At 36.0% G+C, this 72,089-nt stretch overlaps 4 protein-coding genes and 1 long non-coding RNA gene across 5 annotated transcripts; 3 read left to right on the top strand and 2 right to left on the bottom strand.

Moving 5' to 3' along the window:
* Nucleotides 1-12,945: 12,945 nt before the first annotated feature.
* LOC132637590 (uncharacterized) lies at nt 12,946-20,000 on the top strand. Its single transcript, XR_009581566.1, has 2 exons — nt 12,946-13,590; nt 19,738-20,000. It is a non-coding gene; the product is annotated as an uncharacterized LOC132637590 (long non-coding RNA).
* A 3,081-nt stretch (nt 20,001-23,081) lies between these two features.
* On the top strand, nt 23,082-24,579 carry LOC132599393 (uncharacterized). The gene is made up of 2 exons (XM_060312781.1): nt 23,082-23,678; nt 24,006-24,579. Exons 1-2 carry the CDS (start codon nt 23,367-23,369, stop codon nt 24,444-24,446), a joined length of 753 nt encoding a protein of 250 aa, XP_060168764.1. The 5' UTR covers nt 23,082-23,366; the 3' UTR covers nt 24,447-24,579.
* Nucleotides 24,580-35,079: 10,500 nt separating this feature from the next.
* Nucleotides 35,080-46,651, top strand: LOC132637583 (subtilisin-like protease SBT2.4). Its single transcript, XM_060354654.1, has 10 exons — nt 35,080-35,297; nt 35,639-35,783; nt 36,349-36,770; nt 40,835-40,930; nt 41,052-41,121; nt 42,847-43,129; nt 43,338-43,684; nt 44,276-44,543; nt 45,155-45,427; nt 46,013-46,651. Exons 1-10 carry the CDS (start codon nt 35,083-35,085, stop codon nt 46,423-46,425), a joined length of 2,532 nt encoding a protein of 843 aa, XP_060210637.1. The 5' UTR covers nt 35,080-35,082; the 3' UTR covers nt 46,426-46,651.
* Nucleotides 46,652-47,895: 1,244 nt separating this feature from the next.
* LOC132637575 (uncharacterized) lies at nt 47,896-50,419 on the bottom strand. The gene is made up of 2 exons (XM_060354646.1): nt 49,771-50,419; nt 47,896-48,308 (listed from the first exon to the last, which is right to left on the bottom strand). The coding sequence occupies exons 1-2, from the start codon at nt 50,278-50,280 to the stop codon at nt 48,246-48,248; spliced, it is 573 nt and encodes a 190-aa protein (XP_060210629.1). The 5' UTR covers nt 50,281-50,419; the 3' UTR covers nt 47,896-48,245.
* Nucleotides 50,420-68,147: 17,728 nt separating this feature from the next.
* Nucleotides 68,148-70,254, bottom strand: LOC132637570 (coniferyl alcohol acyltransferase). The gene has a single exon (XM_060354641.1). The coding sequence runs from the start codon at nt 70,168-70,170 to the stop codon at nt 68,800-68,802; it is 1,371 nt and encodes a 456-aa protein (XP_060210624.1). The 5' UTR covers nt 70,171-70,254; the 3' UTR covers nt 68,148-68,799.
* Between the last annotated feature and the right edge of the window lie 1,835 nt (nt 70,255-72,089).

Here is a 72,089-nt window from a genome sequence, read left to right as displayed (position 1 = left end):
GTCATGAACTCGAACTAAGTGATAAATATAGTCTTTTGCTATCATCTTCCTTGCCTTAAGGTAGGAAATAAACCTACCTCTTGGGAATGCTGTATTACCTTTCCATTCAAGCACGGGCTCTCCCGGAAATTGAAATCGAACTAGTTTCATTCGACAATCAACATTAGCATAACATGAGGCCAACCAATCCATACCCATAATCACATCGAAATCTAGCATTTCTAGTTCAACTAAATCAACTTTAGTCTGGCGATCACATATCACAATTACACAATTTTTATATACTTGTCTAGCTATTACGGGATCACCAACCGAAGTAGATACCTCGAAAAGTTTAATTGGCTCGGGTTTCACCCTAATACGACCAGCAACATACGGAGTAATATAGGATAGTGTAGAACCCGGATCTATCAATGCATATACGTCATGAGAAAATACGGACAATATAACTGTAACCACATCCGGGGAGGACTCAAGATCCTGTCGTCCGGCTAAAGCATAGATATGGGGCTGAGTGGCACCTGAAGTAGATGCTCCCCCTCTGCCTCTACCTCGACCTGCTAGAATCTAGGGAGTCTGCCCTGTCGGGCGCACAGAAGAAGAACCAGCCGCTGATCCTGTGGGCTGAACCCCAACTCTACCACTCATCGACGGGCAATCTCGCATCATGTGCCCAACCTGGCCACAAGCATGGCAAGCATCTGAACCTCGACGACACTGTCCGGAATGTAATCTACCGCACTAGCTACATTGCGGTGCTGGTGGTCTTCTCTGGCTATAATCAGCCCCAAACTGAGAACCTGAAGCTCTTGAACTCTGACCCTGTCCTGAAGGAATGGAGCGATCAAATCTCCTACCTGCAAATCGTGGAGGTGCACTAGTCGCTGACTGGCCTGAGTGTCTAGGATATGTTTGCCTCGATCCCCCTCTAAAATCACTACCTGCACCCATGGATCTGGCCCTCTTGCTTTGCCCTCTATCAATATCACGCTCACCCCTTTGTGGATGTTGTTGCCCTTCTAAGTTATGGGCATGGGCCTGAATGCGGGAAATATCCATCCCATCTTGCAATGAAGCCGTTAAATAATCTTTGAACAAATGTGGCCCTAGGCCACTCACAAATCTGTGCACTCTATCCTCCATGTCGGCCACCATAGTCGGAGCATATCTAGCCAGTGAATTAAACTGAAGGCTATACTCTCGGGCACTCATATTTCCTTGCTTTAGATTTAAGAACCTGTCCGCTCTAGCTCGGCGGACCTCGGGTGGCAAATAGTGGCGGATGAAGGCATCTACAAATTCTTGCCAAACTGGAGGAGGTGAATTCTCTTTTCTTGATGATATCCAATTATTATACCATAAGACCGCCACATCTCGGAGTCTATAAGATGCTAACTCCACAGATTAAGTTTCAAAGGCATGGATAATCTTCAATGTTCTCAACATTTCGTCGATAAAACCTTGCGGGTCTTCATCCGGCTTTGACCCGAAAAACTCTGGAGGATTCAAACTCATGAAATCACGGGCTCTAGTACTAAATGCCCTGTCACTTGGACCCGAACTCTGCCGCTGGGCCTGGGCGGCAACTAACTGCGTTAATAGATGAATAGCCTCGGTCATTTGTTGACCCGAAGTAGCCGGGGGAGGAACTGGAGGCATATGAGCTGGAACTGAAGCCCGTTCTTGTTCTTCGGAGAAGTATTAGAGGGAGCCTCATTATGCGATTCACCTTCTTCTACATTCATTGGCGGCTCCCTCTCTACCCGTCTTTCTACCGTAGTCTTGCCCTTCTGGGTGGCTGTAGCTTTTCTCTTTGGCGGCATCTCTGAAATCATAACATACTATTAGGGAGGAGAAAGTCTTATAACACGGCTTTATCGCACGATCTCATAAGAAGAAGAATGGTAATTTTTCCTAAATGCCCTGTAGCCTCCTGTTTATTAGTGTGGCGCGCAACACACCATAAACAAGATTCTACTAGACACGGCTCGTAGACACTTCCTAGGACTGAACTGCTCTGATACCGCTTTTGTCACGACCCGCCTAGGGGCCCTGACGGGTACCCAGGGCTAACTACCGAGCACCGCTCATACTATTACCCATCATACTCATCCTGCGTTCATTCATTATTCTTATGCTCAAAATCATAGGAAAACCATTTCCATTTTGAAACATATTTACCTTTATATACGTAATCCCTTCGGCTATCAAAATAATATATATACAATGAGGAAATCGTGAGACCATACTACCCACACCTACTTATTTAAGAGCCTTTACTAGAGTACTAGACATATGGACGGGACAGGACCCCGTCGTGCCCAAAATATATACACACAAAATCATAAGCAATGGCACCTCCGGAACAATGGAGTGCTCTCAAGTCTACTGATAGCTCCTATGAATCTGGATCACCTCCCTGTCTACCTATGGGCATGAACACAACGTCCAAAGAAAAAGGACGCCAGTACGAGCATTGTACTGAGTATGTAAGGCATAAGCAATAATAATTCATCAATGAAATAGGGAGATATCAAATGAAGAAAACCTGTAACTGACTGTCAATTTTGATAAAAATAAAGCATGCTAACTCACTTCATAAACATCATCATATCATATATGCATAACTATATAAGCTGCCCAACCATATAGGTACGGTGTGATCATCATTAGCCTGCGTCCAGGCCTCCCGCGTCCGGGGTAACCATCTCATGCCGGCCACTAGTGGTGTTTTCCCATGCCCTCTAGACATGGTGTATACGATGCCCGCTTTAGCGGTGTCTGCCCGGCCATATAAGCGCGGTGTAATATCATCATCATGTACATTTCACAGGCTTATCATAATCTCGTTATACTCTTATCATAATGCATGCATAGGAACTCATAGGAACTCAAAGACCACTATACTTTATCGGGGTGACATAAGGTCGTGAACCTTCGATTCCATTATGGAGCATTCATAAGCATTCTGCCTCACCTTGAAGGAATTAGCACATAAGGTGAGTGTATACAACAAACAACATCAATAGATTATAGTTAGAATCATTAGCTTTAGGATCTTAAGACTTAGCTCATCATCATCACTATCATAGGCATGACATATCTCGTTTCTGTATTTCATGCTAAGCTCCTTATAATCATAGGCTCATAATTATCGGAATGTAAGAAAGTCATGGGAAAATAGGAGAATTCATGCCATGGGAGTCATGCCTTAGAAGGAAGGGACTAGTCTTACGTATCTTTTCGTTTAGCTATTCTATCGCTTGATCGTTCTCCTTCAACGCTCACGTTTCTACCTTCAAGAGAGTTCGCATTAACGTTAGCTAATCGATCACATGAACATGCCCACTAAAGTTAGAGAAAATTGGGCAGCATTTCCTTTGTTTATACAACTTTCCCCATCTCATATATTAACTCTCAAACGTCTATAATACATTCGCAATATAATAACCAACAATCTTCATTCAACTACATTATCCACATTTCATAATTTCACTTCAATTCATCCATAATCATGATCATAGTACACTAGTACGTCCTCTCACATATAATGTTTATCGCTTGTTCTTAATATCGTTTATAGCATAATCATAATCACAACATATCAAGAATCATGATTCATTCTAAGCTACCACTCAAAGATGTTACTATTCTCACATTTATGGCCCATTTTCTATCTCCTTCTACAATCCAAGTCTTTCAACCTCTTAATGCCTTAAACAACATGGAATGATCATAAACTCACCTTAGATAGTGTGAGAATGAGCATTGAGTGGAAATACTTCACTTGAGCCAAAACCCCAGTTCACTTCCAATGAGATTTCTTGCCTTAGATGAACCTTGATGAAGTTGATCTTTGATTAGTCTTGATGAAATATGTAGAACACTCTAGAAGCCTTGAGATAGAGAGAGAGAAGAAGAGTGGGAAATGAAAATAATGAAGTGGGAACATCACTTTATACTTGGACTTAATTCAGCCCGTCGGGACTTCCACGGACACTTATACGGTCCGTAGAACATTATCCGGTCCATATAAGTGACCGTACTTCACCACCAGAGAAATAACATTTCTGCTGGGTGTTATACGGACCCTTATACGGACCGTATAATGTTATACAGACCGGACAGTATAAGTCGGTCGTATAAGCCCATTTTCATTGAAATGATTTCCATCATTCGTTTGATCTCCACTCCTTATGGAACCTTCTTGACACTTGTTTAACACTTCATTACCAATCTAAGGATCATTATAACTCTTCCTTAAGACATCATTAAGTCACTATTAACTTGTTACTCGTAAATCTCTTCCGATACATAACGTATACCTTGCCTTTCTTGGCCAACTTTCTTCTCTTACCTCGAATGTCTTTGGAATCTCAATTAGGATCATCAAATGCTATTTCTTACTTATTGAAACATCATATACTTCGTGCCCTCCGTTAGTCTATTTACTGTGTGTCAGCGAAAAGTTTTCCGAGGTGTAACATTTACCTAATCATATTTTAACACTGAAAATAGGGTAGACTTGCAAAGCAATGTCACTCTAATAAGCTAAGTGTTCATTGTTAGCCTAACTCCCCTTTTCCCTCTAACAGTCTTGATTTTGTACCTTTTCAAACTTATTCCTATTATGATTATATCTTTGATTGCTATTCAAACATCAAACTTAATAATGACTAGTTATTAGGGCTAAGTCCACTCAGTATTTATTAATTTAGAACTTAAATTGTCAACACACAAGCTGGTTATTTTCATTAGCCAAACTTAATCCAAAGGTCATGATCAAATAAGAACTTCAAGCGCATTAGTTTCCCAACAAAGCATATCTAAACTGTAAATCTTGTTTTAACTTGACTTGTTTTAAAATGAAACAATAAGCCAGACTGATCTAAGAAATAACACAAGGCTTCCTTATTTAACAAAAAAATGAAATACTGCATTCTTGATCTGCCTGTGTCCCTAATCCCCCTTTTTTCACCAGATTTACCAAACTCAAAACAGTTACTGCACATTATAGAGTTTAACAAGCTAATAGGGAATAGGAACAAATCACAGAGAGGGTCAGGCTAGGCTATTTATACAGCAATGCATCATCAACCATGGAAGACATGACACATTTGCACCCAAATTCTTTAAGCAGAGCTTTAAGATGGTTCTCACTTAAGCATAGTAGGATAGGAATAGGGCAGTCTCACTTTTAGAAGAAGAACATCAAAAATCAGCTAATGATAATTCTAGACAAGTTCAAAATGCAAAACAAAGGTCCTTAGACACAATTATAAATGTACTTAAGTCATGAATCCCTCTTTTAGATAAGTATTATCAATTGAGATGTAAGTGATCAAATGGTGACCCTATAAACATGTCATATGAACTTCCTAACACAAAGCAGTCTTACCAAAGAATCACACAATCTAAATTAGTATTCAAATAGCCTTACAACACCCTATGTGTTCCCTAATTAAACTAAGCACCTCTTATTTCATTAAACTAAGCACCTCTTATTTCCATATATATATATATGCTAATAGTGTATTGTTGACCTTTATCAAACCTCAAAACCATTTCAATATAAATCATTTCAAATTTTCAACAATCTCAAACATTCTTGCAAAGGATTAGCACTAATCTAGAACATCCAACTCAAACAAATAATGAGATACTAGATTAAGTACATAAGATAAACAAGACATCATGCTTAGGAGGGACTCATTCTGAAGCTTATTAAACAGTGCTTAAGTCAAAAATCCTATTTCAAGACCATCAATCAGGAACACTTAACAACACAGACCAATCATCAACTTATAAATAAAATAACAAAATATATAAAAGGGTTGGGGTATTACCTTTTTACAATGCAGCCTTTGGTCAAGAATGGATTCAAAAGCTCCTTGTGCTTCCACCCTCGAACTCAACCACAAGAGAAGGAAAAATAAATAAAATTTTATAACTAGGGGACTCAAACCCAACAAGAAGAGTTTTCTGAGTCTTAAATTTCAAGTTTTTGACTTAAAATTCTAGCTTTTTCGATTTTTCCACTTCTAAAAACTTATTTGTGAAGAAGGTTGGGGTTCTATTTATAGAACCCCAAAATTGTGAAGGAACTTCAAAATACTGATGTGGGACTAACATTTTTTTCCATTCAATGGCCTCTTGTAACAAGATCTATGGTTGAAATTAGCTAGAATTAAGAATGCATGGCTAGATCTGAGTATTGTTCTACTCGATTTGGCCCATTTGTACTTGACCAATGAAAATCGAATAAATACAACAATACAATCGTAAGATAAAGAACAAAATGCCGGAAATCATATATTAGATTAAAAAATTTAAAGGAAAGCTTAAAATGAAAGTGACTTATACCGTGTTTGGAGGAAGGAAGATGAAAACGAGGCTAGAGCATTAATGGTATCACGCAAAAGGTTGTACGAAGGCTACAAAAGCCTTGTACCCTCTGCAACATTGGTATTTCTGGCATGAGAGAGAAGGCAAAAAGCCAGGTGGCGCTAGGGTTAGGGTATGGGGAAAGGGGAGGGGAAGAGAGAAGGGGTTAGGGGTCGTTTGGTGTGGGAAATGAAAGAGTAAAGGGGTGTTACCCCCTTCTCTGCCAAGTCTTGGGCCGGGTCAGCCCTATTGGGCATGGACTCGGTCCACCTGATTTTTTTTTTTTTTTAAAATGGAAGCTTTTTCATGTGTATACACCAAGTGTGTACACATATATCTCATATATATGTGTGTATACATGGTGTATATGCCGAATATATTAGGTCCTAACCATTTATAATTTAAAATACTATTAAAGAAAAATTTAAACCATGGGGAAAATTAGGTTGCTATGTATTTTTATAATAATAACAAAAAAGAAAAATAATTTTAGGTCGTAAGTCGTTGATGGGCATGAAAAGATGTCTTCAATTAATTTGCCCGACGTATTTATTTTAATTACAACCTTTTAATCAAATTTTAAAATTAGGATAAACACATTATTTTAAATTAAATATCAACAGGATAATTTCTTTAAAAAGGCTAATTTCTTTAAATGAAGGAATAATTAAATTAATTGTGACCAAGGCAAAAATCAAAAAAGGAAAATATATATCTAACAAGGGCTCAGTTTTTTGCAATAATTATCATTTAATTAGTTAACTAGCCTAATCAAATCTATCAAGGGAAATTATGCTTATTTTGTAAAATTCAGGAGTAAAAAGGGGTAAACAATTAATTACTTAACCTATTTAATTTATCCAAATTTCAGAGGTGAAATAAAAGGAAAAAAAATGTTTAAAAATAATTTTAAATGATTAAACAAGAATTCCTCTTCTTTCTCTCTTTCTTCTTTAACCAAATATCTTGAAAATTATTTATTATTCTCTAAATAAAACATGATGCATGAAAAATCTTTTTTTGCTAATTTAAAAGGAAGAAATATTGATCTGGGCACTTTGTAAAAATCATTTAAGGCTATGGAAATGCTCAGCTTATTCACTTATTACCCGGGAACCCCGAGTGATTAAAATAACTTACGGGAGATCAGAAATTAGGTGTCAACACCGAGTGTTGAAACTCTTTATAGCACTTTTATCATTTTGTTCATTGATGATATCCCAGTTTACTCACATAGCCAAGCGAAACATGAGTATCATTTCAGCATAGTGTTAGAGAAACTTCAAAAATACAAGCTTTAAGTTAAATTCTCAAAGTGTGTGTTTTGGCTTGAATGTAAGTAGCTATGGCTAGGTAAAACAACTTTGGATTCTGATGAATGAAGCATTATTAAGTATATTGTTTGAGTAAAGGATGAATTATGATCTTGTAAGTCGTAACCGGGAAGGACAACCTTGGAACCAAAGGACATGACCATTATCAAGTATGATTAATGATAAATATCATGTATGGAGAGTTTCGGAAGATTCCGGGATCAAGCAAATCGAAGAAAATAAGTTTGACGAAAATTTAGAAAAAGTTGGCAGGATTTTAGGCAGAGTTTTAGGTAAATTTTGGAGGGGTATATCTCCTAGTATATTAGGAGTTTTAAGGTATTTCAAAATCCTAAAATGAAGTTCGTTAAGTCTAGTTTCCAACGCAACAAACCTCTCATCGATACGACATCGGAGTAGAGAATTATGGACGTTACAAGTTAGGCCGACAGAGTAGAAATGCTTGCTATAGTAATTGCTACAGTGACCCGAACCGAATTTAGAACCTTATAAAAGGGGGAAAACCCCATTTTTTCACCAAAAATCAGATGAAGAAGCTCACCAAAGTTCTAGAAAAAACTATGAACTTCCAAGAGCTCCAAACAAAGTTTCCATAACCAAATTAATTAAGGATCTTAGTTGAAGATTTAGAAAGGTATATCAAGGGAACTAACTCATGGTTCTTGAAGATGTATTGATCTTGTGGGCTTAGACTATGCTTGGATTTTGTGTATTCTCCATCCTAAGGTAAGACCCTATACTTCATTTATTGTTTTGGAATTGTTTTGGAAGGCTTTAGTGTAGAAAGATGGAAGATATTGTGGTTTGAAGTTAGAATATAATTGTGATATGGAATGGAGTTTATGGAGTTATAAAAAGAATTATGGTGCTATTTTCATATGTATCTGACGTTGATGTTGGTATTGTTGTTGCGAATGGGGATTAACTTCCGAGAGTAAAAACGTTGGAATATCATATAATTAATGAATCGATTATTAGACTAAAGAAACATCATGTGGGATGTTTCATGGAGCATATTGGTGTTGATAATGTTGTTGTGATGTTGGTATTGTTGTTGTTGCTGTTGGTTATGGGATTGTGATTTTGGGCTAGGCATATAAATAGGGGAGATGCTGCCCTAATTCCGGCAACTCTAGAAAGATTTATTTGAAGGATTAAGACAAGCGTATAAAGGTGAGTCTAACAATAGTATAAATTTTCTTGAATATAGATTTACGAGCCTGGGAGGACAAGCGTTAAGTAGTTAAAGTTAAGGTGACTAAAAAGGTATGTTAAGGCTAGTCCCTTTCTTTCAAAAGACATGATTCCTATGTTATGTTTCCATATATGTTTCCATAACCTTCTTATTTCCAAAAGTTAGAAGTTCATGATTCTTAAAAGCTTCTTATGATATCAAAGATGAGATGTTTTCTATGATGATGATGATTCCATTTTTGGAGACTCCGAAGCTTATGGATTTGATGCTATTGTGAGATTATTGAGTTTATTTCATAATTTTCTTGATTTTATTCATTGTTGTTGATCTCACCTGATGATAATTGTTCCTTCAAGGTGAGATATAGCGATGATGATTGTTCCATAATATAATCGGAGGCTACCGACCTTATGTCACCTCGATAGAGTTGTGGCTTTTAATTAGGCTCTCATGCATGCTTTATATATATGTAAGTATTTTCTTTCACACCGCGCCTTAATGGCCGGACAAGATACTATATATATTTCACCGCGCCTTAATGGCCGAACAAGATACTATATATATATATATAACACCGCGCCTTAATGGCCAGACAAGATGCTATATATATATATATATAACACCGCGCCTTAATGGCCAGACAAGATGCTATATATATTACCGTGCCTTAACGGCCGGACAAGATATTATATATGTATATATGGAAAATTCTTTTTTTAAAAAGCTAAGCATGCACGACATCCACCTTAAAAAGGCATTCAGAGGCACAGGTTGATCTCTTTTATATTACTTTATCTTCATACTTTCATTATGTTATTTTTCATGTTCGGTATCTCTTACTATGTTACTATTCATGCCTTACATACTCAGTACACTGTTCGTATTGACGCTCCTTCTTGTGGACGCTGCGTTCATGCCCGCAGGTTCAGGTAGTCATTCGGACGAGCCAGACCAGTAAGATCTCCCCAGTCGCAGTCAATGCGCTCCCAGCCGCAGTCAATGCGCTCCACTTGATCCGAAGCTGCAGCTTTTGGTATGCTATTTATGATGTGTATAGATATGGGTATGACAGGGCCTTGTCCTGTCTTTCTACAACTTGACTCCGTAGAGGTCTGTAGACAATTGTATATAGTGGGAATATCATGTAACTTTGTGGTCTCCTATTTTCCGTACAACACATGTAGTGGCCATGTCGGACTGTGTTGTCATCCGTTGCACGTATGCCTATCTATACATATCCACGTGTATAAATAATGAGTTTTTCGAGACAGATTTCATTGCATAAGTTTTGCAGCAGATGCTATCGCCTAGATATGAGTTAGAAATGGGCCACCAGGTTATTCAGCATATGGCAAGTACGAGTTTGGGGGTGCTTGGTCAGCAGTGATCGGGCACTCGTCACGGTCCATGGGTTTTGATCGTGACAATTTCTAAATATGGCATCAAGATTGATCCTGAGAAGATAGAAATAGTTTAACAGTTTCCTAGCCTTCTGCACCTACAGAGATATGTAGTTTTCTAGGTTTAGTGGGTTAATTCAGGTATTTTGTAGCAAACTTTTATGACCTTAGCAACTCTGTTGACTAAGTTGACCTATTGTTGACACCCAATTTTGACCCTCCTTTCTTCCACTTTATTTCCACGAGCTTCTAAATTATTAATAAATCAAATACTTTATCGTCACTATTATTTTTACTATTATGGCTATAAGTTCTATAAATTATTTCTAGTATTATTATGATATTAAGGTTAGTATTATTTATTACGTTGATTATTATTATTATTATTAATTATTATATTTGTTATTTGCGTCATAGCTATTTTAATATTATTATGAGTTTGAAAAAAGAAAAAATTTAGAAGCTCAAAGAAATTAAATTAGAGAAGAAGGAAGTCAATTCAACCCAATTTATTTTAAGAAGAGCCTAGCAATTCAAAATTAAGCCCAAAACCTGCTCCAAAACATAATAGCCCAAACGCTGTCCAAGTCCATGCCCCAATCTGAAACCAGCCCATGATTCATTCTAAATTTAATCCTAAACCTAATATTTTCAGATTTTCTATGCAACCACCTTATCTCCTCTTTCCCCTTTGGTGAGACTTTACCACGTCCAACTCTCGAGAAAAGGACATAAATGTTTCCTTAACTATGAGAATAGGTTCAAAATAGTCCCTTAACTATGCACTTAACGGTTTTGGTCCTTTAAGTTTGCCATAAGTTAACAAAAATGGTTCTTCAACTATGAGGGTTGGTTAAAAATAGTCCTAAGTATGCACTTAACAGTTTTGGTCCTTTAAGTTCGCCAAATGTTAACACGTTTAGTCTTCGACAAAATATTCATCGAACTCTGTTTGTTAGATTTGACGAGAACTATGAAAAAATTAGCGAGAACTCACATTTGGGTGTACGCATTACTAAAGAAAAGGCCAAATACCTCAGGATAAAACCGACAGACATCAGTCGGTTATAGGAAAAAACAGAGGAAAAACCTACAGACTTGATAATGTCAGAAAATAGTGTCTCGGAACACAAAGACCGACGGACTCCATCGACTAAGTAAAATACACTAGACTCATTTTTACTGAAAACCCGAAAAAAAAATCTTCCATCATAGTGATTCTTTTAAAAAAAAATAGTTTCTGCGCATTTTCCTTGAAAATAATCGACGGACGTTCGATGGTTTTCGTAAAAAATAATAAAAGCTAAAAAAAATTAAAAAATAGTGTCCCTCGATTTTATCCATCGGTTTCCGTCCATCATTTTTTTCGCTTGTTTTTAGTAGGGCTGTTCACAGTTTTGGTTAAAACCAAAACCAAACCGAAAATTTAACCAAACCGAATAAAATAACCGACATTTGGTTTAGTTTGGTTTGGTTTGGTTTTAAATTTGAAAAACCGATAATATTTGGTTTGGTTATGGTTATAGTAAAAAATAACCGAATAAATAACCGAACCAAACCGATAATTATATACATAAAATTTATAACTATTTATATGTATAATATTAGCTTTTCATAAATAATTCAAGATATTTTATACATTTTAATTATTTATTTAATTTTGATCTACTTATTTTTAAGGCCCATGTCTTAAAAGAATATGTCCAACAATCCAAGCCCAACTCTAATAAGTCGTAAGCATAAGGGTTGTTTGTATTTTGAAACCTCTGTTTGACTTGTTCTTTTGAATCTAAACTGCGTTGCAAGTTTGGTCCACCTGATTTGCCAACAGCGTGTCTTTCCCTCAATATGCAGCAAAGTTCACCCTTGTGGGTCATGAGGAAAAAAAAGCTTCATAAGAAATTTGAAGAATGTAGAGAGAGAATATTTGAATTGTCACGGCTAGTCATAAACCGAAAAACCGAACCAAACCGAACCAAACCGACAATAACCAAACCGGTGGTTATTATTTTACTTGGTTTGGTTATGGTTTTAGACATTTAAAAACCGACTAAATTGGTTTGGTTATGGTTTTAACCAATAACCGACCCAAATCGAACCATGAACACCCCTAGTTTTTAGTAGTGATAATTTTTGTAGTTTCTGCTATTTCTAATTTATTTCTAAGGTCTGGTGTATTTTACTTAGCTGATAGACTACCTCGGTTTTAATCGACAGAGTCCGTCGGTCTTTGTGTTCCGAGACACTATTTTCTGACATTATCAAGTTTGTAGGTTTTTCCTCTGTTTTTTCCTATAACCGACTGATGTCCGTCGGTTTTATCCTGAGGCATTTGGCCTTTTCTTTAGTAATGTGTACACCTAAATGTGAGTTCTCGCTAATTTTTTCATAATTCTCGTCAAATCTAACAAATAGAGTTCCATGAATATTTTGTCGGAGACTAAAAGTGTTAACATTTGGCGAACTTAAAAGACCAAAACTGTTAAGTGCATACTTAAGGGACTATTTTTAACCAACCCTCATAGTTAAGAGACCATTTTTGTTAACTTATGACAAACTTAAAGGACCAGTTAAATGCATAGTTAAGGGACTATTTTGAACCTACTCTCTCATAATTAAGGGACCATTTATGTCCTTTTCTCTCCAACTCTCACCAACAGTCTTTGCTGTGCCAATTCTAATAAAACCTTCTCTCTCCCTTGGCATGTCTCCAACGTTTTTCTTTGCCCCAGGATTGAGTCAAACAAGGTGACTATCACAAGAGTCCAAGAATACTTTATAAAAATCTGACTTTGCACAGGGAAAATCTTCAGACCTGGAGAATCGATTCCTTCTTCATCTATCATCTGCGACTTTGACCCTTTTTTGAGCAGATTTTTTGAATCTCAAATCCTAATTTCAAATTCCCGCTCAATGGAACCCTACCTATTTTTCTCCCTATAAATATGAGCTTTTCTACTCATTTTCGGGAGAAGTTTTTTGGAGCCGCCCAACCACCCTTTTACCTGAAGTTCTGATCGGCTCTCTTGCCTTCAAGCTCTTGTTTTCCTCTCTTTCCTTACTTCTTAAAAATAAATAAATCCAGTTGCTTGTTGCCAATGTTTTATATCTAAAAAGAAATACTCAAGTTCGAGGCCGGAGTTCATCCGATCTAAGACCCCGCACCCCAGTTTGCTGCACCCAAAAACGGCCAGTATATTTCTTTTTAGTCTCCTTTGTTTAATTCATAGCAAGGATGTAAAATCTGAATGTAGTTTGGTTTTTGCACTATTAACAGGTATTTTAGTGCCTCAAATCCATTGCTTAAATCTCTGTAAAAAATGAAATAATAATGTTATTCTCATATGTGATTTGAAACGCTAATTTAGGGATGCATCTTTGTATAGAATAATTTCGAAGTGTGTAACAGGTATTCACCAGCCTAGTTATAAAATATGGAATGTTTATAAGCATTTTTTGTATTCAAGATATTGTAGGAATCTCCTCAAATGCTTACTGTTTCACTTAGTCTAATGCTTCATGAACGTGGATTTTGTATTAACATGCTTGAGGTGTTAATTTCTTTTGTGGTGTTGCTGAAACATCTTGAAAATATGTTGAGCTTTGAGTTTAAGGAAAAACAAAGATTTTTGTCCATGCCCCTTGTGTACTTAAGAGATGTTTGGATATCATGAACTTTAGTAGTTATGCTCCCCCTCTGTTGAAATCTCTGAGACTAAGCACTTTCTTCATGAATCTGTTTTAAACTACAACACCATCAAAGGACTGTTTACAGCATGCCATTATCTGTTGGCATTAGTAACAGAGAAGCATCAATAATATAAGGAGTTATATTGTTTCAATACCATTGTCTTGTGACCTCTCTGTGAGTAATATCCTAATAGCTATAGGAAAAAGTATAGTATTAAATTTAGCTATCGAAATGTTCATTAATTAGGGGACTTTGTTAAGTGTCCTGTACGTACATGACTTGGTGTGAAGATAATTTAGTGTCATTTAAGATTGTGTCTTAATGTGTTTCAAATGACATGTATATTCCTTGTGTTAGCAATTAAGACTGCTCGCTATTTTTTTTTTTTTTTTAAATTTTTCTTTACATGTACACATCGGAGCAAATGGAGTCTTAATTCGGGACTTTCTCAAAACAAAGTCTCAAGATGAGACTCGGCACACCCGTCCATAGAGTCATCTCGTTCCGCAATTCTTAAATCACATCGGGCAGGCGAAACTCGCTAGAGACCGCCTATAATATTTTACTCTTTTTCCTTCCTTATCATTCATTTTCTTTCATCCATTTTTACGATTGCTAAGTTGTCTGTGTTTTGGATTGTGTGTGGTTTAAAATTAGGTGCAGAACCTATGATTCACGTAGGATTATGAGGGTAGATTTTTATCATTTGGGATTACCGCTCTGAACATTAAGTACTTATTTTCACCATATTGATATAAATTTTACATAAAGTCCATATTTGCTAAAAGCTATTATTTATAAGCAAGTTATTATATTTTACGAGCCTTGTTTTCAATAGCATTATTATATTTTTCAAAACCTTAGCAACATTTATAAGTTTTATTTAAAACCTTCTTTCATATAAATCATTATATTTTCTATAAGTCTTTATTTTAGATAGCGTTATTATATTTAAAATCCTTAACAATATTTGTAAGTATTATTTTAAAATATCATCTAAAGTATTCTTTTATGCAAAATATTATATTTTCTATAAGTCTTATTTTAAGATAACATTACTATTTTCATTTCAAGTTTTAACAGCATTTATAAAAGCATTTCCTTTATGCAAATTACTATATTTTCTCTACAAGTTGGTTTAAATGGCATTATTATATTTCCTTTAAAACCTTAGTAATATGTACAAGCTATTTTCTTAAAATTTAAGCACCATATTTAATCTTAATTAATTAACCTAAGTTTGGCCGGATAACCGTAGTTAACGGATCCTAAAGGATGCCTAACCCCTTCCCTTTAGGATAATCTAGAACCCTTACCTAGAATCACGCTAATTAAGCAGACCATAAACAGAGGTTTAGTTAGCTTTACCTTAGTTAATAATTAGGTGCCCTAATTCACCTTTAAAATCAATTAGGTGGCGATTCCTTAAAATAAAGCAAAATAGGAATCTCCAATATGTTGTACTCTACTTTAACCCGTTTAAAATGGGGTATAACACTTATAGTTCGATGGAATAAATGAACCATTTCCTATAGTTCGATGGCATAAATGAGCCAAACTATTGACGAGTGGCATAAATGAGCCATTTCCGATAGTTGGATGACATATTTGAGCCTTTTCCGTTTTAGATATTATACGTTTTTCTATTATAGATTTTCAGCTTTTAGCTAACCAAGGTATTAGACTTGATGCTTCATGGAGCAGTAAAGTCTTGCTTATGTTGTGGCATAGTCTACTTTGGTTAACCAGATAAAAACTCATCAATATGAGGACCCTTACTTACTTGCACTTAAAGTGAATCAGAGAGGTGCTAAGAAGGTTGTTATTAATGTTGATGGGCTAATGAGACTTCATCAATGACTTTGTGTGCCGAATGTAGGAGACCAAAGACAATTAATTTCCTGAGGAAGCAGACAGTTCGAGGTATTCTATTCATCCTAAGGCAACAAAGATGTATCAAGACTTGAAAGAAACACTTTTGGTGGAGAAAGATAAAGAAAAGTATTTTCGACCATGTAGCTCGTTATTTGAACTGTCAACAAGTCAAGTATTAACAAAAAACATGGTGGTTTAGCTTAGAATCTGATCATTCCGAGTAAAAGTTAGAAAGGATCAAAATGGAGGTTGAGGTAGTTTACCATATACTTGAAAAAGCATGATTTTGCTTTGGTGATAGTTGATAGGCTTATGAATTCCACGCACTTCATACCGTTATAGACTACCAACACGGCAAAGAAACTAACACACATTTAAATCTGTAAGATAGTTTGGTTGCACAAGGTTCGTATTTCTAACATTTCTGACAGAGGTGTGCACCAGTCAGTTTTGGTAGTCTTTTCAGAAAGAATCGAGTACCCAGATTGAGCTTTGAACAATATTTCACTCGCAGAATGATGATTAATCTGAGTGGCTCATTCAGATCTTGGAGGATATGATGAGAGCATGTCCCATTTATTTTTGGGGTCGTTGGGATGATGAACTACATTTCGGCGGGGTTAGCTTACTACAATAGTTACCAATCAAGCTTTCAGATGACCCCTTTTGATGCTTTATACGGTAGGCGGTTGCGTTCTCCAATTAGTCGGTTCGAACTAGGTAAAGGAAAATTTTGGGTTTGAAATTGATATGACAGGACTAGACAAGGTCAAATTGATCCAAAAACGGCTTAAAACAACATAAAGGAGGCAAAAGCCTATTCAAACATGAGGTTCGAAAATTACAGTTTATCTAGGGTAAGTTAGTCTTATTAAAGGTTTCTCCTATGAAAAACAGTCATGCTATTCAGTAAGAAAGAAAACTTGAGCCTGAGTAGAGTGGTCCATTTGAAATCCTGCAAAGGATTAGAACCGTGGCCTACAGATTAGCTGTATCACCTGTTTAATCGGTGGTTCTTCTAGTTTTTCATTATTCCATGCTTCAGACGAAGTCTCATAATCTGAGTCATGTTATCCAGCATAATACCATAGAGTTAGACCAGAATTTGGTATATGAGAAGATATTGATAGCTATTTTGAATAAATAGGTCTGCTAGTTGAGGTTGAAGAGTATTCTGTCAATCAAAGTGTTGCGGAGGAACCATTCAACTGACAAAGCAACTTGGTAAATGAAACAGGAAATTCAGGGTAGATACCTACAACTAATTGAGACCCCAACTAAATTTATCCACTCGTTCGAGCATGAACGTTAATTTAAATGGTGGAGAATGTAACACCCCAAAGCAGGTATCATTGAAGATCTCTAAGAGCAAGAAATATTCTGAAGCTGCTGGTAATGACTATGAGCAATACCTGACCTTGCAAACATTTTACATCCAGAAGTTCTAAAGGGAATTTTAAGATTCCTTTCCACAAACCCCTTGGAGGATAATAGTTTGCAACAAGCCAACAACTATACAACACCTAAGTGGCTTTTCATATTTAGAATTGCAACCCTAGGGAGATTTTGCACAAAATACTGCTTGCTAGTTGGGAAATTACCAATTCATTAGTTTGTCCATAGTGAATTAGAGAGCATTAACCATATCTACTTTGAATGCCCATATGTTGATTTTGTATGGAAGAATTTGCTGGCTTGGCAAGATGTTAACAGGTAACCAATGAATTGACAAACAGAATTGGTTTGGATGTCCATCTGCAAAGAAAAAATTCTTGTGTTGCTATCTTTAAAATGGTGGTTTTTGGTTGTGTGCATCACATTTGGAAGGAAAGCAACATAAGTGTTCCAGGGAAAAGTTGGAGATACAACTATACTGATCAAGACTGTTATCCAGGAAGTATGTCACAGAGGCAACTTGAACTTTGTATTAGAAAGAAGAATTAGATCTCTAAACTACAATCCTATCTACTTTCTGTTAGGCAAGATCTTGTTGAAACTAGTTAAGGGTAGTGAATTGCGTTGTTGGATGAGGTTGTGTGTAACCTTCAGTCTTTTTTCTTATGCCGAATTCTTTCTCTTGATAATAAAATTGCTTATGTACCAAAACAAGAATGTAACAACTCAACCTTCCTTTTGAACGTTTGTGGTTCAATACATGTTTTTGGGACTCCTTATAAGTCAAAATACTATTTCAAATTTGTTGGCATTATTTGGATTGGGATCAGAGTGGCTCAGAGAAATTTCGACACTATTGGACCTTAAATTGAAGTTGCAGATTTTCTGTAATCTAGTGCACTGTGCATTCGTGGCCAAGGCGTGCGATCACGAAAAAGAGTGAGCCAGCCTTTAGTGTTATCACGTGGTCTGAAGCGATCGCGATGCGTGCCACCCAGTTGCTTTAATTATGGTGAAGAGGAAGTACAATTACACTGAGTTAGGATCACATCTGAACTGCGATGGTGGTGTGATAGAGTGACCGTGCTAAAGGGTTGTCAGGTATAAATATTAGATTTCACAATTTTGATAGCCATTTTCTGGGGGTTTTTATTTAGGTTCTAACTGATTAGGGATCAAATGGGTATAGATTCAACCTATAGGTCAAGGTAATGATTCCTTATGCTAATCTTGATATTATACTCTAACTTGGAGTAATTTGAAGTAATCTTGAGTTTTCATTCTCTAAATTGGGGAATTTGAGACCTAGGTTTAAAAAGGAAAAATTGAGTGATTGGACTAGTAATCTAAGTCAAAACTGGATTTTAATTATTGACTTAGGTTCTCTACCTAATGGGTAATCTGATTTCGAGATTTGAACCGTTGATCTTAGGGTGGACTTTTAAGTTGACTTTCGATTGACTTTGACATTGGAGAGTCTTAAAAATATGGGACTTAGTCAAATACATACAGTTAAATCCAGATGTGTATTTTTGCATAGATTGGGAGTTGTTGAGCAAGATAACTCACGAGGATTGAGGATACGTCTTTAGATCAAATTTGATCGGGAGGTGAATGAGATTTAACTTCTTGTTTGGCTTACTAATCCTAAAAAGAATTTTATTTGAGTTTCTTGATGCATTGATATTTTCTAGTTCATGTGCGGGGAAAGTATGAGATAAATAATTATTTTAAGTATATAGTGTTGATCACAAGGGCCTTAATATTGTATATTTATATTGTTTCGTGATACCTTTTAGCAGTTATTGATATTCAACATGTCAGTAGTATTTAGCAGCTAATGATAGTTGATCATGTTTGTTAACTATTGTTGATATTGAGCATGACTATTCAGAGGTTCTTGATATTTACGATATCTAATTTAGCAGTTGTCCGGACCCCACTTGTGGGATTACAGCGGGTATATTGTTGTTGTTGTTTTAGCAGTTGTACTATTTGTCTCTTATTTGCATTTTATTAGTTGTGGTAAGACGATAGGATAGCGACCCCATACTTCTTCTGTAGCGGGGGCACATATGTCATTAGCATATAACGACTCGATAATACTAAGTGCTTACGGGTAAGACAGGTGGTCGGTGCACCGCGCCAGGTAGATAAGACAGACGACCAACGCTCTGAAGACGGGTAAAACATGTGGCTTAACAAACTTCATTTTTCGTAATACTTTTCTTAACAACATGACTTTTATTGGTTTAGCAGCTTACTCAGCAGTTGAGCTTATTTTTTTGTGTATCCTATTTTCATATCGTGATTTAGTTGCTTAGTTGTATAAATGTTTTATACTTGATGAAGCTTTATATGTCATTATACACTACAATTTTTAAAGCTTGTCCCAGGGTAAGACATGAGTGGATCGAGGATTTTACTAGGTCATTTTGACTTACTATTTACTTCTTTGTGCAGATACTGTTGAGGACAACATAGTTGTTGACCGCTGAGTTGCTCCTCCAGTTTGTCATCAATTGAGGTGATCCATCCACCAGTTTGTGGAGGTGTTGTTAGGTCTTATCTTTATCTTGCAATCATGTTATTTCTATTTCGAGTTATGTCTTGTATCTTTGTATTACTGGTCTTTAGCAAGATTGCTCCATGACTTAGTAGAGTTGGGAATTTGGAATTTACAATTATATTTAATAATTTATTAATTCGCTTTTACAATATGAGAACATTTTAACTATCATGCAACATTATTTTAGTAGCTTTATTACAGCCAATATACCTGGTCCAGGTACTATTTATTGCGTGTTGATTATGGTTTAGTGTCAGATTTAGATCGTGACGTATAATGTTTATTGTGAATATTCATAAAATGTGTGTATGTGGATAAATATGACGTTTGAGTGAATCCAAGTATGTGTGCTGGATTAAGGAAAAAGCTCGTATCCCGTGGAACACTGAAAATACAATAGAGCATCACAAGGAAAATTATGCTAATGGAAGCATGCATTATGATAATGGAAGCATGCTCTATATCCCACTGTTATAGAGAAGACAATAAGGTAGCTGATATTTTGTGAACCATGGCCTGGAATTAAGAGAACTCACATGGTTCAACAACCATCAGGATATCCCAAAGAAGCTAGAGGATAAATTCGAATGGATATCCTTCAATTTCCTTCTTTTAGAATGAAGCATCTTAAAAATAATTTCTTCTCGGAAAGAAAGATGGATCATAGGTACCTTTTGATGTTCCTTGACTGATTATAAGTATAGGAGAGGGATATACAATTTTTTTGTTAGTACTTTTCATCATCTTTCCATCAGTAAAAGAATTGCATTTTTGGTAATTCAACAAATGTGTGGGAGGTAAGGTGAAGTCCCCCTCCTAGGTAAATCATTGATGATATATGGAACTGTGCAGTTCAATTTAAAATTTTAAAAAAGAGTGTGCTGCTGAGTGGAATGTAAGTGCATGTGAGTCTTGTGATGAATGGTCATGAGTGAAATGTGAGGTCCATCTGAGTTGGTGATGAATGTATATGAGGGAGTTTCGTTAGTTATGCAATGTGACGTGACCAAATTTCGTTTGTTCTTGTTTTTTTTTTCTTTCTTAAAGGACGAGATTTTATAAGTAAAACTTACCTAAATAGCTACCTTTTAGTAGCTTGAATAGCTATAAAATTGTTATTTACTAAGCGTAGCTGGTTTTTTAGTTAAAACGCGTGTATTTCATTTTTTTGAAATATAGTGAAATACATGGAACGTCCGACACTGGTGAGTAAAATTAGGCCGTATTTATGGAAAAGTTTTTTTTTTTTAAATTCAGGGATTCAGTTTAAATCTTCCCATTAATCACGCGTAATGAATGTTCTTCCATAACAGATTACGTATCTCTCCACACTTTTATCACAATAAAAACTTTTTGAATTCAAAAAAATACTAAAGATCTAAAAAATCCCAACTACAGAAGAATCTCTTTGAGCTCTGTTTTCTACATTCGAATTCTTCAAAATCAAGTTGAAATACACTCAATAAGATACGAACGAGTGTATATATGGAATTTTAGTGAAGATCAGATTTGTATTTCAGATTCTACAAAAGGTATGTTTCAAATTTTCAATGATTTGTGTGATTGTTTTTTGATTCAATTTTCTGTGATTGGAACGATGATTTTTTTTTTCCAATGCAGTCACTGTTCTAGTTTTGATGAATTATCAAAACGAAACATGTCAAGCATAACAACAGTGATCAGACACTCCGGTTTTTGGAATGAACAGAATTGCTTTGTTAATTACAAACTAGACGCAATTGTCTTCAAAGATTATTGTTCATACGGTGATTTGGTTGAAACTATAGCAATTCAGTTAGGTGTTGATATGAGCAGGAAAACGATATCAATAAAATATGCTGTTGAAGGAGACAATATGCCAATGGAAATAGGCAACAATATGGGAGTAAGGGTGTATGTTGAGCTTAAGAGAGAAAACAGGGGATTTAAAGCATATCTGTTGTGCGTTAGCATAATTGATAATGATCTTGAGAATTTTGTGTCCGGCGAATCTGCAGTTGGAGACGATATGTTTCAACTTGAATTTAATGATTATATGTATGCTATGGACGTAGTTGATTCAAATGATTTGGATGCGTCGGATTGTGCTAAGGCTGTTGTTTTATTTTAAAATAACGATGACTTGATAATTTCGAACAAGGAACATAAGGATGTTTTTGTTGATCAAATCTACAAAGATAAGGACACTCTGAAGAATGTTATGGCGAATTATGCAATTCGCAAAAGATTCAATTTCAGGACAGAGAGGTCGAATGCCATAAGGTATGTTAGTCACAAAAAAATATGAAATACATTGAAATATACTATGAAATATATTGAAATATACTAAGAAATGCATTGAAATACAGTGACGTAAACTGTTGTATTGCCATTATATTTCAGTTGGATTTAATTAAATACATTGAAATACGCACTGTTTGAATTATTTAATTCCATTATGTAACCATTTCAGTATATATAGACAATGTATTTAGGATCTTGTATGTGTTTGAAACTTCAATCTGACTGTTCTTTTTTTGTACTGGTTTATGTAGTTACACTCTGGTATGCTGTTCAACTGATTGTCATTGGAAATTCAAAGCTTCAAGTATTGCGAACTCTGAAATGTTCAGAGTGGGATCCTTTCATGACGAACATGCGTGTCCATTGAAAGACAAAGTGTATTCCCAAAGGCAAGCAACAAGTTGGTTGATTGGTGCGTCAGTTATTAAGCCAAAAATAACAAATCACAAGAGGAAATATACACCTGGTGATATAGTAGATGGCGTAAAAAATGAGTATGGCGTTGATGTTTCTTATATGACGGCCTGGAGGGCTAGAGAAAAGGCAATGAATGAATTAAGAGGGGAACCAACAGAATCATACAAGAAGTTACCGGGATATGTGTACATATTGGATAAAACATACCCTGGATCACATGTGAGAATGCACAAATCACAACAAAACGAGTTCTTTTATTTGTTTATAGCACTTAAGGCGTTCATAAAAGGCTTCGAGTGTTGTAGACCAATAGTTGTAGTAGATGGTTCCCACCTTAAAACTACATATAACGGTACTTTTGTATCAGCCAGCACGTTGGATGGTGCAGGTAGATGCCAAAATGTTTAAATACATTTTTTTCTGCTTTTGGTATATTTCGTTGTATTTCATTCTATTTCCAATGTATTTCCAATATGCTTTATGATATATTTCACTGTAATAATACACAAAACATGTATGTGCAGGTAATATTCTACCATTGGCATATGATGTGATAGATTCAGAGAATGATAAGTCTTAGACCTGGTTCTTTGAGCAGTTCAAACAAGCTTATGGGAATAGGGATAACATGTGTGTTGTATCAGACAGACATGAGAGCATCATTAAGGCGGTGAGTAGAGTGTATCCAACTGTGCCACATTTGGCGTGCATATGACATTTATGGAAAAATGTGACCACGAAATACAAGTCGAATGGTGAAGTATTGAGTCCTGTATTCTATGCACTTGCAAAAGCATACACACAGGCTGAGTTTGATAAGCTGATGGAGAAGATTGAGAAGGTTGATTTTCGGGTAAAAGAGTACTTGGAGGATGCTGGAAGGGAAAAGTGGGCTCGACTGTATTCACCCGTTAACAGAGGATGGACAATGACCTCAAATATAGCTGAATGTATTAATGGAAAATTGGTAGCAGCAAGAGAATTGCCTGTTTTCGATTTTCTTGAAGAAGTGAGGAAGATGTTTGGGAGATGGAATTGCACTAATAGGAGGATCGGTACATACACATTCACAACACTTGGGAAAGCATTCCAGCAATTATTATCAATAAACGAATGTAAATCTCTACGTATGACGGTATGTTATTGTTTATTTTGTTGAAGTCTGCCTACATATATTTCAATATATTTCAACATATTTTAGAAGGTACTTAAGTAATTCTGTTTGGATTGTATATTTCCATGTATTTCATATTAAGTAATTCTGTTTGGATTGTATATTTCCATGACGGTATGTTACTGTTCATCTTGTCTCAGTCTGCCTACATATATTTCAATATATTTCTGTATATTTTAGAAGGTACTTAAGTAATTCTGTTTGGATTGTATATTTCCATGTATTTCATATTACTTATCGTTGTTAATATTCAATGTATTCTGGTCTGACACATTTCTTCTTGATTAGGTTGAACCATCAACTGAATATGTGTATACCGTAAATGATGAGGCAAGACGATTCATAATTGATCTTAAAAAGAAAACATGCAGTTGTCGGATGTTCCAAATGGACGAGATACCATGTCCACATGCATGGGCTGTATTGAAGAGTAAAAGTCTTATGCCTGATGAATATTGCTCAGACCTATTCAAACCAAAGACAGTGATTAAGACGTATGATGTGCCTGTGGATCCTCTGCCTGACGAGAGTGAGTGGAATATTCCCAAACATGTATGTGATGAAGTTGTTTTGCCACCAAGATACAAGAGACCCCCGGGAAGGCCAAAGAAAAAGCGAGATAAACCATTAATGGAGACGATGATTGGTAAACGTAGGAATGCTTGTAGTACTTGTGGACGTCTTGGTCACAATAGACGTTCTTGTTCTAATGAGCCACGTAAGAAGTAGATGTTTAGATTGTAATTTTTTTTTTTTTTAAAAAAACACTTATCCCCAAAAATATTAAATAAAGAAATTTTTGGTTCATCGTTGTATTCTGTAATTTTTGTCTTTCATTTTCATAATAATATTGCATACAATTCGGTGTTAACGGACGTTAAAATGAAAAATAAGTGAAATGTTTAAGAAATATTAAGTTGCATTAGGCCTATATAGACAGGAATTCAATGAAATATATCAGAAACTGTTTCATAAAAAATGCAGAGTGGGTATATACATTGGAATACATTGAAAAACACCGCAAAAGCTGTTTTCATTAAAACAATAAATATAAATATGAGAGGCTGAATAAAAAAATAGTCGTGATAGAAATTAGATAAGTCATTGATGAAAAAACACTGCAATTTGTCAACTGGAATACATTGAAATACACCAGAAGTATTCCAGTTCACCTGGAATAATTTGTCGAATTGAAGAGTCGGTATATAACATTGGAATATATTGAAATACACCAGAGGCTGTTTTCATTAAACGATAAATATAAATATGGGAGACTTAAACAAAAAATAGTCGTGAAAGAAATTAGTTAAGTCATTGATGAAAAAACACTGCCATTTGTCAATTCTTAACAAAACAACACAACAAAATGTACAAAAATGGTCAGCAAAACAGTACTGTGAAAAATGATTCAACATTAAAACCTAGTGGACTAATTAACAACTACTGTGTTGACCGCGTTATAATCTATGGCAGGCCTAACTGGTCTTGGCGGCAGTTCATTGTCACTGAAGGCATTCAAATCAGACTTTTGCCATCCGTATTCCCATAGTAATGCCCCGTATCTATTACGTAGTGTTTCTGCATCAATTTCAGATGGAACGCCTCGTCCAGAACAAAAGTATTCAACAACTGCGGCAACATACACACCACAATCCCTGAAAATAAAAAATAAAAATGATTATTAGTTGAGAATTTTGAAAAACAAAATGGAACTCTGATGTTGAAAGACATACATGCTGCCAGAGGCTTGTTGTGGCAAGTCGTTCACATACATGACATGAAAGTCATCAGTCTGTTGTTTGCCCTTGTATGATGGGTGGTTAATCCAATCGATGCCTTTTTTTTCTCGTAAAATCCAGACAAATGTAGATGATGTGGCAATAGTGTAGCTATCTTGTGCATTTCTCTTCTAACAACAGCATCATGACCAACAGCTCGGTATGAGTTGTAGATGTACAGGCGCCTGCACGTAAAAAAATATTACATCAGCTCGGTTAACAGGTTGGTAAATTAAATTTCATATGGACCTTGTGTGATAGAAATACGAGGAACATACAGGGAGATATGCAGATTTAATGAATTTAAAAAAAGAAGTAGGAATACCTGTCAGTGAATGGCACTACAATCAAGATCCAGTGATTTTCCTCTTTGATGTTGACAGGGATGAGAACATAAATCAACTGTATGCCATGGCACATTAGCCAGCATCCTATGCCCGTTAATGTACTCGCATATTTCGTTCTCCGAACTGGCAACACTACTGGTCCCCTCCGGATTAGCATATGCACGATGAATTTCATCAATTTTGGAGAAGAACATACAGTCAACAGTTGTGAATTTGAATTTGTTATCCTTGTCGTACTTGCCTTTCTTCCGCAAGTAGTAAAAAATGACATCAATATGCTGTTAAAAAAATGAAATAAGTTTAATGGATACTGGTAGAAAAATAAATGAAATAAGTTTCTTCAGAGAAATATGTAGTTTGAATGAAGGAAATATAGAGAAATACACAGAAGGAATATAGAGAAATATGGGAAATATAGAGAAATATAGAGAAATATGGGAAAAAAAGAAATGAGAAATATAGCACCTCATCATTCCAAGACTGGCCATTCATCGATAAGAGATAGAACCAGTTTTTGTCATCAACATGTAACACACCAAAATTGAAGTCATCTGGATCCAAAGCTTGATTATTCTTTTTGTAACGACTTTCCTTACCCTTTCTAAATAACAACAATCAGTTATTTTCAACGTAAATAGTTTACTTTGCTGAAAGAATGAATATATAAATTAAAAAGGTAAATACGTTCAAACTTACTTTTTATCATGCCTTAGAAGTAGATCCTGTTCAATCCAATTCCGGTATTGTTGAATAAGCGAAGTATTTCACGGGCCATTAATTGGATCTTTAACAAATGGATGCTTCTTTTTAAAAATGGAAGGTGTGGGGTCTTGAACAGAAGCTTCTGCAGAGCCGTAATTGGTCATGTAAGGTGAACTGAAGTATTTACTAGGTTTGACTATCCTAGTTGGAATAACATCTGGTTGAGCAATTACAACTTCCGCATTAATCACTGGCTCTTGTATTCCTTTATCAGCAGACATTACTGGCATAACAAATCCTTTGTGACCCGTTAGATGAAACACAGAGAATCCTGACGAACCTATTTGGCTTGGTAACATTTCGTCAGGGATCAACCATTGTGACTTAGTAATGTTGTCATCGAACCTGGGTGGAGTCTCTAAAATTGAATGATCAGTGATGTCCCCGGGTTGTATTCCCGCACCTGCTTTTGGTACACGAGTTTCTAGAGGCAACTCAATGAGCATCTCTGCGACCATTCCCTAAAAAAAAGAGATTTAATAAATGTTAAGTATAGCAGTATCTTGAAAAGATCTATAAGATTGAATGTAAAATTTACCTCTGTTGAGTTGAAAGATCCTTCGTCCGCTCGATTAATCTCTTTAGATGAAGCTTTACGTGTATCTGCTCTTAAATTTCCGACGGTCACTACAATTTCCGGAACTTCCTCATGTAACATTTGTGCAACACCCTTTTGAATAAGAAAAATCAAAATTTAAAACAAAATCATAACATAAAAATATAAGGTTGGAGAATTACTAAATACACAGAAATAGGGCCAGGATTAGATTGATTCTGTGGGGGTAGAAATACATAGAAATACAGAGACATACAAAAAAAAAAGTATATCAGTGAAATACAAACGAAACACCATAAAATACAAAAGTTTGTAAAATAGAAAATACCGAGGAAAACATAACTTTAAAATTATAGACTGAAACATGGCAATCATATACTTTTTTGTGCATATAATGCACAACAACATAACTTTAAAAGATGGATTTCACGTCACAAACTCATTTTACCTTAATTGACTCATCATCATGTTTCGGCGGAGATGTTTGAATGGTAGAATCATGATGTAAGTTTTCTTCAGGCGTTAACTGTAGCCCAGCATCAGTTTGATGCACCGGCGCCTCACTATCGGCAGCCTTCACATAAAAAATAAATTAATATAAATTGTATTTCGCAATAAGAGTCTAAAATGTTAGTTCAATTCCTATTTCACACATTTACCTTGTCCACAGAATTGTTCCCCTTGATTGCTTCAAATAGCTTCTTGAAGTTGTCATCCATGAAAGTTCGAAGCTTGGACAACTCACTTGTGAACTCACCAACGACCTAATATTTAAACAAAAATAGTATTTCAATTTGTTTAGAAACAGTAAATTAAATACACCAATTTTTTTTTTTTGTTTCGTAACTAAAATCACTTACTGATTCCTTGAAAACTTGAAAATCTTTCCTTAGCAATTGCATTTCCTCTTTCATAGATACAGTGGGGACATCACGTAGGACTGTGGTGTTTTGGGGTCGATTCATTTATTCATTCAACTTTGGTGAAGCAGACTTCTGTAAAATAGGCTTTTGAGCAACCTTTTGATCCTTGTGACTCTTCTTCACAGTTGTCTGTGGCTCGGTGTGGATTTGTTGTTTCTTTGATGTGGAAGCTGTTGCAAGAAGTTGTCTGCGTCTCTTTGAAGGTGGAGAATCTGTCTGATTCGTCCGTTGTTGTTTGCCCATAGAAAGGTGGGGGGGAGTAGTACTGAAATCATCAAAGTCATCCACTGGCATATCTGTGACTTGGGTACCTTCATGGGCATCAACTAAGAGATTTCTGTCTAATGTATCTTGACAGACAACAACATCGGGCAATTGGAGGCTCTCCAACTCATTGCTAGTGGGTATTGTATTTGCAAATGTACAGCTCTGAAGAAGAAAGAAATAAATATTTAATTAGTGTGTTATAAAACTATTCACACTTATATTTTTGCACTGAAATACAGAGAAATACACAGAAATATAGTGAAATGTAAAAAAATATAGTGAAAATGCAAAAGGAAATACACCGAAATATAGTGAAATACAAAAAATTAGGAAAAAAACCACTAGAAAAGCAATAACACAACAGTAGAACAGTGGAGTACAAATAAAATCAGTAAGGCATAATTGCAAAATAAAATGCTATGAAAAAACATAAAAATAAGTTAGAGTGTTCGAATATTACCGACTGTTTGCCGTCTCTAAAAATGTCTTCCATCAAAATATTGTATTTTGGCTGACTATCGATGGACCTCCAATTCAACATTCTTGGAATGAAATTTCCGGATTTAATAGCGAGATACGATGGAACTCTTGAACAACACTCATAAAGCCAAACTTGCATAGCCAGTGGCATCCCATGCATCATATAATACTGTGTTGTGGCAGAATACTTCTTGCTGATGCTTCTAATCAACTTGTTAAAAGCTTCTTTGCCCCATGGATAATCTACATACCTTCCATCCTCAACCACTTCAAAATGAACCCTTGGTATATTCGTTTTCCTAGGCTCACCGCAAAAGATGTATGTATTTATAAAAAATAGAATTTCAAACTTAACAACGTCCTCATCATTATCTCCCCAACACTTATTCTTAAAGCAATCAATGAACTCCAATCTTTTTACTTTACTCCTAGTTCCACCAAAATATACATCCATAATCCTATTCGGTTTCTCCTCATCGTATGTAAATTGACCTTCATCGGCTACACAATTTAGCCCGCTCATAAGGGCAAATTCTCTCATGGTAAATCGCAATACGATACCATTTATATCAATTGTAAAGCAATCAGAAGTGCTCTCCTTGAGCTCTCTTACCATGAAGCACCTAAAAATTTGTGCTTGAACCTCCAAGTGCTGCATTCCGAGGAATTTCCCAAATATTGTCTTGGAAAAGATCTCTAACTGTGGAACAGTTAGCTTACTCTTGATATCTTTGAACACCTCGATATTAGTGTACCGTTGCATCGATGGAGCCTCTTCAGGATGACTCTTAACATAGAATTTAGTTTCCTAAAATAAAAATGCAACACTAAGTTAAGGCTGAAACAATTGTATACAACATAGACACACACAAGAAATATACTGAATTGCATATCCAAGAAAAATATACACACAAAAAAAATTGCATAACACAACTAACACAGCTTTTAAAATCAATAAGTACAGAATAGTAAACATATGTACTTGTGAAAATACATAGAAATATAATGAATTACAGTTAACTACGAACACAACTACCACAGTTATGTTGTATATGATATAAACTACAGTTGATGCACATATTCATTTTATTAAATACACAGAAATATACTGAATTGCATATCTAATTATGTTGAAATATACAGAAATATAGTGAAATACAAAACAACAAAATCGAAAAATTTCATCAATACCTGTTCATCCTCTTCCAGATCTACATCTTTAACAACATTTTTACCCTTAACGTCTGAAAAAAGGATTGGTTACTTTTCTCTTATTTTGTTGAGCAACTTTAGAACCTTTTTTGATTGGTACATCATCTTTTGGCTTGCTCGGTTTTGGAACTTCAGTTTGTTGAAGTTGACGCATCCTTGATGGGTCATGAATCTTCTTGCTTCTTCTCTCAGCAGCAATTTTAGCAGATTCTCCTGCAATTGGAAGTTGTTGTGAAAATCCCAAAGAGAAACTAGGACCATCATAAACATGAGGACTACCTCGAGTATTCCTGCTTGGAGTATCTCTTTCCGTCATTAAAATGGAGAATTTGATCTTGTTTTAAACACTCTAACAATGGCTGAAAACAGAAAAAAAAAGGAATGAAAAGAAACAAAGAAAACGATGAAATATAAGAATAAATATAGAGAAATACAACAAAGAAAGTAAAAAAAATCTAATAAATTATCAGAATTCGTTACCTACACTGTGTGGGTAACGATTAAGAAAGATGGATGTCACGACCCAGCCCCGTGGGCCGCGACTAGTGCCCTAATTGGACACCCAAACCCATTCGCTCACCAAATCAACATATCAAAAATTTATTCAAATTTAGCATACGTCTTTTGAAACAGATACTGAAAACAAATATCATCTTAAGCGGTCGCCCGTACAGAAACATCATATCAAATCCGGAAAGTTGGCGGAATACACATCGCCCAGATATACAAACATATATAAACATATGGGCCGTTTTGGCCATAATATCAAACGGGACCGCTTAAGGCACAAGTCACAGACATAATCGAACAAACACGACCCATGACTCACATATATGACTACAGGCCTCTACAAACCATAACAGAAACATATGATGGAACAGGGCCCCGCCGTACCCAAATAGCCATATATACAGAACATGTATAACATAAGATATGTACCAAAAATATGAGCTCCAGATCAAAATGAGTACTCCAAATAGCATAATAAGTATCCTACACTGGCGGGTCACCTAAACGAATGTCTGTACCTGCGGGCATGAAACGCAGCCCCCGAAGAAAGGGGGTCAGTACGAAATATGTACTGAGTATGTAAAGCATGAAGTACAGTAATCCGAATCATAACTGAAGCATAAGGTACAAAAGGGAATACCGAATCAGTATATCAAAACCGGTACGGAAATCATATGTATAAGTAATGCACATCAAAATCATGCATAAGGCTCAGGAATGTGGTCACCACTCCGACGCTGGTGCCACAACACAGCATAACTCCAGAAGGTTTCAAATCTCCGTACAACCCCGTACATAACACATCATCACAACAAATCATAAGCCATATCACAGCATAACTCCATAAACGGAACCCGGCCCTATGGCGAGGTCTCGGGAACCGTAACACAGCATACTGCCGAATATATCATAGTGCGCACGATCACAAAACCGGCCCGGGATCCGGCGAACGATATCATAGTAGTAGACACGAGCGGAGTAGTGCGGAAACCATATGCATATAAATAAATAAATTTCAAAACTTGATGAACAAATATATTTACGGCATCCGAAGGCTCAGAAATCAGTTTCGGGTCAATCGGAGTTAGTATACGGAAGTTACAAACTTTTGAAGTACAGAACTTTCTAAAGGCATTTCAGAAGCTCTTTTCGGAAATTCAGGTGACATTCATATTAGGGGAACTTTCAAATAACATTATGGGTCAAATCAAATAGAGACTTTAGGACCATATCTACGTATCAAAATATTCATAAAAGACTTTAGTCATATCGATTCTCTTTCGAACAACATTCGGAAACATAACAACTAGAATCTTCGAACATCATAAATACGTATCAAACCATATGGAATAGCTTATGGAAGTCAAAGATATTAGCCATCCTAGTGGCCCTAAGAATAGGATTTTCTTTAGAAGCATACATATACGTTATTTGTTCATTTCATAAAGGTCATGCCAAAAGAAAGAAAGGTAGGCTTTACATACCGTTTGTCGTCTGTACCAATTCAATAATTTAAACTCGTCTCGATTGGCACTTCAACCTATAACAATGGTAGCATGTCCGTCAAATTGGTGGTTGCTAGTAAACGATAACTCGTTCTTGTATAAAAACAAGTGGGCAGCACTTCCACTACTTGCATACATCCACAACTCACATACGAGGTCAACAACATCAATAACAAGACACAACTCAAGGACATAACAAAATCAGCCCCATATGCACTACATACACCATTGCTATCATTCTTTCTCTTTACATCCATGGAGTACAACAACCACAGCAACAAAGTGATTAATACACTAATTCCTTATGTTTATCCTGCCCCTTTAACAATGTTAGACCAGCCATCAAGAACAGCCCATACTCCAGCAAATATACTACATATATTGTACATAATCATAACTATAATCCCTGCATTTCGACTCAACAAGAGCAGCCACGAAAATTACAACAAACAGCCCCCAAAATGTCACTACAAAACAGCCACGAAATTTATAACAAGCAGCCCCAAAACAGCCACAAAATTCATCACAAAATAGCCGTGAAATTCATCACAAAACAGCCACGAAATTCATTACAAAACAGCCCCAAAACAGCCCTTAGTTACCACATAACAATGACCGATAATCTCACGAACATCTAAGAATATACCAAGCAGATCGACACACTTCGCATACGATATTTTATACGCTTCTTTCCTCCAAGTTTGATGATTCACATCAGCAACAACACATCAACAACATCAACCTCTATATGCAAGAAAACTATCGTAACATTACAACAAGTTCTAAAACAGCCCCATCCATTATAACGTCACAATACAATTCTTAACTATCCTTAGTTTTCCAATTCCTCAAGAACAGCCCCTAACTACAATTTAACCATAACAATGACAACCTCAAATAGCCATATAATCATATGAGATTTTCCACCAAAAACCTTATCAAAACAGCCCACAACAACAACATAACGATGCCCGAAATTCTAACGAACACCTACAATACACCAAGCAGCCCATATACACTTCTTATGCCTTATTTCATGCAATCTTTTCAGCAAATTTCAAGGAAATACAACAGCAGTCACACGACACCACATCATCTATTCATACGCAAGTAAACCACATTATTATCTCTATAATTCTTACAACAACCCACAACAATTTTAACTCCAACTCTAACCATTAAATTCCTTCATTCTCATCACATAATCCATGATCACAACAGCCAAAATATTAATTCAAATCAGTCCAGCAAATTTCAATTAGAAACAGCCCCTATGGCATTCAACAACATTTCAACAACATTCCAACATTCGTACAATTCGTGTTACCAAGTTACAACTATGTTTCAACATCAAGATACATAATTTCGTGGCTTCAACCATGCTTCAACATCAAGATACATAATTTCATGATTTTCTTTCATTTCTACTCACCATAACACGTTCAAACCATCCACAACACATGCAAATTCATCCTAAAACATATAGAAAATGATCAACTCTTACCTTAGCAAATTGGCTCCTTAATTTGCTGAATTTAATGGCTTCAATTAAAGACCACTCTTGCTGCTCTCAAGGACCAAATTCACGTTCCCATAGACCTCCATTTGATTTAAAACACCATGGAAAATTAATTTGAATCAAGCTTGATGAACTTGAATTTTTTTCCACCATAGTCGTGCACTCCCTCTCTATCTCTAGGGTTTTTACTACTTTGTTGAAGATGGAAAATGAATTCTTATTCAGCAGTTTTTTCCTTATATAGGCAGCCCCTAAGAGTGACAAGTGTCCCACTCAAGGCTTGAGCCAATTAAATTTGGCCACATGTCTTGGTGGGGCCCACTTAGTGCACTAGTGACTTGTTTAATGAATAATTAAATTTTAATCCCCACTTAATAATCTAATCATGGTAAATTAATCCCAACTTTCCATTAATATTTTTACACTAAGTAAAATTCATAAACAATTCATTTTCTAATAGAGACCGGAAATTAAAGATTTTTCTGTTTCGTACCCGAAAATGATCCCGTCTTTAACTTGAGTCGATTCTCTTGCGAATAACTCGACGTATAAAAATACGGGATATAACAATGGAATCGTGCTAATAATAATGATAGATAATGGGTGTATAATACAATTGAAAATATTGAAGATGGGAGAGAAATTAATTTGAAAAGAGAAGAGATTGGGAGTTATTGGGGAACATGGGCCGTACGTTTAGGGGAAATACAGAGACGCTTGTAGATCAGTTACAACTGGTAATTTTGAAATTAATTTAAGCTATTAAAAATAAATAAAATAAAAGGTAGCTATTATTAATAAATAAGTCTTAGAGGTAGTTATGTCCAGTAAATTTTCCATTTTATAACTGCATAAAGAATAGGAAGGAAAATAAATTGAGATAGCCCATGACGATAATTTTGTTCTTGTTTTTATTTCTTTTTCTTTCTTCTCCTTTCTTTTTCTTTTTCCTTAAAAGAATTACTAATTTTTCCTACATAACAAATACAAGGCTAATTAAAATAAAGCTCAAGATTCTTTGTAATGTCATGAAATCCTAAAAAGATATATGCAATTATCTTTTGTGATTTAATTTCCTCAAAACTAAAGTTCATTAAAATGAAGTAAAAAAGTTACATAGTAAAGTAAACATAAAAGAAATATTTAAACCCTAAAAATAAAGGGAAAATTGGGGAGAATAAATTAATTAATTTTGGACCGCTGATGTTGTAGGTTTTTTTTTTTTTGGTCAACTAAACACTTTTATAAATCGTATTGGTCGCCTCTATAGTTCTATTATTATATATGTTGTAATTTGACATGGCATAATTTAAATTACTCTTGCATTGTAGATTAACCAAATATCTGGATGTGAAACAAGACAAAAAAGGGAAACAAAACAAACGTAACGGTTAATTCTAAAAAGGAGCTGGTTTTGCTCTTGGAAAGCTTGACTTTATTCACAAGAAGAATGTTTATGCTTTTCAGTAAAGGTGCTTTTTATTGAACTTCAATGTTTCAAATGGTATGAAACCTTCACTTAAACTCTTTTTTTTTTGTCCTCTCATAGTTGTGTTAGCCATGATTTTAGTCCTCAAAAACTTGCTACTTCTCTTTGTAGTTCTTGTTTCATGCAATGGCGAAGATAGAAAAATATATTTGGTTCTAATGGAGGGTGATCCTGTTGCTTTTCGTCAGGTTAAAATATTTTCAGAAAAAGGCAACAAGCTGTATTCAAAAAGGTATTGTCAAAATTTAAGCACTCTTTTCAATTTGAGAATTGAGGTGTGTAAGAGTTTACAAATATTTTTGGAAACAAAAAAATAATAATTGCTTCCTAGCTAGATGAGTCATAAGTGAGGAAGTGATAATAATCTAAAGTTTTAGTCAGACTTTAGGCCATCATCAATGTATTAAATTATGTGACACAAGTATCCCTCTACCTAACAGTACTGTGTCCTGAAATTCTTCATGTGTGTAGTATCTTTTTTGTGTCACGTAAAATGTTTTTTTTATTTATTTTTTATTTTTATATATAACATTAGAAGCATCTCATGAGTAAGAATTTGTTTTTAATATTTAGCGAAGCAGCCAAGGCTTATGCAAATCAGTTGATAAAATCTCATGATGAGTTTCTACAAAGTAATTTGGAGACAGGGAGCTATAACAAGATTTACAGCTTCAAACACATCGTAAATGGTGTTGCAGTTCACACTACTCCATCTCAGGTATTTCTCACCTTCAAACTATTAATTATCTACCTCTACATGATCTTCACTTATTTGCTAAGTACTATATATCATATTGCACCAAAGAAAGTGTAAATCAATTACCAATGTTAATAAATTTTCCACAAGTATTTGATAGTATATGTTTCTTTGAACTTTAGAGTACTATTAATTTTTAATAGTAATACTAGCAACGTTTGACCAACTCCATTGACACTACTAAAAAAATCACTATTTATTCTCACTGAAATTTTCCACTGAGAAATGTTTAGTGGCTATTTCCATTGAACGTTGGTGGGAAAAGTCTAAATAGTATTGTTTTCACACGGAAAAATCAAAAAGTTTTTTAGTGTTTCAATGGGAACCTATTTCCCACCATATTTTTTCCCAGTGAGCTGGTTCAATGAGAATGAAGTTGGAAAATCATTTTTTATAATATAAATTTCGCATTGAATGTCGATGGGAAAAAATCTCTGTTTCTAGTAGTGTGATATTTACCAGACTAATCACTATAACAAAAAAAATTATTGTGAGTTTTCTCATTTGTAATATTCAACCATTTCAGATTCAAAACCTGATGAATGCTCCTAGAGTGAAGTTATTAGAGGAAGACAAGAGGGTTAAATTAATGACTACTTACACTCCACAGTTTCTGGGAATACCTACAGTATGGGCTCAAGAAAGAGGAGATAAAAACGCCGGTGAAGGAATTGTGATTGGTTTTGTTGATTCTGGCATTAATCCAGAGCACCCTAGTTTTGCTTATGATCCCACAATTGATAATCCTTACAGTTTCACTACTACAAATTCAACACATAATTTTCAACATTTTTCTGGAGCTTGTGAAGAAGGTCCTATGTTTCCTCAGACTTCATGCAATGGTAAGATAGTATCTGCTAGGTTTTTCTCAGCTGGAGCTCAAACTATTGCAAAACTTAATGATTCTGTGGATATACTCTCACCCTTTGATGCTGTTGGACATGGCAGGTAAAATGCATTTTAAGATGTACTTAAATTTCTTTTACCTAGTTAATTCTGATTGTCATACTTGTCTAATTCTCAATCCAACACTTTGTTTTAGATAAAACTCAAATAGTACATATACTTATTTCAATATTTGCTTAGTATTTATCTAATACTCTACAAACTGGTCGCTTAAACTTTAGAAGTTAACTTTAAACTTTAGAAGTTAACTTATACCACTTAACATAGTTATGGGTATAATTCTAATACTTCTCGGTCATGCTATAGTTAAACATCTCTGTTTTCTTTTACTCGGGAGAAATTTGTGTTAAACATATACTCTATTTATTAAGTGCCAAATTTTATCAATAAAAATGGACAAATTGGACGTAAAAGTGAAATACGTAATAGATAATGTGAAAGTATCTATAAGTTTCATGCTCCAAAACTAAAAGGTCGCCTGAGGCATTTGACAGCAGATTCCCTGTCAAACAAATTCTTAACTCTGTCTCATAACCTATGCGATGTGCACTTCATAGCACCACCGCCTCAACAATAGTCATGATAAAATATACCAATAACACCAAGTCATGTATATCAAGACCTAAAATTATCCACAACCTCAATTATATAGATCATGTCCCGACAAGGGATCAAATCATACATCATTACTCGTATAAATTCTATACTTCCCACAATGTCTATGGAGCCTCTAGCGATATACAAAAGCAAAAGACTGAACTTGGGACATAGCCCAGTTAAACAAAGTTCAAACATAAAAATAAAGACCATTGCAAGACAATCATGGTGGGGTTCACTTTAAAGGAGTTGCAGCAATATGAGGTCACTAGCTCGTCTGCTCGTCTCGGGGATCACTTGTCTATGAAAAAGATCAAAACAAGAAGTGGATGAAGTTTGCGTATGTTGGTACTCAGTAAGTTTCATCGACGAACTCCGCTAAATGATTGAATAAGTTTTAGAAAACCATGACATGCAAAGTACAATGTAAGAATACCTAATTAAAGTTCAAATTATGACTAAAGTTACATTCTCTTCTAATTAGGTCATGTTTTATCTGTCTCCTCTCTAACAACTAGCTAACTTATCAATTGACCTCTTCGGGCAACAGCAACCACCCGTGCCCCCTGACACGCCTAATAAAAAAAAAACCATTACTCCAATCTCCACCCATAGTCATAAAAACATCCCAATCATGACTGCCACTAACTATAAAAATCTTGCAAAAATCACCACCAACAAACCTCAATTTCAATGGTGGAGATCGACTATGCGGGACAAATTGAACACGTATCCCTTTTATCGAATGAAGATCTTACAAACTCATCACCAGAACAATCCGAGGATGAGGAAATAACAAAAAATGCTCAAGAACACAATAAGATCGACAACAAACAGAGGACAAACAACCGGAACAGGTCCAGCCTCTTACTAACTTGAAAGATGCTTACCCCAAAGTTTGAACTAACTTCGATAAAACTGGAGATAAAAACCCCATCAAGAAGCAGACTAAGAAACTACTAATATCAAAGAAAATCCATATGAAAACAAGCCTTCTTAATCAGGAAACAAAAAGCCAATAAGCAAACAATATCAAAACCGATGTTTTCTATTGTCGTGGGAGTCAAATTTGCTTAAGCTTCTAAAAGCATCACATTGGTTGAGATCAAACATAGGATTCATCTTGATGAGCCGGTTGTATATTTTCTCAAAATTATTTTAGTAAACATAGGTGAGGAGGAGTGTAAATTAACCTTAGTTGGAAATTCATCGAAAGGCAAACCTTCTATAGACGAAATTAGGAAGGTATTTGCTACTAGATATCACCTTAAGGAACCACTCAAAGTTGCCTATTTTAATAGCAAACATGTTTATCTGAATTTTTCCAATGAAGGCGACTACAACTATATCCTTTCTAAAAAACTATCATATCAGTGACTCTACTATGAAAGTTATTAAGTGGAGCACTGGCTTTAAAATTGAGGAAGAGACACCTATTATCCATCAATTACCATGACACTTATTCAGATGGGATGTCGTATTCAGAATGTTGAATGTTTTTGGTACTGTTGTGGCACCTGATTTAGCCACATACTCCAATCTAGGGAAATGTCGTGAAGATGAAAGTAGAAATATATTTGCTTAAGCCAAAATTAGATCAAATTTGGCTAGGATTTAATTGATTGGCGGGACAGAAAATATTGAGTATGAGGATACCCTTGATTACTATTTATACTACTAGCTACAATGCCATACGAGATTTGTATGTAGAAACAAAGCAAGGGATAAAAGAATCAAGGCTTAGAAACGAGAGAACAAGCAGAATAAAGAACGCAATAACACAGAAGATGGATTCACAACAGTCAGCTGAAAAGGGAGAGGAAACAAACAGAAAGTTAATTCAAAACCGCAAATGAAACCAGTGATGATCTCACAGAAACCAGTTTGATACAACAACAACATACACCAACCATCAATAAAATGTGAAGAGTGATCAATAAAAAGAAAAAGTACAACCTTGTTACTACTAAATAACATCAACCAAAAGAGGCATGACAAGAAACAAAGGATGGAGCACCCATAACTGGATCAGATGAAGTAGGATAAAAGAAAAACTACAACAAAAAGGGAAACAAAGAGACAGTGGATACAAAGAAGAAAAAAGTGCAAATGGAATCATTAAAGAAAATCAGGAAATGCATGAGAACAAAGAGGAGCATGAAGTCATAGAGAAAAGAAAGACCAAAATGAAGAAGAACAGTACTTACAAGAATCAGATTTAGCCTAGCTTGAAGGAAACAAAACAAAACAATTAACATGAGCAGGAACAAATCAGTAGCAAATCAAACAAGTACTAAGTTGGCAAGAGCAACACAATCACTCAGGATAAGAACAAGGCTAAGACTCATTAGAAAACGACAAAGAGACAAGAAAAATAAAGGCAGAAGGACAACCTCTTAGATAAAAATTCCCAAAAGGAAGAAGAAGCAAAAGAGAACACTGAACAAAGTGAGGACCACAATATGAGTGAATCAAAATCAAAAGAGTAGAGGAGCAATTATCAAAATGAAAAGCACAAAATGGACGAGGAACTAAAAACAATTTGATCATGACAAAGAGAACAACATAATTGAAACAGTATCAAAACATGACACAGATCAAGAGGTAGAAGAGTCAAACTATGACTCAGCAACTTCATCAGAGTCAAACGAGATAGGACTGGGGAACCGGCCAAACAGATGCAACTAGGAGTTAAATCCAAGAATACTAAAGTGGATAATTACATTGGAGAGGGTAAAAGGAAAGAGAATGATCTTAGGCTTATTATTCCTCCCACCCTGGTCAGTAATATAACTCAAATACAAATTCATAGGGGTCAGCAGGACTGTGTCACTTGGACTGCAGACCCCAGTGGAAAGTTTACATGCAAGTTTGCATGGTAAACTCTTAGGAAACCTATAGCATACACTATTACTTCTCAAAAAATATGGCATCCAAAACTTTCTTGTAAAGATTCTTTCTTTATGATGAAACTAGTAAAAGGATGATTAGCCACTGATGATAAAACCAAAAAGTTTGGATTGCATGGCCCCTCTAAATGCAACTGCTGCAGAACCTACAGGGAGGAAAATATGAAGCACTTATTTGTGGAGGGTGAATTAGCTCACTTGTGGAAGAAATTTGGCAATTCTTATGACATCAAAATTCACAAAGGATCTATTAGAGCATTACTAATGCAATAGGGGAAACTAGAGCCGGAAACAATATCCTTGTACAGAATCACTGATCAGGTTACTTGGATGATGACTTTGATCTTAAATAGTTATTTCCCATGTTTCAATTTGAGAGGAAACTGGACTGATTTATGCGAGTTATGCCTCCTATATGACATGAACCTAACAAATTTTTAAATATAGTCTACCAAAAATAATAATTAAGAAAACATATTCCTTGAGAAACCAGAAAATAGAAGGTAATGAAAACGTTAGCTTGAGACATACGAGAGTAAGATTTTGCCTTTAAGTTTCTGTTACCCTATATCTTTTTTATAACTACTTTTTACTTTACAGTCATGTCGCTTCAACTGCGGCAGGAAATTTTGGAGTGCCGGTAGTGGTGAATGGCTTGTACTATGGACGAGCAACTGGAATGGCGCCACGAGCAAGGTAATATCACACACATATTTAGAAAAATACACACATACACATAGGCACAACAAATGATTCTGAAAGGACTATATATAGATGGTTTCTGAAGGATTGTTGTGGAATTGCTTATGACAAACAGGATTGCAGTTTATAAAGCTGTTTATCCAACCATAGGAACTCTTTCAGATGTATTAGCGGCAATTGATCAAGTATGTATTACTTACACTTTGTAACTTTTTATCCAAACTTGTTTGGAACTGAGAAATAGTTATTAGCGTTGATCATAAGCACTCTGGATAATCATATGTATCCTTGCCACAACCCAAATCTATAGGATAAATCCTCGCGATTTTGAAATTGGGACGAAAAAGCCTTCTTAGCGATCATGACCAACTCCTTTCACTATTATGGAAGTCAATCGATTTAGCCCATTCAACCTTTGTGGCAATCAATCTATAGGCAAAGACCCTTAAGCCGCTTCCTCCAGTCTCACGATCGTGATTACATAATCACCGAAAAATTATTAGTGCAGTACCTCAGCTCAAAACTAATCCCAAACATGCTCGTATCCCTCAAGTCTCAACCCAACATGCCAATAAGTTATAAATAGTATTAACAACTTATAAACATGATCAAAACATGACTCAAAAAAGAAAAAAATACTCAATTTAAATGGTAGGATCGTTTCCACATTTAAACGTATTAGTCAGTTTGCCTTTGCAATTCTGCTGCTATTCTATCAGTAATTATTTTTTAATATAGTTGAAATGCATGCAAGTTGATTCGAACATCAGCATTATTCAAAAAGAAAGTAATTAGTAAGTATTGTTTTACAATTAGCACATATTGTTTGCAACAAATTTTAAGTGATAGAAATTGACTGCAAATCACAAACAAAATATGTTGAAATAGAGATTTTATTGATGAATATTGCGGGTACATATCTATTTATTCCCCTGCTTCTTCTCTCCTGATATTTCTTCATAATTCAAGGGTCTTTAGTAGCGTCTATCTCGAACGTAGGAAGACCTACTTGTGATGTATTTGATCTCCAAGTACGCCTAGCAGTTTGATAAAGGCAGTATTTGATGCCTTGATCTCTTTGTGAATACTCATGAGTTTATGGGATATTTGAGATGCCTTTCTTAGGGAATATGTGTCCCTTTATATAGGTGTGAGCTAGGGTTTAGGATAGAGTAGCCTCCAAGAAACCCTAACCGACCTTAGAGCTTGAAGATGGATTGAACTCATCTTGTAGAGTCCTATTTCAAATCTGCTAAAATTTTGTTGTCTACGAATGCCCCTTACTTCAAGGCTTGTCGAAGTGTAGACTTGCCGAACTCAAGACGAGACTTGAAATACCATATTATGGAGCTTCCATCTTGGTGGTTTTGTGACTCCAGATTTTGCAGATTTGATTTGTGAGAGAAGAGATGAAGGGAAGATGTGGTCCCACTGGGCTCGCCAATTTATTTGCAACAAAAATTTTAAGTGATAAAAATTGACTGCAAATCACAAACAAAATATGTTGAAATAGAGATATATTGATGAATATCGCGGGTACACATCTGTTTATTCCCCTGATTCTTTTCCCCTAGATTTTCTCCATAATTTGAGGACCGTTAGTAACGTCTTTCTTGAACGTAGGAAGACCTCCTTGTGATGTATTTGATCTCGAAGTATGCCTAGCAGTTTGATAACGGCAGTATTTGATGCCTTGATCTCTTTGTGAATACCCATGAGATATGCCTTCCTTAGTGAATATGTGCCCCTTTATATAGGTGTGAGCTAGGGTTGAAGATGGATTGAACTCATCTTGTAGAATCCTATTTCAAATCCGCTAAATTTCGTTGTCTACGCATACATACCCCAGCTCACACCTTCCATTCTTCTAATATGCACACGTTGAATGAATTTGACACATTAATTTGCAGGCAGTATTAGATGGAGTAGATATCTTGAGTCTGTCAGTCGGACCAGATGAACCACCAGAAGGCACACTCACTTTCTTGAGCCTGTTTGAGATTTTCATGTTAGCTGCGCATAAAGCTGGAACGTTTATTGTTCAAGCAGCTGGGAACGAGGGTCCTTCTCCTTACAGTATCATCTCTTATAGTCCATGGGCTGTGGGTGTTGCTGCTTGTGACACTGATAGAACCTATTCTGCCACTCTTATTCTTGGTAACGGTCTCAAAATTGGGGGTGTAGGACTATCAGGTTAGTTTTGTTACATAAATCTTACTTTTGTGTAAAAAGGTTTTTCAAATAGCCTTAACCCAAAAGGCGCCTCTTGGGCTAAAAGTCAAGGGACACATCCGTCCGGACCTAGATCCAAAGCGGATAATACCTTAACAGTTGGATCAGGGTCGTTACAGCTTCTATTATCTTTTGACCTTACTTTATACTGAATTATATATTTTTATAGGACCGACATCAGGAGATGGAATGATTCAGTATAATGAGCTGGTTTTGGCTAAGGATGCGATTAAGATAAATACCACATTTTCAAGAACTGCAAATAATGGGGCCGAGGAATGCCAATATCCAGAGGCATTTGACCCTTTTGTCGTGGAAGGTAGTGTTGTCATTTGCACATTTTCAGCTGGTTTCTACAATGGGACTTCTACTCTTACAGCTATCATAGATACAGCCAGCCTTCTTCGATTCAGAGCATTTGTTTTTGTTGCAAATCCAACTTACGGAGATTTCATAGCCGAGCCAATTCCTTTCGCTACTCCTGGCATAATGATACCAGCAACTGCTGAGACAAAGGTCTCTAACAAAACAAGTAGATTTACCTCATCATTATATATATAAGTCTTTTCTTCTTTTTTGGGCTTATTAATTACTACTACAGCATAAATTTCCTCTAGTTTATATGTATATACTCTACTTACCTTCTTTCAGAATGATTTTGAAGCATGAATTGAGAGAATGAAGGTGTTCGGCCAAATTTTTATGAAGAAATAAGTGTTCTTAAAGCAGTAACGAAAGCTGTATTTCAAGCTTTCAAGTAGAAGCTGAAAAAAATAATTTCTCCCAAAATAGGTGTTTTTAATTCTTTTAGGACAAAGTTACTCATATCAAAAATTCATTTCTACCAAATTAATTAGTAGTAACTCCATTTTTCACAATATGACATTTAAAAGCACCTTTTGAAAATATTGGCCAAACACAAACTACTGACAAAAGCACTTCTTAAATGATTTAGCCAACACAAACTACTACTCTCTTAAAATATTTTTTCAAAAACACTTTTGCTAAGAAGTACAATAAGTTGATTTCGACACTTTGAGCAAACAATCTCTAATATCAAACTGCATTTTCAATTAAACCTTCATGGATGTTATTTTTTACTTGCAGAATATATTGCAGTACTATGAAAAAGAAACTGTAAGGGACAAGAAAGGATTTGTGGTAAGATATGGTGGTAGAGCAGCAATAAGCGAAGGAAGAAATGCTTCTTACAAGGGAAGAGCTCCTATAGTCAGTAGATTTTCATCAAGGGGACCTGATTACATTGATCAGAGAAAAAATCCTACTGATGTACTTAAACCTGATATTTTGGCTCCTGGACACCAAATTTGGGCAGCTTGGAGTCCCATGAGTGTTTCAAATCTCATTCTATCTGGTACGTCTCTATTTCCTATAGTTTTACTAATTTTAAAAGCAAAATTTTCATAACTAGTTTAGTCCTTCTAGTATAAAGTTAATAAAACAAAAAACCAACAACAACCTATAATAATAAGACTTCCAACTGTTGCTACTTTGATCTTTTCCTCCGTTTTTTTCTTTTTTCTTTTCCATCCTGTGTCCTCTATCCGCGTTGGGGTTGGGGCCAATTGGAATTCACTCGGGGTGTCCCACTTTGGGATTAAAGCACTCCATACCAAAGTCGACTTCATCTAAGGATGGGTACTTACAACCCCACCACAACCAGAGTCGGAGCTAGAGCATTATCAGCTACGGGTTCGGATGAATCCTATAACTTTTGCTTAGATCCTATATTTGTATCAAGAAATCTATTAAATATGTATATAAATATTTAATCCCCAATAACTAAGATGAGCTATGAGTTCGGCAGTAAATTCAGAACCCATAAACTTCAAATCTTGAGTCCACCTTAGATCACAACCTTTGGTAGTGATCTTTCCTATGTTACCTCTTCTACTAACTTAATAACCTTCCAGCTCTTATAATATACAGATGCCAATTAGTACCCAATTGTATGTGTGTGTGTAGGACATAATTTTGCTCTAATGTCTGGTACAAGCATGGCAACACCTCATATTGCTGGGGTAGCTGCACTAATAAAGCAATACAATCCATCATGGACACCATCAATGATAGCTTCAGCAATATCAACCACAGCCAGCACTTATGACAATCTTGGAGACCCCATAATGGCTCAAGGGTTTGATCTTTATAGCTTGTACACTTCTGCTCCTTTTGGTTTTGGTGCTGGCCTTGTCAATCCCTCTCGTGCAATCGACCCTGGTCTTGTCTTTGCAGCAGGTATAATTCTTTTCAACTCTTCTATTCATTTCTATATGAAGTTCATGTCTACTCACTATATCTAGTATTCCCTCCGTTCCAATTTATGCGAAGCTTATTTCTTTTTAGTCGGTCCAAAAAGAAAAGAATGATAGCTCTCTATATTTAAAAACAATTTGATTTTAAACTTCTCATTTTACGCTTAATGAGATGATTCATAGCCACACAAATATTCATAGCACACTTATTTTACACCATAAGTTTCAAAAGTCTTCCTTTCGTTCTTAAATTATGTGTTCAGTCACACACCTTTACATAAATTGGGACGGAGGGAAAAGTAATATGTAAAAGTAAAAAGGTCAATTTTCTACGTGAGATTCCTCATTCTAATTTACTACTAAATCAGGCAATAATATTAGAAGAACTTGTAAGCTATATATTTCTAGCAACCTTTTCTTCTCCCACTCCTTGTCCACAATCCCATTAATAGGTGACCAGATCTTAAAACATTTTGAATCGACAAAATCAACAAGTTTATGTTTCCTTTTTATTATAACGCCCAATTGCTAAATCAAAAGACGATAACGTGACATATTCTAAATTCAGGGTACGAGGATTACATCAGTTTCCTGTGTTCTTTGCCAAACATTGATTCCACAATAGTCAAAACTGCAACAGGAGGAATTTGTGGTCAGTTATTCGGCAATCCAACGGACCTAAATTTGCCTTCGATTACGATAACATCCCTTACTGGATCGCGAATAGTACATCGGACAGTCACGAATGTCGCAAGCAAAGCAGAGACGTATCTAAGTGCAGTGTTGCCACCAAAAGGAGTAGCGGTTGATATTGAGCCATCTTGGTTTAGAATAGCTCCACAAGGAACCCAAGATTTGCTCATCACGGTCAATGTCACACAGGCTCTTGATGACTTCAGCTTTGGTGAAATTGTTTTAACAGGATCTTTAAATCACCTTGTGAAGATCCCACTATCAATTTTCCCTATTTCTACAATGTGATATGAGAAAATGCAATTACTAAGATTGGTAGTATAGTAGATGAGTAGAGTTTTATAAAAGCATAAAGCATTAGGTAATGGTCGGTCATGAAGTAAAATATATTATCAGTGTACTCTTATCTGGTGCCAAGTACGTAATAATTTAGTAGCTTTGTCTCGACTGTCACATAATTGTACAAAAAATGGACCTGACATTTCGTACCTTTACTCTGACTAGTATTTTCACATTTGGCAACATTGGTCCATAACCATAAAGTTTGAAAAAGGCACCAATAGTCCCAACATTTCTATTCAAATCATAGATTCATGTTATAAGCCTTCAAACTCAACATTTAACTTATTTGAAACTTGTAGAATTCATATCAAACTCATGAAGTCAATAGATCACAACTTGGATACGTTATTTCACCATAACTTGGAACATTAATTAACGCTTAAGTGAGCGTTCAGTTACCATGCTAAAGCGGTTTGTTTAATGAATATATTATTCCCTTGCATTACATGCAAATTACATTTTTGGCAGGTTGCGGTCCTCATTCAATGGATGCAATACGGGCATTAACAATGCCACCTCACCACAGTGCAAGATAACACAGAAGGTTGGGCTTTGTTTGTTGGCGCAGAAGTGAAGAGGTTCAGATCGGCTAAAAACTTATTTAAGCCATTTTAAAAATAAAAAAAAATATAACTGTGGTATACCAACCAACTTACACACCCCAACTATTTCAGTAGATACCTGCTACCTTACATTAGTATAGGTCCTGGAAAACTATGCCCACTAAGACTTTCAGCTCACACTTTAAATGACCTTCATCAGAATTTGCAAATAACCCATTCTAGTCCCAAAGTTCATATGGTAATAACAAACATTCCATCTCTGCCTTATTACTGAAGGAGACTGTTGAGCTTCCTCCAAACACTAATCAAATAATTATGCTAAATATGTTTGGCTTTAAATTTCATGCGTTTGCAACTACATAAAAGACGTGCAGGTTTCTCCAGAACCATTTGACAAAGAATCAAGGACATTGGCAAAAATGTCATGTTAAGCGTTCAGTTGGTAAAATCAGCCCATGAAAATATACTTCGCTTTAAATTTCTTATTACATGGTAAGCAAGATCATATCACATTCTAGAATGATACTAGCTTCCATGATCATAAAACAGTACTATTTGGACAAGGGAACCCGTAGCCGCTACCCTTCGGGTGCACACAAGGTAAACCCCGTGCTCCTGTGCAATAGCCCGCAAACCACACAGGAGAGATAACCCACACGAGGCAAGCCCCGTGTGACCAGCTCGACCCAGAAAGCAAATCCCTGCTGTTGTAGGAAGGGGGTCTCGAACCCAAGACCTCCATTATGGAAGCCTCATGCTCAACCAACTGAGCCACCCTTGGCAACAACATGACATGTAATTGACTTCAAAAATGCATAAAACTTTCTTCATTACCTAGTCAGACTTCAAACCATCACCAATAACGCAAGACTAGCATAACAATTACCTCAACTTCATTTTCAGACATACATCACTTTTTCAATTTACAAAAGCTAAAATTATGCCAAGGCGTATACATGGTTAGAACAAAATGATACACTTGTAACAACTGTACATCTACAAACTCAGTAATATAGTGCCATACATCACCTGCAGGAACCAGGTTACCATTACCTTGAAATCCTCCATTTCAACAACTTTGCCACAAGTCAGATATAGCAATCACACAAAGGTGAAAATGGACTCTTGGATATGCTCCTTGAGTAAGAACCAGTAATTCACCGACATGGCCTTATCCTTAACTAAGATTTCTTTCTCTCCAATTTAGGATACAGCTCTCGCCTTGCTCTTTCCTGGACGTTCTTTAATTAACTTCCTTGATTGATTCTGCAACAGAATGAAATAAGAAGTTTCAGGTCATCACAGTATTCTTTTTATCAGTCAAGATTCAGATATTTCAGGTCATCCCAGTAATCTTTTCATCAGTTAAGACTTAAAGACTGTCAAAGTTCATATCACATTTTAAACGAAATGAGTCAAGGGTCTATCAGAAACAACCTCCCTACTTGCACAAAGGTAGGGGTAAGGTCCGCCTACACTCTACTCTCCCTAGACCACACTTGTAGGATTACACTGGGTATTATGTTGTTACATTTTTGAAAGAAACAGGAAAAGAACGGAGCATGTTATTCTTCATACTTCACATACATCAAGCAAAATTCATCTGAGGAAGGCCAATAAACATATAGAGACTAGACGAACAACCAATACATTCAGTGCAACAAAATTCAATTGCACTTTTTGGGGATTTAGACCTATATAAAAAAAAATTAGAAGGCAGCATTTAGATGGCAATGAATGAAGGCAAAACCTCGAATAGCTCTTGAATACTTCAATGCAAAAGCAAAATCATAATTTGTTATAGAAGACTCCGCCAGGAATACAGCGTAACAACTAACAAGTCTCAGAATAAATTTATATCAACAAAATTATAAAAATAGAGGATCAATCCTCAATGAATGCATTTTTTGAAACTTTGAGCATCAAACTCCATTGCCAGCCCAACCTATAAACACCTCTCATGAATTCTTTTGTCAATGTTATAGTACATCAAATGTTACATCTTCACCCAAGGCACATAATTATGAATAAGTAATAGCAAAAATTTAAGATATAATGGTCCAAAATACACCTGAAATATTATTTTTAATACATAAATGGTGATGATCCAGATAGGAAAAGTGAACAACTGATAGTTTGGATGTGAAACTAGTGAAAAAAAGAATATTTTCGGTGTGTTTTCGACCATTAACTCAAAACATGATGAAAAACCAGGTCTTGGCAACATTAGCACCGCCAAAATCCCCAAAACAAAACCAAAAGAAGTGCAATTCAAGATTCTAGGTATACACAAGCACACATACGAAATAAATTACTCCCTTTGTCCCAATTTATGTGATACAGTTCTCATTTCAAGAGTCAAACTTCTTTACGTTGACCGAGAATTCGGACATACAATCTTTTAAGTTTTTTGAAAAATAATTTACAATATTTAGAAACTATATAAAAAGTACTCTAAATCACCATAATTAACAACAACGACAACATACCCAGTTTAATGCCACAAGTGGGGGTCTGGGGAGGGTGGGATTTATGCAGACCTTACGTCTAACTTTATGGGGGCAAAGAGGCTATTTCTGAAAAACCTTCAGCATGATTAACAATTTAAGATATTTAAAGGGCATACAATATAAATCGCAATCAAAGATTTTCTCGTTTGACTTTCGAAATCCGAACTGTACCACATAAATTAGGACGATAAAGGGAGTACTAAAAGACGGCATCATACCTCAACAATTCTTCCACCATTATCGAATAAAACAAGATTATCATCAACCCCATCATCATTAGTAACAGTACAGTCACGGGGTGTCTCGAAAAAAGAAAGCGAAAACTGCTTAGAAACAACCCCAACATCAAAATAAATCAACCCAGAACTGGGTATATCAACACGTATCCCTTTAACAGCAAACCAAAGAAACAATTCTTGAGCAGTAACACCAGATATATTCGAAATCTGACCATAATTAAGTATCCCACACACAGTACTATCATATCTTAAATGGGTTTCAAATTGGGCCGCACAAGATTGTGGTAAATGGGCTTCAAACCGACCCGATGAAGGATCCATTGAGAAATTTGTAATTCCATTTGGTAATAGACCAACAGGGAGACCATGGGAATTGAGAACGTCGTATATTGAAGTGATTTTGTTGGTTGTTATGGAAATTGAGAAAGGTATGTTTGTGAAGAATAATGTTAGTGTGAATATTATTGTGAAATGGATTGAGGATGCCATGTTTGTTTGAGAGAAATGGTTGAGGAATTTGATTTGTTTGAGGTTAGGGTTTTGGGGAGAGAGGGGATCCGAGGTTAAGGAAACAGGAAACAGCTCCTTTTTCTTTGTGTTTTTGTTCCCCTTTTGTTACTACTATATTTAAACATATTTGTATGAGGTATTAATTTTCTTCGACTTTTTGTGTTTGAAATTTAAATGTGATCCCGCATTGATTTGACTTTGGACAACGATTTTAGAAATTTCCTAATGTATATATTTTTAGAACTAAATGTGTATTTCCTTACGGCTCCACTATTGTTTTCAAAAACTATTCGTAGAACCTTTTGGGAAAATGCATAAATATCCTTTGGACTAAAGCCAAATTTTCATCTCTACACCTTATTTTTCCAGGTGTCCTATTACTCCTCTAAGCTATTAGTAGAATTATTTACTCCGTAGGCGCTTTTTAAGTAGTGTGTGCGTATTTCAACGTCTTGAAAAAGCAAAAATAATATTGAAAATCTATTTTAATAGAATTCTTTTATTAAAAAATACATGGAAAAGGGACCCCTGTATTTTGGGAAAAGGTCTATATTTACCTTTCGTTATACTTTTGGGTTGAACATACCATTTGACTAACAGACCATCGATGTTCCACCATTAAAGATCAATTAATCTCTAATCAATCTGATTAACACCAATGACTGCCATCTGTCTTAATTTTTTGGAAAATGATCAAAACTACCCTCGAACTATCTGAATTTACCCTCAGCTTGTTTTTGGTACCAAACGAGCCCTTGCCGTCACATGAAGGGACCACAAATGGCCTCCTTGTTGGCGGATTGTCTTGAATGTTGACTGAGCAGTCCGATATGGAAAAAATTGCCCACATAGCCCAAGGATGTACGAAGTGGCAACCCCCCCCCCCCACCCACCCACCCACATCCCCTTTTAATCTATGTTCAGAGCCTCAACTCCAAATTAGAACCCTAATTTTATAAAAAAACCTTTCTTCCCCGTTGGATCTCGAAGTATGTCAGAAGGCTCCATCAATTTGCTTGAATGTCGAAATGCAAGAAAATGTAACCGTGGACTAAATGCTCTAAATTTGACAGTTTGGATCGATCCAATGCTGGGACAAGGTTCTACAAATGTCCAAGACATAGAGTAAGTTGTAAATTAATTTTCGTTTGGCATGTTTGTATAATACAATGTTGCCCTAAATGGTTGATTAATTGATTATTTGATGGCTGAATTTTATTGGTAATTTAGTATGTATTTCTGAACAAATTAGTATTTGAAGGTTGAATTTTCCACATTGAATTTCTTGATTTTTTTGTTAAGTTACTTCAAGCGGATATTGGGAATGGCAAGACAAACAACAACTCCCACCAAGAGAAGTAACTGTTACATTGGAGATAAAGGGTAAATTAGATGCTATGAAGGTTGAAAGAAACAAACTGAAAATGATAGTCAATGGAATGGAAGCGGGTGAAACAGACAATATGAGGAACATAGTCGATGACATGTAGGTTGTTAGCGTTGAAAAGGACTGTTTGAATAAGAAACATAAAGAAATGGATTTTGTCAATGTCCAAGAGGCTGCCAAAATTAAAATTTTGGAGGAGAAAGTTGAAGAAATTGAGCTTATATCAGCCTAAGAGGTTGGAAAAGTTATGATTTTGGACAAGAAAATCAATAAGTTGAAAACTATCATTTTGGTCTCATGTGCTTTATTCCTTGTGTTTCTTGTAGGGATGATGAAGTGAAAGAAATTGCATGTTCTTTGTTCTTTGTTTTATGAGAATTTAGTTATCTAGGTTGTTGTAATGAAGTTGATTATGATGTTGAACTTAATGCATGTAATTGTGCTGTAATGAAAATTGTCTATATTGGCTATCTTCTTATTTGGTTTTGAATGGGATACTTCTAGGAGTGTTCATGGTTCGGTTTTGTCCGGTTTCTACCTAAAAGATAATCAAACCAATCAAGTCAGTTTTTCAAATACAAAAGTCAAATCAAACCAATTAAGTGAGTTTTTCATTGAGTCAATTTTTATCAATTTTTAATAAGATTGATTAATTTGTTAAATATTAATGCTCATTACAATATACTCTTCGGTAGAAATCCCTAGAGACTAGAGTACATGAAGTGAAGGAAGAATAATATACTCTTCATATAATATAGATATTATACATGATACAATCATATTATCCTAGAGACTGATCATACATAATATAGATTTTATAATTTTAACTAGTAAAAACAAACAGATGAAAACATACACGCAAACTCAATAACGTTACCTGCAATTTGTGAAAGCTCAAATGGTTTGGTCTTATAATTTCTCTTGAACTCGTTTAGTAGAGAGGACGTGAATAACAAGTGCCTATGCCAAAAGTCCCCTTATGAGCGATATAGGGACAATTTTGTTCTTTGAATTTTCTTGTTAACTTAGGATACTAGTAAAGTACTGTAATACTTAAAAAAAAAAAAAAAAAAAGGAAATATATATGTGTGTGTAAGTGTGCAAAATTATAATTTTTAGATAGTATTTGTATGATCGTTGATTCGGGCTTTTCGGTTATTTTTTACTTAGAATCAAAATCAAATCAAATGTTGTCGGTTTTAAAATTAAAAATCAAACTAAAAAATATCGGTTATTCTTTTCGATTTGATTCGATTTAGCCGTTTTCCGTGAGCATCCCTAGTTACTTCTATTTAGTGACAAAGTGTATCTTACATGATAGTGTAAAAGTGGTCATAAATGAAGTGAAAAAAACTGGAAAATCGCTACATCAATACTGGGCAGAAATTGGAAAAATCTTCACACAAAATGAGTTAAAAAAAAACTGGAAAATGGCGACATCAAAACTGGACGAAATTACAATGCGTCTGTAGTTCCTGTATTTTGTAATGTTTGATCTGTTAGGATTACAATGTGTCTGTAGTTTCTGTATTTGCTACTTAAGATGGCCAGTGTATGTGTGTTAGTCTTGTGCTATAGTTTTGTAATGGCTCATTTGGTGATTAATACAACAAGAACATGAATATGTACTTGATGTGTCAACTGAGGTAATTCAATGGGAATTGTTCTCACAATAAATTGTGGTTCTTCCTTAGAAAATGGAAGTGATTTACTGCCTATATATATATATATATATATACTATAACAAGAGTTATATATGTAGAAAATCATTTTGTGGTAAAACTATAACATAAGATTTTATGTGTGATAAATTATTAAATGCTAACCAAATATTTTACATGGTTGACCCGTCGAATTCATTCATCTGATGGTTCAACTAAAGTCACCTTAGGTTATCTCACTTAGTTGATCCGTCGAATAGAGTCATCTGATGGTTCAACTAAGGTCATATTAGGCCCCCGTTTAGGTTATCTCACTTAGTTGATCCGTCGAATGCAGTCATCTGATGGTTCAACTAAAGTCATATTAGGCCCCCGTTCATGTTATTTCACTTAGTTGATCTGTCATATTATATTATTCGAAGCTTCAACCAAACAATTAGAGGGATAAATTATTCATGATTTTGTTACTAAGTCAAAATTATCCACATTGGACAAGACTTTTCCAAAAATTAGATCTTAATGATGAAAATCAGAAAAAACCACGTGATAAGTTTTGATGATTTGACAAATGTGATCGAGGAACCAGATGGGATCTGTTCCCTTGTGGATAGGAACCAAATAAGATCATTTTCCTTGGCTGTCGTAAAAGTCAACTCTACAGCTATAAAGGCTGTTGCACTGTACCGACTGGCAGCAGTGCAGCAGCACAGTTGCAGCGTGCTTGCTAGAAGCCAAACTTAAAGATGAAATGTCCCTATCTCTTATCACATGATTCTCACATGCTCTCTAATATATATACAACATGTTACAAGGTTTAACCTAACACTTGTAAAAGGTCTTCTCAAGAACAAGGCTATCACAAACTCAAGGGCCAGATCCCGATAACTGAAAATATCTTAAGTCCTTAGGTTTGTTGTGTCTTGTCATTTTGTTCTTTACTCGTAATCCTACTCTACTTTCAATAAGTGTCATTCTAGGACAGATCTCAACTTTCATTGTTTTGTTTTCTTGGCTAGAGTTAGTCAAGCTGTGTAGCTTTACAATAGAGTTATTGTAAAGGGCATATAATAGAGGTATTGTAAGGGGTGAGGGATTAAGAGTTTAATTCCTAGGTTGCAAGAGTTGTAATTTGAAGTTGCTTAGTTTAGTGAAGATGGAAATCCTACTGGGGTAGGTCGTAGTTTTTAATCTCTTGAGCAAGAAGTTTTCCACGTAAATATCTTATGTTATTTACTTTCAGTCGTTTACTTTAGAGAACAGATAGAGAACCCGGTTCTCTGTATTGTTTGGTGGATTCTTAGTTTCTATCTTGGTATCAGAGCGGGTTCTTTCTAAAATATTGACACCTAGAAATGATCTTTCTCATGGCCGCTCCACCAAACTAGAAGAAGGACAATCTAGCACAAGACCACCAAGATTCAATGGAAAATATTATGGGTGGTGGAAGATAAGGGAGTTGTGGGATATCATCTGTGATGGTCCATTTGTTCCTGTGAAGAAAAATGAAGCTGGTGTTGAAGCTGAGCCAAAGATGAGGAAGGAATACAATGAAACTGACAGAAAAGCTGTGGAAAGAACTACAAGGCCAAGAAAATCCTTGTGTGTGGCATTGGAGCTGATGAGTACAACCGAATCTCTTCATGTTAATCTACAAAAGAGATCTGGGATGCACTTCAAACTGCTCATGAAGGAACAAATCAAGCAAAGTAGTCCAAAATAGACATGCTTACCACTGAGTATGAACTCTTTAAAATGAAAGATGGAGAGTCCATTCATGAAATGCATACTAGATTCACCTCCATAATCAATAAACTCCATTCTCTTGGTGGAATCATCCCTACCAACAGGTTGGTTCGTAAGTTGCTCAGTGTCTTGCCTAGTTCATGGGAAAACAAAGTTAATGCTATCACTGAAGCCAAGGACCTGCAAAAACTAACCATTGATGAGCTAATAGGGAATCTCAAAACTTATGAGCTCAAAATACAACAAGATCGAGAAAGAAAGGCGCCAAAAAATGAGAGGAACCTGGTTCTCAAAGCTGCTGCCAAAAGTGACTCTAGTGATGGTGAGTCAGACATGGCTTATCTTACTCGCAGGTTTTAAAAAATGATTAGAAGAAATAGTGGTTTCCAAAAAAAATAAAGCACAAGCGAAAATCCCAAGGGAAATGACTGTTGTCACAGGTGTGGGAAACCTGGTTACTTTATGAAAGAATGTCCTCTTCACAAGTAGGATTACTACAAAAACAATGTTGAAAAGATAGTAAAGAGGAACTTGGTCCCCAATATAAAACCCAAGAGGAGAGAAGTAGCTGACAACTTGGTGAAACAGGCTCTTGCGGCCTGGGGAGATTCCTAAAGTGAGTTTGAGGATGAAGATGATCAAAATGATGGATCCCTGATGGCTATTAATGATGAACCCTCGAGATATGGATCAATCTTTGCATTAATGGCAAAATCTGATGTTGATGGTGATAATGAAGAGGATGAGGTAAATTTTTTAGATGTCCAGAAAAACTTGGAAAATTACTCTAAAAAAATTTGATGTCGTTAGCAAATGTATTAATTGATGCTTATCATAGTCTCATCGAAGAAAATGGTGTTCTAGCTGAAGAAATTGGTGAGTTAGAATAAAAAAGGGATGACTTAGTAGTGCTTATTGTAGATTTGAAGGAATAGGTTCATGAATTAACTAGAGATAATTCCTTGTTAAACAACCAACTGAAAAAATGGATGAACACTCCTTCTAAAGGAAAAGAAGATGCTAGTACGATTCATCTTGAGCTTGAAAGTGAGCTTGAGAAAACCAAAATGAATCTTACTGCTGAGTTAGAAAAGAATAAGCAGCTTCAAGAGAGTTTAAAAATGGTAAGAATTAAGCTTGATAAGTCACTTCAGTGGACCTTGTTCTCTGATGTAATTGCTTCCATGTACAAGAGTGACGGTGGTGGCAGGCAGGGCATTGGCTTTGAAAGACCAAAACTCCCTACAATCCCCACAGCAAGTATGTCACTACAATTGAAAATTAGTTTTGTACTCACTATGGGAAGACTGGTCATTGCAAGGATACGTGTAAAGCAAAATTTCAATCTCTTCAGAAAAACAAAAATTTTGTTGAGAAGAAGTTTGGAGTTGAGGGATCTGATCCCGAAAAAAGAAAAAATGTGTTGCCTGCATGGACGAAAAGAAGCTTAATTCACTCATTGTATCATTATAAGGGACCCAAGCTGGTTTGGGTTCCTAAATCTAATAAATGACTCTGTTTACCAGCTGAAGTGAGAGGAGGTAGTCAAAATGGTACATGGATAGTGACTGCTCGAAGCATATGACTGGAAAAATGGATGATTTCCTCTCGTTCAAGGCCTTACAAGATGGGAGTGTGTCTTTTGAAAATAGCAAGAAAGGATATATTCTTAGTGTTGACAAAATTTGCAAGACACTCTCCCATACAATTGAGAATGTGTACTATGTGAACGGCTTGAAGTATATCCTCTTGAGTATGTCTCAAATATGCGATAAAGAAAATGAAGTCAAGTTCTTGTCCTGTTCTTGCACTGTCACTAACCTCAAATCTTGTGAAGTGGTATTGATAGCAAAAAGGTTCAAGAACATCTATGTAGCAGACTTTTAGTCATTAAATGGTGGTGATCTGACATGTCTTGGTGCTATGGATGATGATATTGAGCTATGCCACAGATGTCTGGGACATGCAAGCTTCTCTTTGTTGAACAAGCTTGTTGTGAAGGACCTGGTTCGTGGGCTGCCCAAGACCAAGTTCAAAGATCACAAGGTGTGTGATACTTGTATAAAAGGAAAGCAGGTTAGATCCTTCTTCAAACCAAATAAGGAAGTAAATACCTCAAGGCTTGATCTTCTTCATATGGATCTTTGTGGGCCAATGAGAGTTCCCAGCAGAGGAAGAAAGAATTACATTTTTGTGATTGTTGATGACTAATCTAGGTTCACTTGGACTCTATTTCTAAGAACCAAGGATGAAACATTTCCTCTGTTCACCGCTTTTGTGAAACAAATCCAAGTAAAACTGGGAAACCACATAGTGAACATTAGATCTAATCATAGTACTAAGTTTGACAATGCCAAGTTTGATGAATTCTGTACGGAAAATAGTATAAGTCACAACTTCTTTGCTCCTAGAACACCTCAACAAAATGATGTTAGGGAGAGGAAAAATAGGACATTTGAAGATATGACTAGAACAATGCTGATTGCAAGTGGTGTGTCTAAAAGTTTTTGGGCTGAAGCTGTCAATACTGCTTGCCACTTGATTAACATATACATGATCAGGTCCTTGCTTGAGAAGACTCCGGATGAATTACTCAATGGAAGAAAGCCCAAGCTGACTTACCTGAGAGCTTTTGGATGCAAATGCTTTGTTCTAGGAGGCCTTGGGAAAATTTGATGCAAAAAGTGATGAAGGAATCTTTCTTAGTTACTCTTCTCAAAGCAAGGTATACAAAGCCTATAACAAAAGAACTTAGTGTGTAGAAAAAAACGTGCATGTGATCTTTGATGAATCAAATGAATTGGGTAGCAAAAGGTCGCTCAATGATGAAGCTGAAGATAGAGAATTTACAAAAGTCCCTGATGACCATAGAAATTTCAAATAGAAAGACTGAATTGATGAGTCAGGTTAAACAGAGTGATGAAGAAGATGCAACAGCATTTTCAGAAGGCACAGAGGAACTTGGTCTCCCTATTACTCTACTCGAAGCTGAATATCGAGTAGTTGATGCTGTATCACGTACTTCTGAGGTTGGACAAAGAAGTGGAAATCTATTGATGTCAATGATGAAGCTAATACGGAGGAACTTGGTCCTTCAAATCCTGAAGATCAAGTATCCAACTGGAAGCACAAGAGTTCTCATCCACTTCAAAATGTCATTACTCTTTTAGAATTTGGTATTCAGACCAGGTCAAGAGCGAGAAACATATTTGTCTTCTCAGCCTTCCTTTCTCAAAGTGAACCTAAGAATATCAAGGAAGCATCGAAAGATGCTGACTGGGTAGCTGTTATGCAAGAAGAGCTTCATTAATTTAAGTGAAACAAAGTGTGGCACCTAGTTCCTAAACCTTCAGATAGAACAGTGACTGGAACCAGGTAGGTGTTTCCCAATAAGCTTGATGAATTTGAAAAAAAAAATAAGAAACAAGGTAAGGCTGGTGGTTCAAGGCTACAACCAAGAAGAAGGGATTGACTATGATGATACTTTTACTCCAGTTGCCAGAATGGAAGCAATAAGGATTCTCATTGCTTTTTCATCTCATATAGAATTCAAATTGTTCCAAATAGATGTCAAAATTCCTTCTTCAATGGATATTTGAAGGAGGAATTTTTTGTCAAGCAACCCCCTGGCTTTGAAGTCATGAACATGCTGAGCATGTTTTCAAGCTTGACAAGGCTCTATATGGGTTGAAGCAGGCTCCTTGGGCATGGTATGAGAGATTGTCAAAGTTCCTTCTTGAAAATAGGGAAAATTTATAACACATTATTTCTGAAGAAAAGAGGGAGAAATTTGTTAATTGTGCAAGTCTATGTTGATGATATCATTTTTGGTGCCACTAATGATTCCCTTTGTGAAGAATTTGCAAAGCTCATGAGAAGTGAATTTGAGATGAGCATGATGGGTGAGCAAAATTTCTTCCTTGGGCTGCAAGTCAAGCAAACCTCAAAAGGCACCATGATCAGTCAACAAAAGTACATCAAGAAGCTGCTAAAAAGATTTGAAATGGAAAACCATTGATACACCTATAACCACTGCTACTTGGTTAGACATGAATGAACCTGGTTCTCCTGTAAATGAAACCATGTATAGGGGTATCATTAGGTCTTTATTGTACCTAACTGCTAGCAAACCTGACATTGTCTTTAGTGTTGGGTTGTGTGCCAAAGGAATCTCATGTAAAGGCTGCAAAAAGAATTTTGAGGTCTCTCAAAGGAACTCCGGACCTGGTCCTCTTCTATCCTTCAGGAGACAACTTTGACTTGATTGGATGTGTTGATGTTGATTATGCTGGGTACTTAGTAGACAGGAAGAGGACATCTGGAATGACAAATTTTCTGGGGTCATGCTTGATCTCATAGGGTACAAAGAAACAAAACTTTGTGGCTCTATCTACTGCTGAAGCTGAGTATGTGGCTACTACTTCCTGTTGTGCTCAATTGTTATGGATTAAACAACAACTTCAAGATTTTGGTGTGCTCACTAAATGTGTGCCCTTATTGTGTGATAATACAAGTGCACTTAATATGACAAAAAATCTAGTGCAGCACAAAAAGACCAAGCACATTGATGTTAGACACCATTTTCTGAGGGATAATGTTGAAAAGGGATTGATTTGTATGAAGTTCTGCAAAATAAAGGACCAGGTAGTAGACATCTTCACCAAGGCAGCAGAGAACACTTTGAAAGAAATCGCTTGGAGTTGGGCCTGATCAAGCTCAACTAGTTACCCGCTTACCATTTCCCTCAATGATTGACTATGTTAATAGGAAAGGTATAATGCTAAAAAGTATTTTTTGGTGGCATCTAACTCACTCTTATACTATTACAGGTATACACACATGGCAGCTTCAGGACAATACGAGTATAGGTGTCATTGCATTACTCAGAGCTCTTGTCCTCATTTTTAAAATTGTTAAGGAACCTGGTTCTAGTGACTCAGGTTAGTAGTCTCTTTATCACTTATATATTTTTGAATTTCTTAGAGCGCCATGTCATTAATTTCTTTCCTGCCTCAACCTCCAAAATAAACTTTCAAACGTTAAAATTCCTTCGAACCGACCCGAATACTTGACACCTTTTCATCGTACCCCTATCGAAATCAGTTCTTTGTCCTTTTATTTAAACCAACTGCTCTTGTCTCTCTCCTCACTTAAAACTCTCAAAGCACCCTCTCTCATTCTTTTCTCTCACTGCGAAACGTCTAAACCTCTCTATATTTCCTTCTCTTTGTGTTCTTGCGAGTAAAATTAGCCATGTCTCAACAAGAATCATCTTCTCCAAGTGTGTCAGAAATGAATCCCTCTTACTCACCTTCCAAAACCCCAACTCCATCTGAACCAAAGTCCCAAAAATCACCCCCAAAAGTTCCAATCTCTACAGACCAATGGTACGGTTCGCTTTTACGCGGGTTAAGGCATAAAAGTAATCCGAGGTTGTTGGTGCTCTAAATTGGATATTTAGTTGTTTTAGAGTCGCTACCTAATTTATTCAAAGGAAAAATTAGGAAAACCGGGTTTAGGAGTTTTTCACACCGAGAAAAATTCTCATTATGTACTAGAGATCGAGGTAAGGGTTCTGGTGATCCCCCAGGGAAGGTTTTACGCACCCTGGCATTGAGGATCCATAGAATACAGTTGACCTATGAGCTTCACTGTAAGGTTATGTTATTTGCTTATGTGTTTGTAAAATATTTTCTGCAAAATATAAGCTTTAGCATCATAAGTATAAGTATTTTTTTTGAAAATTTCGGCAAAAATTCCCCTTACAAATAAGGGGTTTTGGTTCAAAAAATCTGCGTAAAGCGCTCAACTCACGTTGTTTCCAGACTAGGACACACCCGAGGTTGCCCCCGAGTAGAGTCGCTACTATTCTAGTCCTAACGAATTAGTTTAGTACTTAAGGGTTTTTAATATAAGAAAATAGTGGAGTATTCTCCATTTTTTATAAGTATAGTGTGTGTGTGTGTGTATATATATATATAGTCATTTTTGTCAAATCCATGAGCTTGTAAGTCAAGTCATATTCCTAGATGCGATCTTCATAGTCCAACAAATCTCAATCACTGTCCATATCAAGAATTTCGGTCCAACACTTAGTCAAATTTGGGCCCAGAAAATGTCAAAATGTATTCAATTTGTTCACAGTTAATGGGTTGGGCTCCTAAATCCAAAGTCCAATTTCGGTCCATAAGCCTTAGTGCAGTTTTAGGTCCAAAGTCAAGTATTAAAGCAAATGCCTCAATTTTCTGTTCAAAATCAGTGTGTTTGTATAATTTTAGGTTCAACATTTAGTCATTTTTTATCAAAAACCAATGCTAGTCTTTTGGAAATCATCTGATGTTATACAAAATTCAGTTTCTCAGTTTTAAAATTCAACTCACATATTTTGAAATCATTCATTGAACACTTTAACAAATCCGATTAAGTTTGAAGAAAACATTTTTTATTATTGAACTCAATTCTGATTCCCGCGTTTGAAAACAAGATTTGTTGCCATTTTTATCTTAAATTAACTATTCAACTAGGTGATAAACCTAAGTCTACATCCCATGGGTTTCACTAATATAAGGTTTAAATTACAAATTTACAAATACATCAAATGAGGAAGAGAGAAAGAAATGAACCACTAACGGGCTACTCGCCCCGTTAGTGCCATTTTCACCCATGGCTGGGCCTTCGCCATTTACACTCATGGTTGGGCCTTTAATAATATTAGCTTCCCTTGCTTTGTATCATATACCCATAGCCTAGATAGAATTGGGACTGGGCCCATGTATTGATGCAGAGAAGGCCCAAGAATGCAAGGAGGGAGGTACCACATAAAAGGGGTAAATAATTAATAACTTGTACAAATAAGTCCACACCAAATAAATCAACAGACTAACAATAATGGGCTTTAGGCCCAACAGTCTAATGTTCATAAACATCCAAAGTCCAAAAATGGCTAATCAATAGGCACATATGCAGTGTATATTCAAAGTATACAGAGGTGTACACCCTAAAGAAGATGTATAGAAGGTCAATACTAGGAAGCTTTCAACCTCTTTTTCTCGATGTTGCACAAGTTCCAAGGGATTTCTAGGAATCCCAAGCATGGCTAACACCGGGGAGAGTTCAAGCTTGACCTATAATGACTAATCTAACCTCCTCCTCAAGATGTTATACACATAGCATACATACAATATACAAACATATACCCTTTAAACTTAGACAGAAATGGAATAATTGCACTTAGAGGCACAAGAACTCTAACACATAACAACTTATACTAATCACATTTGCACAGAATCACAATGAGAGGAAACAGGCATGTTCAGAGATCTATAGACTTCCTATTGAGCTTATCAGATCCTACACATATACAGAGGACCTCAAATAAACATTTCTTGACAATCTTATTGCACAATTAAGGCTTAGCCAAATACGTTTGCAATAGGTAAATTCAATAGACTCCAGGTAGGACATAGATCCAGTGTTTAGCAAATTGACAACATGGTAGCATTAGAACAAGCTAGCACAACAGATATCTATTGTGATGGCAAAGACACACAGGTTTGATATTCACCATATTAGACATGTATAGAGTTCTGTTAGATAGGCAACAAGAAACCATAGCTAAAAACCATTAAGTTCAGTAGATCTGGCACAACATCACACAACAACATAGGTAGGCATGAATCAGTTGTCAAAGAAACAATGAGGTCAAGCCAATAAGGGTGCATACAAGACAAGGCCTCCAAACTTGGTCATGTACAACTCACACAAAGGGAAACAGGTGCATCTACCAACCTTCTAACCATGGGAGTTAAAAAGGACAGCCTAAACTTACACTATGACTCGGCATACTGAACTTAAAAGCAAGATAATCATAGTTAGACACTCCAGCATGGTAGACTGAAATTAACAGCTAAACATAGACAATGAGAATTGAACTATACTAATTTATTAAGCCAAACATAACTGTTAAACACCTAACTAGACTAATCTAACAACAACAAACAAGCATATCAAGCTAAATTAAGCACATTAAACATGGAAACACACATAAAGAAATACAGAAAAGATACAATGGAATAGAATGTTACCTTTCCCAGGTGCAGCCTGGAAGAGAGTGGATTTAGAACTCAATTTGTTCCCCCCAAAAGCTCAAATAACCAGTAAACAGCCACACAAGATACAAATTTTAAAACTTAAAACTCAACTCAGGAGTTTAAGGGTCTTAAAGATGAAACCCTAATTTTTCGACTTCTTAGGCTTGTAAGTGATAAAATCAAGTTTACATGTTTGAAAATGTGAAGGTGTTCAGGTCTGTTAAACAATTGATGTAAAGGTCCTATTTATAGGAGAAAATCCCCAAAATCTCAAACCCTAATTCGTGATATGGGATGAACCCCCAGAAATTGAGTTTCCCTCCCCAAAATTCACAGATTGTAAGGCTCAAAATAAACCCTAGGTTATAGAAACGACTATGATGGGTCAAACTCAACCCAATCCATCAATTTATCAAGCAACCAATCAGAATGCTCGATTCAAACGAATGCAAACAAGAACCATTAAGAGTTTTCAGAGATTAACGTTTGAAATTGCAGATAAATTCAAAAATAAAGCAGAAATCTCACCTTTGTGGTGGTAACCCTACAGTAGGGGTCGAAAACAATTAAAAATTTACCTCTATTGGCCATATAGGCCTGTACTCGTACAAACTTGGCCTAAATTTACGCCATTTTAGTCTTATAGTGATGAGGAGATGAAATTCTGGGGTTTGCCGTAAGTGGAGAGGAAAGAGGGAGAGGGTTTGAGGGGGGGGGGGGGGGGGGGGGGGGAATGAAAGAAGAGGGGGGTCTTACCCCTTTTGGATTGACGAGTTGGAGCGGGTCGGTCCCTTTTTTGGGCCTGATTTGGTCCAATTAAAATAAGGGGCATGATTTTTGTTTTTTATGTGTATACACTTATATACACCTGATGTATATCACGTGTATATTTGTGTATATACGTACGTACGTGTGGGAATGTCACACGCGCTTCGATAAATAATAAAATTAAAACTCGCTTGATTAATTTAAAGCCCTTAATTAGGTACCCTCAATAGTTAATTAAGTGAGTAAGGTCTTAATTTTGCAAATATGTCCTTTTAGTGACTTGGTTTAAAAACCAGGTTGTTTAAATTACAGCCCCTGGCCAAATTATGGCGACTAATTTGCATAAATGCCCCTGGTTGATTAACCAATGATGTCCCATAATTAAATAAAGGGTAAATGTGCAAAAATGACCTCAATTATAGGGAGAATTTCCAATTGGGCCATAGTTGGGCTTATTAATTGATTATTCAATTATAGCCATTAAATGAACAATTTCTTCAAAATTAAATCATAATTGAGCACTCAATTAATTATGATAAATTCTAATAATTTGACTAAATGGGGATTGAGGACTAAAATGATTAATTTATTTAATTAATCAAATTCCCTGAATTTTAAAACAGAGTAAAATACTTGCCATTTTCCAATTTGGCCAATTTAAACAATTAGATGAATAATTGTTAATTGTTTTTTTATAAAATGTGCTCATTAATTTATAAATGATTTATAATATTTATAGCAATTATTTTACCAAAATAAGATGGTAAATATTTCTTGAATAATTCTATAAAATCATTTTGGCCTTCAAAAAATAGGTATTTGCTCTGTTTGAACTCGGGGACTCTGAGTAATTAAACTAAATTCCGGGAGGTCAAAACTTAGGTGTCAACAACTAAAACCCCACAGCCTTACCCATTAGACCCACGAATTCTGGTCCCCCTGAGACTCGCAAGAGTCAAACTCCTAAGAAATTCATGTCCTCTTCCTCAACCTCTGTTTCTATTGAGAAAATCGACTCAGTGGAAAGTGGACAAACTGTCTCAATGTCGAAGTATCTTCAAAATACATAAGAAATGGATGAAAAGGATGACAAGGTCGAAGTGTCTAGTCAAAAGGTTGTGGATGCTGGAGTAAGTATAAATATTCAAGCCTTTGTTGCTGAGAAATTAAATACTGGGAACATGCATAAGGTTACCAACATTGATTTTGCAAAGCAACGGGAAAATGTTGGTGACAAAGAAAATGTTAAGAAAATCCTGGCAAAATCAGGTAACCACACTCTAACTGATATTATTAAAGAGGTAGATAAGTCTTTAGAAAATTTTGGGGGAAATGACACTGAAAGTGAGGTTGAAACTGTTGTTGAGTTTGTAGAAGCCTTACAGGCTAAAGGAAGTGGTAAAGGGACTCAGGAGGAACTAGTGAATGTGTCTGAAAAAGGGAAACTGAATGAGGGACCTGGTCCTCGTCAGGAAAAAGTGATGAATATGGTAGAAATAGGGAAACAAACTGAGGGACTTGGTTCCTCAACCCAAGGAGAATCTGAGTCCCCTGCACTCAAGACTGCTCCTACTTGGACAAGACATAAGGCTACTCAAGGACCAATCTGGATATCAATGTTATCCCCCAAACTGATCCTATTACTATACCTCTGCGAGATCTTTCTCCTGAGAAGGAACCTGGAGGAGACCTCTCTTGAGAGGAAAAACTCCAAGAAAGGAAAAATGAAGAGTGGAAAGGCTGTTGGAAAGCATGAAACAGATGATGAAGATATAATGCATGAGAAGAACAAAGAGAGTTCTCGAAAAAGGAAGGAAAAAACGAGTGAGGAACCTGGTTCCTCAAAGAAACAAAAGGTTGAATTGTCAGAGGCTGAGAGGAAAGAAAATCTGAAGTCCCAAAAAATGTTGTTGGGAAGAGTGTTTGACCAGGATATTGCTGAAAAAAATGGGATGAGAGAACTTCTCGACATTGTTGAGTTCCAAAAATAGGTTGATCTCTGTCTCTCCGGCCCCCAGTATGTTTGAAGAAGAGGTGGCTAAGTTCTATGTGAATCTGTTCTATACTGATGAAGATACCCTGGTCTTAGATGTGAATGGGATTGAATTTGAGTTGAATAAAGAGAATTAAGATTCTTGATTTTCCAACTAATGGGACAGTGGCTGGTCAATCCTCTGAAAGGTTCATGGAATTGGTTGTGAAGAAAGAAGTAAATGCTACCAGAGCAAGGTTCTTCAAGAAGTAGCTTAAGCCTGAGTATCAGCTCATGTTTGAGCTAGTAAACAAGTTGCTGCTTCCAAGAGCTGAGCGAAAGTCCATTGTCTCTATCCCTGACCTAATGCTTCTTAGGCCACTAGTAAGTTACAACTCAATCAGTTTGCCTGCTCTCATGATAGAACATTTGGTGAAGGTTGTCAATGCGAGAGAGGGAAAGCATGGTCTTCCGTATGAGTTCTTTCTAACCAGGATCTTTGAGCATTTTAAGGTCAAAATAGGAAAGGCCACTATGGGATCCAGGAAGCAGATGTTCACTATAGGAACTTTGGAGGAGTGCGAGTGTGTGCCAAAAAAAAGGGGGTGTTAGCAGAAATTCTACTATCTCGAGTCTGATCGATGCCCAGGAGGAGCTTACAGTTGAGATACAAAGACTCAAGCCAGAGAATGCTATCCTGAAGGCTAAACTTATGGAGAAAGCATAGGAACCTGGTCCTACAAGTGCTGTAGAGCAAGCTACACTGAGTTAAGGGTTGAGAATGAGAAATTGAAAGAAAAGCTTGAGATGCTTCACGAGCAAATGGCCCAAGATCAGAGGTCTGCAAATGAACGCATGGACAGGCTCCTTAAAGTCTTCTCCCCTTAGTCTCTTCCTACCCTGTCCCCCATCTCCTCAGTCCCTATGTTCTTAAACCTTTTTTATCCCTTCAAAGTTCTGTGTTTATTCCTCCTTAATGATATTGGTACTTGTGGCTATTTAATTATTATGTTTTCTGTTGTTGGAACTACTATGTTTTTCTATGACTAATCAAATCTGGGAAATTGCTCTGTTTTGTATGCAATGGTATTAGTCTGTGTTCTGTTTTTGCTAATGTTGTGTTGCCCAAGTGGCCATGAGTTAATGCTTCTGAACTTCTTTTTGCTTGTGCCACTCTTACTACTTTTTTCAATGATGCCAAAAGGGGAAGTTCAAGGGTAATGCATAGGGGAAATTGTTGTGATGTCGTTCGAAGGGTAAAATTGATATGTTGTTATGTTCACATGTTACTATGCTTGAAAGATAAGTCTGATTCGGAGGGGGAACAAGTAGGAATCTGGTTCATAGGGGGAATATCAAATTATGGGTTTGTCATCATCAAAAAGGGGGAAATTGATAATTTATGATTACTTTAAGTTTTGATGATTTGACAAATGTGCTCGAGGAACCAGATGGGATCTGTTCCCTTGTGGATAGGGACCAGATAGGATCAATTCCTTTTTCTGTCGTACAAGTCAACTCTACAGCTGTAAAGGTTGCTGCACTGTATTGACTGGCAGCAGTGCAGCAGCACAGCTGCAGCGTGCTTGCTAAAAGCCAAACTAAAAGATGAAATGTCCCTATCCCTTATCACATGATTCTTAGATGCTCTCTAATATATATACAATATGTTATAAGGTTTAACCTAACACTTGCAAATCTGAAAAACACATTATTTTCAACTGCGAGCCGCCATTGCTGTAAAGATCTTCTCAAGAACAAGGCTGCTACAAACTCAATGACCAGATCCCGACAACTAAAGATGTTTTAAGTCCTTAGGTTTGTTGTGTCTTGTCATGTTGTTCTTTACTCGTAATCCTACTCTACTTTCAAGAAGTGTCATTATAAGATAGATCTCAACTTTTTTTGTTTTGTTTTCTTGGCTAGAGTTAGTCAAGCTGCGTAGCTTTGCAATAGAGTTATTGTAAAGGGCTTACAATAGTGGTATTGTAAGGGGTGAGAGATTAAGAGTTTAATTCCTAGGTTGCAAGAGTTGTAATCTGAAGTTGCTCAGTTTAGTGAAGTTGAAAATCCTACAGGGTAGGTCGTGATTTTAATCCCTTGAGCAAGGAGTTTTCCACGTAAAATATCTTGTGTTATTTACTTTCAGTCGTTTACTTGAGGGAACCTGGTTCTCAATACTGTTTGGTGGACTCTTAGTTTCTATCACTATGATAAACTAAACAAACAAACAACAAAAAAATGATCTTTCATTCATTTATCTTCTTCATACAAGATGCCCCAACAATTATTCCAGCTATAAAAGCAATTAAACTACGGTTGAGTCACCTTATCTACTTTCATCAACATTAATTGTCGCAGCCTGCTCTTTACTTCAATAATTGGTGTGGAAGTTGTTGTAAGCTTCAAGGGCTTCCTCATTGATTTGTACGACTTGTACAAGCTTACACAAACCCCATTAGCCATATATGCACAATCGACCCGTGTCTGGTATATACCGGGTGTCTTACCACGAAATACAACATAAAACTTGTCAGATTTCGGCATTTTTCAAAAAATAATGAAAGGTAGAGAAGAAGAAGAAGATGGCAGGAAGTGAGTGAGTAGGGCGCATATGTTTTCAAAATAAAAAACTGCGGTTGTAATAAAAACTAGGGTTGTATGCATATGGCATCCGGTAGAGGAAAAAAGTGGAAGGTGTATGTATAGAGTAGTCGTGTGCTTTAGATAAGAAGAGGAGTAATTAGGAATAACAACATGGGTCAACTAAAATGAAACCGAGGGAGTACATAGAATCTGAAAATAGAAATCCTTAATTTGGAAAGATGCTTCTAAATTAGGAATGTCAACAGTTTCCTCTCTGAATACACCAGAGGGCTAGATAATTTTAAGATGGTCTGAAGTCATAGGTTGAAAAACATGTTCTGTATCTGATTCTAATGCCTCAATCATCTCAGGCCACAATATAGCTGAAATAGTCCAAGATCCATCACCCTTAGCACCTGGCCTTTGGTTAATGTAACCAACTCCAATCTTTTTTATTGTAGAGTACACTGTTCCTAGAACTGGAGTTCCAAATCCAAAATCCACTTCAGCCACCGGGAATCTCCGTCCTGATGAAACCACAATAGTCGGACCACCTTGTCCGAGGACAACCTTTGAGAGCATCAACCCAGGCTTGTTCCATTCAATCCAATCAATTAAATCCAAGAAATGTTCTGCACTTGTCACTTTAGATATAGCATTGTGCACGTTATTCGCGACGTCAGATATAGACGCGTGCTCAATTTCATTCACATTTGCTTCTCCAACGGCTATAGATAAGGCATTTCCGATATAGTTCTCCGTTACTTTCTCATTTTTATTGCATATCCTTGTTCTTCCATCTACTAGCCATCCCATCTTGCACTTGTTGTGGTGGTCTTTATCAATTGCTTTGACCATAATCTTCCAGATATAAGCTGAAAACGCCTCGATTTTTGTCCTTTTGGTACCATCAATTGATGCCAATTTTTGCAGCCTATCGATGCTCGATGCATCAATGTAGTATAGGCGCTTAAGCAATTTCCTCGGGGTCAATATGTTGTGTATATCATGTAGGGAGCATGAAATGAACGATTGGTCAAAGGAAGGGTTGTAAATAGGCGGGTCCCGACCACGAAGAAGATAACGCCTGTGATCCGGCGAGAAAGAGAGCCGTTTTTTTCTCGCTATCTCGGACCACATTAGTAGAAACTTACTAAAGGAACTAGCATCGCCTAACGCATGGTCAAATGTGAATGTTATAAATATGCCTCCACATTTGTAATTTGTGAGTTGGACTTGTACCGGAAACTCCTGATTTATTGGAACTAATTTCCCCTCCAGACACTTGTTGAGATAATACAAGTCAAGTTCTGTTAGTGAAATGCTGGCTTGTGCTTCCAGAAACAAAGCACCAGTATTATCACATACAATTTCAGGCTCATTTGTTTCTGGATTTGGAATAATTCGACCAGCAAATGGATAGAAATGTGATAGGCAATTAGCAAGGGACTTTTTTAATTCATCCGCGATTGAAGCTGATGAGTCGTTAGGTTTTGCTTCGCGATAGACGTAAAAATATGTCACTGGAAAGCGTCCAGAGAGGAGGTCGAGATTTGAAAGTGTGAGAATATGGTGCTCTGGAATTGGACCACTGGCTTTTACTATAGATTTTCTGATGAAACTTACTGTGTAATCACCACGTCTTGCATCTTCCAGTGCCATGATATTGCCTAAAAATATTAACTTTGGATTGTAATTTATTTGAGATATTTTGATCTAGTGCGTACAACACATTTTTATAGAAAAAAAAAAAAGTACTTCGAGATAATGATGTCTGTTAGCATTATGAATTAATTTAGTCACTTCAGGAAAAAGGGACGATCAGAACTGAGTCATAGTGAAATATGCTTAGCGAAGATCGCACTATGAATTATTTGGACTTGTTTTATTATCTTATTGACTTGTGTCAAGTTTTTACGGTTTGGTTGGAATTCACTCACAGGGGGTCCATTCTCAGCAGCCTTTTTGAGGCCTACACGAAACAATATATGAGCCCTACACGAAACAATATATGAGCAATTAGTTTCTCTTTAAACTCTGTTCGTTGGACTTGGAAGACATGCAAATTTCAGGTATGAACACAATATAATAGGACATGCACCGGAGAGTTAATTGCTATAATACCTACTATAACAAAACTATTTTTTAAATTAGTTCATTTTAAAAAGAATAACACATTTTAAACTAAACTAACTTCAGTTGAACTTCCTAATTATCCTTAATGATAAACGATAAATATCTATGACTATACAGATGTTATAATCGTATCCGATTAAATTGCATCATATACATTGAAACGAATGAAATGGAATAACAACTAAAGATGGCTAACGAATGATAAGACTCCGGCCGGAAGAGACTTCCCAAAGGGCAAGATACTTGGAATATGCTGTTAGCACTATAATAAATATCTTGATTGAATGCAATTGCTAAAGTTCAACAGAATGACTTCAGCAGTTATAGTGCGACGCCCTTTTTGACAAATGGGAACTAGCTAGCAATTATCAAGTTCAACAAACCAATTATTATATCCCTCTATCATGAGGTAGCTTATGGGGACGAGCTTGTTCTTTTCATTTTGTAAATGTATTTGTAGACTAAGAGCCTGTTTGGATGTGCTTATGCCTATAAGCTGTTTGCAGCTTATAAGCTAAAAAAAATAAGTTGGGGTAGTCTAACTTTTTTTTTTTTTGGCTTATAAGCTGTTTTCAGCTTATAAACTGCTTTAGATAAGCTAAGTCAAATGGGCTCAATTATTTTTTTGAGCTTATTTTAAGCACAAAATGACTTTAAGTTGGCCAGCCAAACACTCAAAAAAGCTGAAAAACAGTTTATAAGCAACTTATAAGCCAATCCAAACGGGCTCTAAACACATCTTGAAAACACATAAGTTATTTGGATCTGAAGGATCTGTTTTTTTTTTTTTTTTTTGGTCGTTCTTGGGGCTAACCGTTTTGGTATCAGAAGTTCATTAGCCAGACTAATTTGAATTCACGCTAAGTAAGCCCACTAAGAAAGTGGAGTAAAGCGCCTTCCATAAAGAGGTTTTCACTTTTATAAATCAGAGACTTCTGATTAAAGATGGAGGGATTTCAACCATTCCAATACACCCCACGATAATAAAAGAACTGATATTCATTACTCTAGGAAAACCATCATTTATCTTTGGGAATCTCCATCTCTCTTGACCCCCTTACTTATCGCGTCATTTATTTTCTTTGCCGGAGTTAACAAGGAAAGTCCAATTGAACTATAGAACTCAAGGAATCACTGAATTCCTACTCGTGACGTTGTTGCTTCTGATGAATGTTCAATAGGTTAATATTAGCAGCCAGGTAGTTATTGACCTTCAAACTCCTCACTCCACCTCTTATAGTCAGGGGCGTATATTTAATTTAAATTTAATTTAAACTATTAATAAGTGGAAGTTCCCTCGTACGACGAAGGGTACTCTCGAAATAATATCATCTCTTAGGGGCATTTTGGTATTTTCAGTTCAACGTTCTTTTTCTTTCTCAATGACACGTGCTGTAGCACTTTCCAGTTGTTCGATACAACTAGGTTGCACTACAGTCCATTGA

This window comes from Lycium barbarum, chromosome 1 (assembly GCF_019175385.1).
Source record: "Lycium barbarum isolate Lr01 chromosome 1, ASM1917538v2, whole genome shotgun sequence".
Classification (NCBI taxonomy): Eukaryota; Viridiplantae; Streptophyta; class Magnoliopsida; order Solanales; family Solanaceae; genus Lycium; species Lycium barbarum.
The sequence above is the reverse complement of the archived record's forward strand: the minus strand, read 5'-3'. Positions and strand labels throughout refer to the sequence as shown.

Excerpts from the sequence above, each read along its gene's own strand:
- LOC132637570 (XM_060354641.1), bottom strand. The coding sequence starts at position 70,170 with ATGGCACTGGAAGATGCAAGACGTGGTGATTACACAGTAAGTTTCATC.
- LOC132637583 (XM_060354654.1), top strand. The coding sequence starts at position 35,083 with ATGAAACCTTCACTTAAACTCTTTTTTTTTTGTCCTCTCATAGTTGTG. Across the intron at positions 35,298-35,638 it reads AACAAGCTGTATTCAAAAAG|CGAAGCAGCCAAGGCTTATG; the intron begins GTATTGTCAAAA and ends TTTAATATTTAG. Across the intron at positions 41,122-42,846 it reads TATTAGCGGCAATTGATCAA|GCAGTATTAGATGGAGTAGA; the intron begins GTATGTATTACT and ends ATTAATTTGCAG.
- LOC132637575 (XM_060354646.1), bottom strand. The coding sequence starts at position 50,280 with ATGGCATCCTCAATCCATTTCACAATAATATTCACACTAACATTATTC. Across the intron at positions 48,309-49,770 it reads ATGGTGGAAGAATTGTTGAG|AATCAATCAAGGAAGTTAAT; the intron begins GTATGATGCCGT and ends ATTCTGTTGCAG.
- LOC132599393 (XM_060312781.1), top strand. The coding sequence starts at position 23,367 with ATGGAGAAGATTGAGAAGGTTGATTTTCGGGTAAAAGAGTACTTGGAG. Across the intron at positions 23,679-24,005 it reads GTAAATCTCTACGTATGACG|GTTGAACCATCAACTGAATA; the intron begins GTATGTTATTGT and ends CTTCTTGATTAG.